Below are 71,057 nucleotides of genomic sequence, written 5' to 3'. Positions count from 1 at the left end.
ATTGCTCATAGCAACAAGCTTAAAATAGTTGAGTCACTTTATAAATCTATATTCCAAAATAGGACAAAAGAAAAAGATGAATGTTGGAATCTTTTCTTTAAGGAGGTTTATTGAGATCATTCATACATCATAAAATTCACCATTTAAAGTGTGCAATTTGGTGATTTTTTAGTATATTCACAAAGATGTGTAACCATCACCACAATCAATTTTATAACATTTCGTCACCTCAAAAAGAAACCCTGTTACCCATTAGCAGTCACTTCCCGTTCTACCCTTTACCCCTCCCACCCCCTCCCCACAGTCCTACGACACCACCAATCTACTTCTTGTCTCTGTAGATTTGCCTATTCTGGGCATTTCTTATAAATGGAATCCTACAATCTGTGATATTTTGTGACTGACTTCTTTCACTTAGCGTAGTGTTTCAAGGTTCATCCACATTGTAGCATGTATCTGTATTTCATTCCTTCTTATGGCCAAATTATATTCCATTGTATGACTATACCATACCCTATTAATCCACTGATCAGTTGATGAGCATTTGGGTTGTTTCATTTGTTGGTTATTATGAATAATGGTGCTATGAACATGTGTGTACAAGTTTTTGTTGTGGACATATGCTTTTATTTCTTTTAGCTATTTACCTAGGAGTGGATTTTCTGGCTCATATGTTAACTCTGTTTACTATTAGAGGAACTGACAAATTCTTGTGCAAAGCAGCTGTACCATTTTACATTCCCATCAGCAATGTACGAAAGTTCCAATTTCTCCATATCTTGACCAATACTTGATATTATCTCTCTTTTATTACCCATTCTAGTGGGTGTGAAGTAGTATCTTCTTGTGGTTTTGATTTGCATTTCCCTAATGATTAATGATGTTGAGCATATTTTTATGTACTTATTGGCCATTGGTATAATCTTCCTGGGAGGAGTATCTGTTCAAATCCTTTGCTCGTTGGGCTTCCCTGGTGGCGCAGTGGTTGGGAGTGCGCCTGCCGATGCAGGGGACACGGATTCGTGCCCCGGTCCGGGAAGATCCCACATGCCGTGGAGCGGCTGCGCCTGTGAACCATGGCCGCTGAGTCTGCGCTCCGCGACGGGAGGGGGCACAGCAGTGAGAGGCCCGCGTACCGCAAAAAAAAAAAAAAAAATCCTTTGCTCTTTAAAAAAAAAAAAGGGTTGTTTTTAATTGTTGAGTTCTAAGAGTTTTATATATATATATATTCTGGATACAATCTCTAACAACCTTTATGATTGAAAATATTATCTTACATTATGTGAACTGTCTTTTCATTTTCTTCATGGCATTCTTAAAGTAAAAAAGTGTTTAATTTGAAGAAATATAATTTATCTATTTTTTTGTTGTTGTTGCTTGTGCTTTGAGTACCGTATTTAAGAAGACCTTGCCTAAACCAAGGTCACAAAAAGTTATCCCGATGTTTTTTTTCCTAAAAGTTTTATAGTTTTTTGCTCTTAAATTTAGATCCATGGCCCATTTTTTAGTTAATTTTATGAATGATGTGAGGAAGGGTCCAACTTCATTCTTTTACATGTGGATATCCAGTTGCCCCAGCATCATTTTCTTGAGAAGACTATTCTTTCCCCCATTGAATTGTCTTGATTACTGTGTCTTTCCCGAAGTTTGGAAATCGAAATCAGGAAGTATGACTCTTTTAACTTTTTTCTTCTTTTTCAAGGTTGTTTGGGCTATTCTGGGTGCCTTGCATTTCATATGAATTTTGGAATTCATTTGCCAAGCTCTGCTCAAAGCCAGCTGGAATTTTTAGGTATTGAGTTGAATCAGAATATCAATGTAAGGAGTATTGCCATCTTAACAATATCAAGTCCTCTTATCCATGAACATGGGAAATCTTTCCATTTATTAGGTCTTAAGTTCTTTCAACAATATATTGTAGTTTTCAGAGAACAAAATTTACACTTCTTTTGCTAAATTCCTGGTCTTATTTTATAATCGTATTTTATTCATTTTGTTACTGTTGTAAATAGAACTGTTTTCCTATTTTTTTCAGATCTTTCATAAAGTGTATTGAAAGATAATTTGAATATCAGTCTTAAATCCTGCAACTTGCTTATTAACTCTAATAGTTTGGGTTTTTTTTAGTAAAGTCCTTAGTATTTCCTTTATGCAAGATCATGTCATCTTCAAATAGAAATAGCTTTACTTCTTTCTTTTCATTATGGATGCATTTTATTTCACTTTTTGCCAAATTTCCCTGGCTAGCACCTGCAGTACTCCTGATCTTAGGGAGAGATCATTCAGCCTTCACCATTAAGTATGAGGCTACTAGTGAGTCTTTCATAGATGCTCTTTATCAAGTTGAGGAAGTTCCCTACTATTCCTACTTGTTGAGTATTTCCATCATGAAAGGGTACTGGATTCTATGAAATCTTTCTGCATCTATTAAAAGGATCATATGGTTTTTGTACTTTGGTCTATTCATGTAGTGTATTGTTTTAATTAATTTTTACATGTTAAATCAATTGTGTATTCCAGGGATAAATGCCACTTGGTCATGGTGTATGATTCTTTTTACATGTTGCTGGATTCTGCTTGCTAGTATTTTGTTGAAGAATTCTGTGTCTATACTCATAAAGGATATTGGTCTGTAGTTTTTTTTATGATGTCTTTGCTTTGAGGATCAGGGTAATACTAACCTCAGAGAATGAATTGGAAAGTACTCCCTCCTCTTTTATTTTATGGAAGAATTGGCAAATAATTTGTATTAATTCTTTTTTAAATGTCTGTTATCTGTTAGAACCATGAGAAAAGCTGAGAGAGCATATTCTTTGCAAATTGAAAGGGGCAAACTAATTGTCAAAAACAGATTTTCTTAAATAGAAAGAAGATTAAATTGAGGGGAGAAAGGCTCACAGTGTTTGGAAGGTCTTTGCATGGTCTCACAAGACATATCACAATAGAAAATTACAGTTGAACTCATTTATGAACATGCATATGAAAATCTTGACCAAAAATACCAATGAATCAAATGTGACAGTACCATTAATCAAAAAATCATGATGAAAGGGCAGTTTTATATCAAGGATGCAAAGAAAAAGCACTATTAAAAAGTCTATTAATATCAATGATAGGTCAAAAAAGAAAACCATAGCAATTCAGTTGATGCTAAAATGGCATTTGATAAAATATCTATTCCTGATAAAGGCTTTAAAAAACTAGTTATTCATATTCTTGGGCGTGGAGAAATACTGTTTGATTCCACTTATACGAGGTACCTAGAATAGTCAAATTCATAGAGTCAGAAAGTATGCTGATAGATGCCAGGGGCCAGGGGTGGGGGGAGTGGGGGGAATGGGGAGTTAGTGTTTAAAGGGGACAGAGTTTCAGTTTAGGAAGGTAAAAAATTTGGGAGATGGATGATGGTGAGTGTTGCACAGCAATGCAAATGTACTTAGTGCCACTGAACTATACAGTTAAATATGGTTAAAATAGTATGTTTTGTATTACGTGACTTTTACCAAAATAAAATAAAAATAAAAGAGTGAACCTAATATAAACTATGGACTCTGGGTGATAATGATGTATCAGTGTTGGTCCGTGCATTGTATCAACAAGCATGACGCTCTGGTGTGTTGTGTTGTTACAGGGCAGGGGCAGGGGGGAGGCTGTACATGGGTGGGTGTAGTGGGCGTATGGTAACTCTGTACTTTCTGCTCAATTCTGCTGTGAATCTAAAACTTCTTTGAAAAAATTAAGTCTGTTAAAAAAATACCCACTCATACAAGAAGGCTTCCTTAAAAATGATAAAGAATATATACTTCAGAGCAAGAGAAACAGTATTTAATAGTGAATCATTGAAAGTCACCTCATCATATATCTACTATCTCTAATATTGTTATCATTTGAAAGGTCCTGGTTAATATGCATTAAGATAGATCACAAAAATAAAAAGAGTGGCTTTTAGAAAGGAGAACACAAATAATTACTGTTTAACAAATTATAATATCCACTAGAAAACTCAAAAAAATAAACTAAAAAAAATAGTTAAAATTAGTAAGAACAGGAAATACAATGGCCAAACCCAAGGTCAACATACTTCAGCATCTTCTTTTGATAACAGTAACGATAACACCCATATTACGTGAGCACAGGTTATGCGGCAGACGCCGTGTGAATGCTTTTCATTCACAATGTAATTTAATCTTTTAAAAACCCTTTAGCCATTAATTAATGAAACTTCACAGCAACACTTATGAGATATGTACTATCATTATCTCCATTCTATAGAAGAGGGAACTGGGGCTTAGGGAAGCAGATTAACTTGCCCAAGGTCACAAAGCTAGTATAAAGCAAAGTTAGAATCAACTAAGCCTCATTCTTCACTATTATCACTATCAATATTACAACTATTCTTATTATCATTATCTATTGAATTATCATAGGCTGAAAGTGTTGGGAGATAACTTTTCATGGTCTCACCCATTTCTGCACATCTTATGAGCTGTAGAACTGGCAGCTTTTGTTCCTATCTTTTCCAGGCTGTTTGTATAGTGAATAGCCTTGGAAGCTAGAGATAGAGTCTCCATCCAGAGCAAAGGACAGGTTTGTTTACTGTCCAGTGTAATAAAGATAATATCTTCCTTCAGGAAAAAGGTCCTTTGTAAAGATGTGGTTTCCCTAAGCTCAAAGTTCTTCTGTAATGCAACTCTGCATATGCAGGTGGTACCTGGCCTTCTTCACATTGCCCAATGGGAACTGGGGCTCAGGAAACTGATAACACATGTTGATACTCTGACGACTGCTAACGCTGTGAGAAATAAAGTCCTTTGTCTCTGACCTGGGTATCTCCTGTCTTCTGCCAACATCCATAAAATGGTTGCAGGTTAACTTGTTAGTTTGCAATTAGGGTACAATTGCAGACCCTTCCTGCATCTGGAGAGACATACCAGGATGGGAAGACTGACTATTGTAAAGATTTTCAACTTCCTCAGTTGGGTGATAGTTTTAGCGTAATCCTTATGGGTTTTTTGAATTTAATAAAATTCTTCTTAGCTTCAACTGAAAGAATAAATTGCTAAGAATCACTAAGAGTTTTTAAAACAAAAGAAGGGAGTAAAGAGGGAGTACTTGCCTCCCCAGATATTACATTATTCATAAAGCTAAAATAATGCAAAAAATGATTGTAGTTCTGGCATAAGAAAAGATAGGCAAATCAATGAAACAGAAGGAATAGCATGGAAACAGATTCTATCACACAGAAGTTAAAATACCATGAGGGAAACATCACAAATCAATGGTGGCAGGTTGAACTACTGAATAAATTGTGGCTCCAAAAAACCAGTTGGACATTTGGGGAGAAAATCAATTTAGAGATTCACATGATGCGTTAGTATACACTTTTGATAGATAAGATTTAAGTATGAGGAAACATATTAAACCATTAGCAAATACAAACAAAGCCTGGAAGAGTCTCATTTCTGGATGGGAAAGAACATTTTGAAATCTTTCAGAATTTTGAAATTGTCATGTCCTTTGACCCAGCAATTTACCTAAGAGAATGCAAACTTCATCTTTAGGGATCTAAGACCATTGACTATTGTTTATTGCTCCCTCCAGAGAATGGTAGGAATTCAATAAACGTTTGTGGAATGAGCAAAAAAATGTTGCACAAGAACATAAAGCTGTATGTACAAGGATGTCATTGCAGTCCTGGTGTCGTAAGTCAGCTGCCAGCAGTCACTCTACGCCTTGAGAGTTAAGTGAAATTGACACGAGACTCTGACGCTGCCGGCCGTTCACTGCCCTCCACGTGATTTCTGTGTTTTGGCTGTTTTATTTTCTCATCATTACTTCTATCTTGCTCAGAGTTCTGGCTCTGTCTGAATCCTTAATCCCACTTGGGTCTCACCTCTCACAGCTAGTCTCGTCTCTTTTATTTGAACAAACCTACATGTGGCATTCAGTCCCGTTTCCCTGATTTTCCATCTTCTTAAAACAAAACAAGACATAGCCAAACAACAAAAACGCCTCCCGAGGCATTTGGATGTGTAGCAACTTTTACAGGTTTGAGATGACAAAAGGGGTTTTTACAGCCACACAAATGGACTCATTCAAAATTTAATGTTAGACATCCTCATACATAAAAGTTCTTTGGACACTCTCATGAGGCATTTCTCACTGGCTGCATTTTCCCATGGACTCCTGTCCTGATGGTCACTTGTTCTCCTCCCTTCACCTCTGGACTTTGCTCACATCTTATCAGGCTGTCTTTCCAGGGCTTACCGCCTCCTTAGGCTGCGTTGGGACAGGGGAAATGCCTCCCTCTGTTATTCAGAGCAGTTTTTCTTTCTACACCTTCCCCAGTCCCCAGCCTATCTAAAGCTTAGGTAATTGGCCAGACTACTCAAAACCCCATTAATTTGGCCTCAAGCTCTCGCAACGTGGAAAATGAGTAGAGATTTTCATATTTCAGACTTCCTCTCTTTCTTATAAGGAAAAGGGAAGCAGTATAGATGTTTGCTCTCCCTTTGATATGAAATATAACTTTCCTCTTCCCTTAAAAGGCAGAAGTGGGGAACTCCCTGGCGGTCCACTGGTTAGGACTATGTGCTTCCACTGCAGGGGGCACGGGTTTGATCCCTGGTTGGGGAACTAAGATAGATCCCACAAGCTGTGCAGTGAGGGAAAAAAAAAAAAAAAGCGGCAACAGACAGTTTTGGTTTTAAATAATATTTTTTCACCCAGCTACATTTGTAATAGTAGGAAAATTAAAGATGATCCAAATGATCATTAATAGAAGACACCAGGTTAAATAAATCATGATACAATAAAGAATGTAATAAATCCAGATGTTCTGAAATGGAAAAGATGGCCAAGATGGGTTAGTAAGTTAAAAAAGAGAAAAAAGGAAGTTGCAGGAAAGCACGTATGGTATGAAACTGCTTGGCACTGGGTACATTTTTGGTTGTCACAGCTGGGTATTGGTGATGGAGTGGGGTTATTACTGAAGCTAAACACCGGACTCTGCCCAGTGCAGTTTTCCAAACAAAGAATTTTCTGGCCCCACTACCAGCAGTGTCGAGGTTAAAAAACCCTGCTCCAGAGGAATATATGCCAAACTGTTATCAGTGGGTATGTCCAAGAGTTGATTTATGGAGGAATTACACCCTTTTTAAGTCATTAATTTCTCTTTGCATTTCTTTTGATGTTTATTATAATCCAAAAAAAAGGTTTCGAAAAGCTATAAATAGTTGGAAGAGATGGCACATTTTAAAAAATCAATATATTTAATCAAATCTGGATGAGCAGATAGGGAGAGGGCAAGACCAGAGAGGAGAGGCGTGGCTTGTTCGCAAAGGACGCCACAGAGCTGGGTAATGAGCTCAGGTAAGAATCAGGCCTCCATCCAAAGAGGAATTTCCTCCCCAGAGCACACCTCAAGTATGGCCTGTTCTTTCCTGGTCTCACTCGGAAATGCTCTGCCTTCAGGAGATTAAGGTTGGCAGGTCAGGGGTGCGCTGTGGGAGCTGGAGTTCCTCTCTGTCCAAACGCCACACTCACAGTCCTGGGGGTTGGAACAAGTAACAGTAAGAGGCGTGACAGAACATGAAAGCACATGTGAAACGGAAGGGGTAGCGCTCTTTGTCTTCCAAAGGGTAAATTTTGCTTTTATTTTCCGCCCCGTCGTTTTGTTAAACTGGAGTCTCTTGAGCGCCATCTGGTGGAAAGATTTCGATTACTAAGTCAGATATGTCAGATATGTCCTCGCCTTCCCCAAGAACATTTTAGTCACAGTAAATCACTGTCTACATTTTAAGGTCTTCTCTGGGCAGGCTTATGGCTTGATGTCACTGCCTCAGCACCTTGTACAATTGACAGATTATAAGCCACCAGAAATTGTTTGTTGAAAGAATAAATATTGATCCATTATAAGCTGGGAATGGATATTGGTGTCCAGCCTGAACAGGTGTTGGGAGAAGGAGGCAGGAATAAGTTGTCCTGGTTGCCAAGGGTGAGTGCAATGCCTGCAACTAAGGAATAAAACCAACTCCAGGCCAAAGAGCTTCTGAAATCCCAAGCAGACTCCCAGGGGACACACAGGGAGCCAATATGATTCCCCGGAACCTAGGCAATGTTTGATGATGGTGGACTCAGGCCCTCTCTGGGATGAGACTCCATGAGGTGTACAAGTGCTCTGGGGTGTAATTTAACTAGTCCCTGCCATTTCAGCTCTGCCCCGGTCAATTCCCCAATAACACCATTCCCAGCCTCCAGAGGGGACCCCAGGGGACCTGGCAAGCACTTCCCTCCTAATGAGGACAGCTGCTAATGTGTGGGCCCAGTGGGTACCTGAGACCAGCGTTGCAATGTTTTCAGACTTTTCCAAAGAAATGGAAATCTTGATTAGCATGTGAAATCACTTAATTTTCCAATATTGCCTCAAATTACTTTGGAAACGCTCAGTGGGCCAAAAGCCACGTATGTTTGTGGCCAACAGTGAGTGACTCATGAACTAGAGGATCTCTAGGCTTCTTTCCACTCTTCTGACCCACTGCGGCTCTGACCTCTGCCCACACCTATACATGGCTAGTTTTGAAATGAGGTCAATTGATAATCCTAGCTCAATATGGCCCACAAGGTCAGGTGCTCTTTCTTTGAAGTTTCAGGACAGTGAGCTTCTCTTTAGGGAAAAGAGCAAAGTGCTTCTCTTTAGGTAAAATATTTTCCAGAGCAGTCCGCACGCCCACCCGGCCCCGCATTCCACTCCACCCAAATACAGCTCTCTTCTCCCATGCTTCTCTCTGCTACACATCTCTGCAGCCTGTTGTGTCTTGTGATCTGAACTGGATTAAGTCTCTGCATTCTTGTCTTTTCCCCAGGGTGTGGTCTTTTTCAAACTTCCTGTTTTCATTTATTAAGAAGCCTATTATGTTATCAAATTAATTAAACTAATTCCCATCAAGCACCACATGTTAAAGCTAGTGAATGACTTTGCTAGTTGGTCTTTAAAAGGAACAGGATTGAATGTAGACCCTGAGATATATATATATATGCAAATATAACTTTATACATATAATTATATGTACATATGTAATTATCAGTTTCTATCAAAATAATAATAGCAAGAACAGAATCAAAACAAAAGTAAAAAGTATGTATAAACCTACTGTTTTACTATGTTTTAATTTATATGTTCCGTTTCATACTTTATTCAAATGTTTGCCGATTTTTTTACAAAGATAATGAAAAACACACAGATGCATAAACATAAGCCCACACAGAGAAATCATGTGTCTACAGTTGAGACCAGCCTGGGGGTGAACAGCAGGTAGCGCTAACGATAATCAGATAATATTCCTCTGGTTCCACCCCTATTCATTCTGCGGAAATTCCAGTACTCAAATCCCTCCTAACTAGCTCTTGAGTCTTCGGGAGGTAATCCTCCCAGCTATCGTGTGCCATATCCAATTTCCGCCTGCTTTTTAGCGTCTCCCTTTAGAAACGTCTGCTGTTGCTGATGCTGCCATTGAAACCTCAGAAACTGCCCCACTTCCTCCCTCCTTCATCCCTCTTGCATCAGCCAGTTCAGCTCCTCGGTTAACTGGCTCCTACTCCGTCAACAAACCCACTGTGATAGAATCAGGCACACAGGCTAGAAAGCAGTACAAACGTGGAGGTTTTAGTGAAACCGCACTTGTGGTTTTTACCAGTTTTTTCTTGCAGTCCATTCTTCCTTGAGCACCTGTGAGTCTGGAGTTTGAAGGAGGGCAAACTAGATGACAGACAGTTTTCTTGTCATCACCTATTCTTTTTTGCTGACTCTGTTCCTGTGCTGAGCTTCCGTGATTTGATTCCCTTCTCCTTATGATGGAATTTTACTTAATAGGTTCCTCAGTCCAACGAGCCAGGTGTGTCTCTTCACAGAGGCCTAAATATGTTTAAAGACTTGGGCCAACACAAGTTAAGGTGTCTGGGCCTCCTAATAAATAGCATAGACACAATTTGGGGTTTTGCCTTTTTCATTTCTCACTTTGAGTGTGTATCCAGGTTACTACATAGTTCTCATAATTATTATGTAAGCGGTTACATAATAAACATTACATAGGATGAATATATCACAATTATCTAATTGTTCCCTTATTTGGGACATTTAGGTTATCATTAATTTTCCTCTAATTTAAATACTATGAATTGAGCGAGAACAATTTAAGTGGTGTTGACTGTATGTTTTACTTTGGGGGTAGATTACTTAAAGAAATTGTAGTTTCTGTAACTCCCCAAATTTCAGGGACCTAACACTAACCATTTATTTCTCACTCACATAACCATCTAGTGTGAGGTTCTTGTTCAGCAATGTTGGTGAGTGTTCTGTCCCACACATTCTCTAGGGAGCCAGGATGATGGGGGCTCTACCATTGTCAGCACAGGGCTTCCAAGACCTCTCTGGGTACCACCATTAGCTGGCAGATGAGTAAGAGAGAGAAATTCAAGTGAGGGTTTCATAAAATAAAATTAACCCATTTTAATGGTACAGTTTGATGAACTTTTGGTAATTGTGTACAGTTGTATATCCACTGTGACAATCACAATATAGACATTTTCAATATCTTAAAACGTTCCTGATGCCTCTTTACATCTGATCCCTTCTCCCAACCCTTAGCCCCCAGGCAACTCTCTGTCAATATAGATCAGTTTTGCCTGTTCTTGAATTCTACATACTAAATGAAATACAGCATGTATTCTTTTGTGTCATGCTTCCTTTGCTCAGTATAATTCATGTTGATGATTGTATTAGTAGTTCATTTCTTTCTATTGCTGAGGAGTATTTCATTGCATGGATATACCACAATTTGTTAATCCATTCACCAGTTGATGGACATCTGGATGGGTTCCAGGTTTTAGTTATTATGAATAGTTCTGCTATGGTTTGCAGATGTATGTCTTGTGTGTTCATTTCTCTTGTGTAAATACCTAGGAGTTTGATTAGTGGGTCATAAGGTAAGTGTATGCTCAATTTTATACTGTTTACTAAAATGACTGTACCATCTTTCATTCTCACCAGTAATGTCTGAGAGTTCCAGTTGACCCAGGTCCTCATCAATACTTGGAACTGTCAGTATTTTTAATTTTAGCCATTCTAGTGGGTATGTAATAGAATCTGGGTTTTCACTTGCATGGTCCTAACAACTAGTGATGTTGAGCATCTTTTCATGTGCTTATTGGCTATTTGCATATTTTATTTTGTGAAGTATCTGTTCAAATCTTTTGCGTATTAAAAAAATCAGGTTGGGGGCTTCCCTGGTGGCGCAGTTGTTGAGTCCACCTGCCAATGCAGGGGACATGGGTTCGTGCCCCGGTCCGGGAAGATCCCACATGCCGCGGAGCAGCTGTGCCCGTGAGCCATGGCTGCTGAGCCTGCGCGTCCGGAGCCTATGCTCTGCTACGGGAGAGGCCACAACGGTGAGAGGCCTGCGTACCACACACACACACACACACAAAAAAAAATCAGGTTGTCTTCTTATTATGAGTTGTAAGAGTTCTTTGTATATTCTAGATACAAGCAAAGAGTATACTACTCATTATCTAGTACTTTCCAATACCATGAGACAGCTGATTTTTGCATTATTTTCAGATCTGATAGTTGTTTCTGTGAGGGAATTGGTCCTGTAGCATCTTGCTCACTCATTATGGGAAGCAGAAACTATGAAGGAGGTTTTAAGGGCCAGGACTAGAATTGGTTTTCATCAATTTTGCTTACATTCTGTTGCTAGAATTCAATCATGTGATAACAGCTAACTCTAAGAAGGCTGGAAATATGGTCTATGTGTGTGTCCGTAAGGTAGTGCGCCCTAGAGAAGAACAGAATCGATGGTTAGCTAGCAGTATCTGCTGTGGTGGACTTAGAAGGCACACATGGTAGCAGAAGTTCTGGCCCAGGAGCATGGTAAGTCTGTTTCTAGATCCCTTCCACAACAATAGTTATGCAGTACTTGCTGTATGCTACAATATGAGACTAATGTTTATTGAGCGCTTACTACGTGCCATGCAAATACAGACCTTCTGTAAATGTTCCTTAACTATTGAATGGACCTAACTTCCTGGGGTGGCCTGAGGAAGACTCCCCGTACCTTTCATTGCTACTGCTGTACCAACCATGGTGTGTTTAATGATGCGTCCCAATCTTGCCAGCCACAGCAGGAGCAAAGTTGTGAGTAATGAGGATGGATGCCAACCACTCCCAGTTCCCCTGAGGGAAGGGATCACTGGAGAAACAGAGCATTATTAATAGCCCCAAACTTCAACAAGCCAGTTTTTCCATTCTCTGGATAATTATTTGTGGAGATCTGTTGACCCTTAAGGGTTTGGGTAAGATCCCAATTTACAAGCTGTCCCTTTGCTCTCTGCTATGTTTCTGCACCAAACTTATCACTATGCACAGCATTTCATGCCAGAGAAGTTCACAGAACTATGTTTATGATCTTTCAGTGAATTTCCTGCCTCGCTACATGGTTTTGCCAGATTTACTTGAAATAGTGCTTTGATTGTCCAAATGGATTGGAAATGCTGCCTATGTTATCATCATCTCTCTAACCAAAGCATCTAGACACAAAATATATATTATAATAATAATAGCTAGCACTTGGTGGTCACTGTTGCTCACAAACTGCTTCCATATACGTTATCCTATTTGGTCCACCCCTACCACATAAGTCATTCGGATGTCAGTGGTAAAGCTACTTCACTCATTCACAGGCTTAATACCATAAAATGTTCACATTTTATCTTTATCTTTTTCTTCATCATACTCTCATGTTACAAGATTATAGACAATGAAAAGGTCCAAAGACATTCAGTAGGAGGTCCAGGAAGAGAGTAAAAACACCAGACAATACAAGTAGGGTCAAAGACTCCACGGTATTTTATAACTGAATGCTGTCAACACCTCCACACCTAGAATCTGTCATACGTACATACCTACACACATATATATATATATATATATATATGCATGTATATACATACATACATGCATGTATGTATGTTCCAGATAAACCCCCCCACCTGAACACTCTCTATCCCTTCAATGCTTCCCTATCTCTTTGTCGATAACATACACACTCTTTGATTGCATGGCTCTTCCTGACCTGGCCAATGTCCATTCTCTTGTGTCATTGCTCATCACTACTCCCTCACATCTTACACTATGATATTAACTGCTCTACTTGCAGTTTCCCTCTGCACAAGGTGTGATTTACTTACTAGGTAGATTGCTCCAGTAATCTTTCAATATTCAGCTCAGTGTCCCTGGCTTTGGGAGCTTCCTCAGCCCAGCCCCACAGCTCAGACAACCCATCTGATTTCTCAGAGCATATGAGAATACCCTCATCAGTGCTTTCCACACTGCTTGGTAATAGTGTCGCTGATTTACCTGACTGTGTGGCCAACACACTGTGAGCTCCTTGAGGATGTAGCGTCTTTTTTATTTGCATAGTTCCTGGCATATTTTAATTGAACCATAAATGTAAATAAACAAATACGCAAATGAATAAATTAATATTCACGTCATATGCATCAACTCTTTTGTTTGTTTGAGTTGTATTTGAGGTACCTTTTATAACCTTGTACAGATGGGCAAAGCAAGAAGAGATATTGGAGTAAAACAGAGATCGATATATAAAATGGCTTCAAGAAAAACAGGTTAAAGGAAATGTTTATAGAATAACAGAAAATAATGGTCATCTTTGAACACATTTGCCTTTTTTTGTCAAACATATCCAAAACAATAGTGCCTCTTATTTCTCATCACTGAACAGTAACAACAAGTAACAGTTGTTTAGGATGTGTATTTTCAAAGCATTTATGCAACCATTTTCTTCAGGACATGTTCACAACAACTCTGTTCTTCACGTGAGGACAGTAAGCTACATCTGTCAAAGATCCTATAGCCACTATATGACCAAACTGAATGTCTATCAGCTCAGGTCTTTAACTCAATATGGGGTCATTGGGACAGCTTCTGAGTATCAGATTGCCAATTTATACTTTATCTGCCTATCTAATTTCCCAAGAGGTTGCCTTCTGGGGAACACAGAAACATATGGCTTATCTGCATATATGCATTGCCTAATTGCTGGTTATACAGATGGTTGAGCAAGTTGCTAATGAAGATATAATCATGGGCTTGATACTAGAATTTACAGTTAGCTTGTCTTTATTTTCCCCCTCTATTAACAGCCTGAGTCCTGTGTCAGTCTCTAAATTTAAAACCTCTGCATGATACAGAAAGTTTTTTTATAACCTACTTTTCCAAACTAATCTCTTTTCTTCTTCAACAATAATGCCTACTACAGCCAGGCCAGGTTCCTTCCCCTTCTCCCCCCACCACTTTCCTATGCACATTGCTCCTTCCATACTTGTGCTTAGAACCCTCTAGAAAGGCTCACCCTTCTTCACTGCCTGTCCTATCCTATCCTATTCCTTCTTAAAGACCCAGCCCAGCAATTCCATGAAGGCTTCCAGAAATGCTAGCCTCCGGTGATGTAGTCCTCCTCTGAGCTAACCACCAAACATATGATCCATTCCATTTTCCTGGTATGAAACGATGAAGATAATACTAACATAGTGCCTTATGATACAATTTTTGTATCCTCAACATTTACTATGGCTCATAACAAAGCCCTTAATAAATGCTTGTCAAATAAAAGAATAGGGGTTATGCTTTCATTTAAATCTTCTAATGCCAGGGACTTCCCTGGTGGTCCAGTGGATAAGATTCCATGTTCCCAATGCAGGAGACCTGGATTCAACCCCTGGTCAGGGAACTAGATCCCACATGCATGCCACACTGAGAGTTTGCATGCCACAACTAAGAGTCCGCATGCCACAGCTAAGAAGTCTGCATGCCACAACTAAAGATCCTGCATGCTGCAATGAAGATCCCGCATGCCGCAACTAAGACCCAGTGCCACCAAAATAAATAAATAAATATTAAAGAAAAGAAATCTAATGTCAGAGTCAGTTTGAACTGTCAGTAAGAACTGTTTTAGGACTGTCACAGTTCCTGAGCCATGAGCCTGTAATGCCTAAAGGATGAAGTGGTCTTGCTCTTAATTAAAAGTGGACCAATGATACAAGTACTCTAATTTACGATTTTGATGGTGGAGCTCCATTCTCAGGTTATTCTCAGAACTTCCCATGCCTTTCCCTAAACTTAGACCCTTCCTTTCCACATCTGATTCCCCAGACAGAATGTAAAGTCCTTTGGGAGGAGAGCATGGGTTTGTTTCTTTTTTCTTTTTTCTTTTTGGCCATGCTGTGCTGCATGTGGGATCTTAATTCCCTGACCAGAGATTGAACCCGTGCCCCCGGCATTGGGAGTGTGGAGTCTTAACCACTGGACAGCCAAGGAAGTCCCATACATGTATTTTATTTATTCTTGGAGTCTTCCATATTGCCTAACTTGCATAGCACTTTGTACAGAATACGTGTGTAAGCAGTGTTTTTTAATTAAATAAATGGCATAGTATTATGCACAGCAGCATGATGTAGTGGGTATAGATTGACCTTGATGTCAAAAGACCTGCACTCAAGTCCCTGGTCTGCCACTCCCTGACTTTGGGCAAGTTGTGCAGCATCATTGTATATACCCATATAATTAGCATTTCCTTTGTGTAGATCCAGATGGTGTCATTTTCCTTCCGCCTGAAGGACTTCCTTTTACATTTCTTAGGGTGGAAGTTTGCTGATGATTAATTTTTCAACTTTTGTATGTCTGAAAATGTTGCCTTCATTTTTGAAAGATGTTTTTGCTGGCCTTAAAATTCTAGGTAGATAGATTTTTTTTTCCCTTTCAGTACTTTAAAGATGCTGTTTTACTTTCTTCTGGCCTGCATTAATGAAAAGTCTGCCATAATTCTTATCTTCGTTCCTCTGTATATAACATCATGTGTTTTTTCCCCCTCTGCCTGCTTTTAAGATTTTCCCTTTGTCATTTTTTTTTAATATATAAATTTATTTACTTTTGGCTGTGTTGAGTCTTCGTTGCTTCACGTAGGCTTTCTCTAGTTGTGGCGAACGGGGGTTACTCTTTGTTGCAGTGGGCAGGCTTTTCATCTCGCTGGCTTCTCTTGTTGTGGAGCATGGGCTCTAGGCACACGGGCTTCAGTAGTTGTGGCACATGGGCTTCAGTAGTTGTGGCTCGCAGCCTCTAGAGCACAAGCTCAGTAGTTGTGGTGCACAGGCTTAGTTGCTCCGCGGCATGTGAGATCTTCCCGGACCAGGGCTCGAACCCGTGTCCCCTGCATTGGCAGGCGGATTCTTAACCACTGCACAACCAGGGAAGTCCCCTTTGTCAGTTTTTTTTCAACTTAATTGTGTGAGAGTTGGTGTAATTTTCTTCATATATCTTGTGCTTGGGGTTCAGTGAGCTTCTGAGTGTGTTGATTTATAGTTTAATCAAACTTGGAAAATTTTTTGGCCATTGTTACTTCAAGTGTTTTTTCTTCCCCCTGACCCCTCACCTCCCCTTTGGGGACTTCAGTAACATTTATATTAGACCACTTGAAGTTTTCTAACTACTCACTATTAATGTTTTCCCAGTCATAGTATCCTGTGTAGTAGTTCATTTTGAGCAGTTTATATTGATGTGTCTTCAAATTTACCAGTCTTTTCTTCTATAATGTCTAGTCTGCTGTTAATTCCATCCTGAGACTTTCTATCTCAAACATTGTAGTTTCCATCTCTGGAAATTTGATTTGACTCTTTTTATATCATCCATGTATATACTTCACATGTTCAATCTTTCCTTTAGTTTTTTGAATATGTTGTATACGGTTATCATACTTGTTTTTATGTCCTTGCCTTTTAATTCTATCATCTGTGTCAAGTTCTGGGTTGTTGCCATTGACTGATTTTTCTCCTCATTATGAGTAACATGTTCCTGTTTCTTTGCTTGGTAATTTTAATTGAATTCTATACATTGCAAACTTCACCATCTTGCATGCTGACTATTATTGTGTTTCTATATATATTCTCAAGTTGTTCTGGGAAGTGGTTAAGTTAATTGGGAACAGTTTGCTCCTTTCAGATATTTCTTTTAATCTTTGTTAGGCAAGACCAAAACAATGCTTAGTCTAGGGCTAATTTTTCCCTACTATTGAAGCAAGAAATGGGGAGTATGCGATCTGGAAGAATAATAAAATCAAATAAAATTAGAAGGGCCTGGAAAAAAGAAAGATTAATGCCTTGCAGTACAGTCAGCATAAACTGCATAAAGGGAGACTTTGAATTTGTAACTCATATTATCCATGTATATTTGATTCTGAAATCTGCTGTGTACTGAGCTGTGGAAGTATGGACTCTTGGGCTTGAACTATATGTTGAGGAAGTCTGACATTGGAGCCCAGGTTTTGGGGGGGAAATGCTAAGGTTTTGGACGGTGCTACGGACTGAATATTTATGTCCCCAACAAATTTGTGTGATTATTTGATTAATGCTTGTCACTTCCACTAGAAGTAAATTCCATGAAAGCTAGGGCCGTACAACTGCCAGATACGTTGTAGTTACTCAGTTATACAGTGTGTGTGGAAAGAATGAATCAGGAGTTGGGGTAATGCACCCCTCCCCTCTCCTACCTCTGTCACCTGAGTGCACGGGAGCTCCATTTCCCTGTGACTCAGGATCACCTCCTTTAAATAGCTCCTTCAGATTTGCCTATAGTGCCACACTCCAATGGTTCAAAAGCCAGCTTTTTGAACTGGTTGGGGGATGATCAGCCCTTCATTTCTTTTCTCTTTTATCTCTGGCCTCAGGTACCCTTAATCAGCTAATCGCCCCAGGAAATAGATGATTAAGGAATGGGAAGGGAAAGGTGAGGAGAGTTCTCTGGTCCTATCCATCCTGTCTCACTTTAGGCTTAACTAGAACTACCTAGGATGTTTTGTTTGTTTTTATGGAAATTCCCTGGTTAGTTAGAGGCAAGGGGGCAGGGAGACAATTAATGTTCCATCTGCCTTTCTTATCTTTTAGAATTTCATTTTGTTTCTTTTAGAAAATTTTGTTTTTTCATTTTGCATGGTTTCCAAGTATATCAGACTTCTGTTGTTGTTGTAACAAATTGTCACACATTTGGCGGCTTAAAACAACACACATTCATTCTCCTAGAGTTCTAGAGTTCAGAATTCTGAAATCAGTTTCACTGGGCCAAAGTCAAGGTGTCAGCAGGGCTGGTTCCTTCTGGAGGCTCTAGGGAGAATCTGTTTCCTTGCCTCTTCTAGTTTCTAGAGGCCACTTACATTCCTGGCTTGTCTCTTCCTCCATTTTCAAAGCACATCACTCCAATCTCTGCTTCTACCATCACATGGTTTCTCTCTCCCTCTGACTCTTCCTGGTTCCCTCTTATGAGGACCCTTGTGATCCATCCACTCAGATAACCCAGGATCATCTCCCTGCCTCAGACTCCTTAACCTAATTACGTCTGCAAAGTCCCTTTTGCCATATGAGGTAACATTCACGGGTTCTGGTCTTTAGGATGTGGACATCTTGGGGGACCATTATTCTGCTACCACACTATGACTCTCATTTCTTGGTAAACACCGGTATCTTGGACAACTTCTCAGGCAACACAGAATCCGTGATTTCTGCCTGTAGTCAATAGTTATAACATTCAAGGCTTTTGTGCTGCTGTTTCTAAATTGAATATGGTATTCTAGAAGTGGAAAGATCTTTCGTTTCATTTTGAAAGATTTAAGGACGGCACAATTAGAAGTTTAACTAGAGATTTAAAGAAATGCTATAATCCCAACTTTACAATTTATTTCCCTGTGACTTTAAGTCATTTTTACTTCTCTAAATTGTAAAGCTGGGAAAAACGCAGCAATGTGTCTCAGATTTATCGTTTATAAAATGAGAATAGAGGTGCCTACTTCATAGAGGTGCTATGAGGATTTACTGAATTATATTTATCTAGCACTTTAAAATGATCCATAAATATTTGTATTATTACTGTGGCTGTTTTGCATTTTATTACCATGTCTCACTCATGTAACCTCTGGGTTTCTTATGTTAAAGAGAAAACCGCAGGCCCAAAATGATATCAGTGTGTTAAAGCCCATGATACCAAACCTAGACTTAATATATGACTTAATAACAGTTTCGACCTTCCCTAGAAATGTGATCTTAACCAGCCAGTTTGGGACCAGGTTCTGGTCAGCACCAACGAGGTAATCTGTCCTGTGGGCCCTCTCCATCTCCCTCTCCCTTCCCCAAGAAGAGGCAATGTATGTGATAAAGATTATTGCTGGTCCCCAAAAGAAGATATCCTGGCCCCAAATAAACTTTTCATTTCTTCTGCTAATGACTTCCTTGCCCCCCTCTCTTTTCTATGAAAGCCTTCCATCTCGCACCCCTCAGGAGAACCCTTCTAGTTGTTAGATGGGATATCGCTCATTCGTACATCGTTGAATAAAGGCAATTAGATCTTCAAGTTTATTTGGTTGAATTTTGGTTTTCTAACATTGGCAAGAGGTTCATGGAATACGGTAAGCCTTATGAGTAGGTTTCAGGGGCTCATTAGTCCCCAAAACCATCTGCACAATTTAGGAGGCGAGAGGGTTTGTAGCTTTCATCAGATTCTTATAGAGTTCAGTGACCTAAAGAGGTTTCGAGACATTGCAGTTGAAGGTAAAGAGGGGAGAGCTTGAGATAGCAGAAGGAAGCCCTCTGACTACTAGACTCCCAAGGTAGTAGCTCAGGTTCATTCTTGGGTCAATAAGTTTAAAAATTTGATTTTATCAGAGCCCCTAGTATTGATCAGAGTTTCAGAGATTCTCGCTAGCCTAACTCACAAGAGACCAGAGTATAAACCCGAAAGCTCCCGTGTTCGTGAAAGGGGATTGCCTGCCACTAGACTGCCATACCTGTTCCCTTGCGCCTGTCACTCATAGCGTTCCCCTGGTGACAGGTGCCCTTCACAAAACAGCCTTTTAGCTTCTGCCTCTTTCTCTTTTTGCTACAGGACTCAAAGATGACGGGATCTGCTGAGAAACAGATCCACCCAGTGGCCCCTTGCTGACATCAGGGTATCTGGAAAGTAAAATAATTACTCAGAAAAATGGTAAGAAAAAGAGTTGCATAGTCAGCAGGGGTATTTTTATACAGACTATGATACTGTCTGATGAATTCTCTCTGTACCACATCAGAGTACACCTTACTAATGACCTCGGCACTCCTGTCTGTCACATGCACTGTTTTCCTCTTTTTCTCCTGGAACAGTGCTGGGTAAAAGCCAAGACTTGCCTCGAATCACCCTTTTGAACAAGCAGAACGGCCTTTCTATTAATATATTCCTTTCAGAAAATTTTTAATACAACTGATTATATTACGAGTTTTTTTCCCCCTTAACGTTCAATTGTATTTGGGTGAGATAGTATTCTTCTTGCCTTCATTTGATCTGGTGGTTCCCCAAACTCCTATTTCAGGCATTTACCTTCTCTCAGGATGGTTTACTTTCTCAGGTGATTAAATTCATCCATTAGTCATTAATATTAGTTTTACTGACAGAGAGTTGCCTTTTCAGGTTCTGCGTGTACCTTACTGATTGGCTTCACGTGCCAAATAAGGGACCCACTTCTCTTCTAACCATTATCATTCTTGTGTTTATTGTTATCACGTCATCATCATCAAAACAGCACTGTAAAAAGGGGCTTTTCTGCGTGTTAAAATAGAGTGATCATTTTAAAACTTAGGTAATACTTGCCCCTTCTTATTAACTAATCCTTCAATGGTTTCCCATCCTAGCTGGAATAAAATCCAAACTCCTTACCATGGTGTCGTGGTCAGCGATTGGTATTGCCAGCCTGTCCTCCAGTCCCCACTCCCCTTCTTTTGGTTCAGCACCCTGAATTTTTTAGGGGGACCCACTTTTCTCACACTATTAGTGTACACTTCCGATGGAACAAATCCTCTCCCTAGCTCTGAAGTGGGTGTTTTCTCTAGGACTGGCCAGTCAGCAAGTGTCTTCCGCTGGCCACAGTGAATGGTTCAGGGACAGATACATGTTCCAAGTTGGCCCAATGAGGATCAGGTCTGGACATTTTGCAGCAACCATCGGAAGACTAGTGCAGTCTTCCAGGATGCTAAACTGCTAGAATATACAGCCGAATGTTCTGTTCTCCACTCTCTGGTGACATTTATGCCACATCTTGCCTTCCTGGAAATGAAGCAAACCCAGAGGCAAACAGAGACAGGAGAGAGACACAGATGACCAGTGACACCATTTGAACTCATTTCTGTCTGCACTTGATCTTTTCAGAGACCTGAGTGATCCCTTTTTTCCCTCAGGCCAGTTTAAATGGTATTCTTTGGAGCTTCCCTGGTGGTGCAGTGGTTAAGAATCCACCTGCCGATGCAGGGGACACGGGTTCATGCCCCGGTCACAACAGTGAGAGGCCCGCGTACCGCAAAAAAAAAAAAAAAAAAGGTATTCTTTGCATCCACAAAAGTCCAGACTATTCCCATGGCCTGAATGGTCTGGCCCCCTGCCGACCTCCCCACCTCATCTCGGGCCCCATTCCCCCTTATTCTCCCTACATGACAGGTGTTCGGACCTTCTGTCAGTTCCTAGAAAAAGCCATGCTCTTTCCCACCTGAGTGACTTTGTTCTTACTGTTCTCTTTCCTCTAGATGTTCTCCAGGGCTCTTCCTCCACTTTCAGATCTCAGCTTCAGTGCTGCCTCCTCAGAGGCTTTCCTGACTGTCCACTATAGACCAAACATGCAGCACACGCTCTCACACACTGGACTGCGAGTTCCCTGAGGGCAGGGGCCTCGCGTGACTTGCCCAGTATCGTTATCCCAGAGCCTGGCATTGTGCCTGACACACAGTAAGAGCTACCGAAATATTGGTGGGCAAGTGCCTCGAGTGCTCCTTGACTTGTTCTGCTTTTCCCTCTGTCTATAATTCTCTTTCCTTATTTCTTTGGATAATTGACTTCTTATTTCAGTCTCAACCCAAATATCATCTTCTTGGAAAGACCGTCCCTGATCATAACGACTAAAATAGATGTCCCCTCACCCCAATCCTCTATCATATCATTGAGTTTCATATTTTTCATTGTACTTACACCTGAGATTATCTTTTAAATTTTTTCATCTATTTATTTACTTATTTTCTCTCTTCAACATAAGCTCCGCGAGGGCAGAGGTTGTGTTTGTCTCATTCAAAGCTTCGTTCCCAGCACCTTCAGCAGTGCCCGGCTTACAGTTTCCCAGTAAATACGTATTGACTGACTGAATGAATGAAAGCCAAGCAGTCATTTGCGCGCTCTGCCTTATTTAATCCTCACGACAATCTTGTGAAATAAGCACTAGCCCAGTGCTAGTCTCATATTACAGAGAAGAAAACTAAGTCTTACAGAGGCAATGTCATTTGCCCATAGTCACATAATCAGTAATTTGAGAAGCTGGAATTCAAATCCAGATGTGCATATTCTACAGATGACAATTCATCGTCTACCTCTCAAAATATCTGTTTTATTATTCCCAAGGTGGGTTTGGAGATCGCAGCTGGGCTCCAAGTAGAAAAATGGGATTCCTACTCCTGGCTGCCCCTCGCCCTCGGACCTTATCATCCACAGGCAGAGCAGCTGGGCGGCTGGAGCTCCCGCACCCTCAAGTGCGTGGAGTGGGGCCTGCGTTGGGGGGTTCAACACACACAGGGGAGCAGGAGAGTGCATGTTATTTTGTGGGCTTCCAGCTCCAGGAGAGAGGGCCAAGAAAGGGCTGACCTGGGTTCACACTCAACCTTTCCCCCAGACTCAGAATCAGATCTGGCTCTCTTCCCAAGGGGCTGGGGTCAGGGGAAGGGAGGGAGTGAGGGGTCTAGAGAGAAAGGCGGAACTCTTTTCCTAATGCTTCCAAGAGGGCCAAAGTTCCTGTTTTACGGATGGAGGCAATAACACAGACAGAGAGAACATTTGCCCCACTCAGCCCACCATTATAAAAGAAAACCCTGCAACTTACAATTGAAGTTGGAGATGGGGTGAGGGGTCGGGGTGGGTGGGATGGGGAGGGATATTGTCTACATTAACAGTATCGAGGCTCAGCTCGGCCACAGCTCATTTAATCATATCGCTTCTAAAAATTGGCTCAGCACCTCTGTACTACCTTTCCAGTCAAGTTTAAACCTCTTCTCAGGACAAGGCCTTTCACTCCTGGCCCCTCTGCAGTTTTATCTGTTCCCCAGCACCTCCCACTGCTAGTGCCCCTGGAGAAGCCATTACGAACATCTCATAATTCTTCACGTCTCCAGGCTTTTGTAAATGTTATTTCTCCTCTACCTGGCTGTTTCTTATACGGTACATCCTATATGCTTTAAAGAGTAGGCGGCTGACCATGAGCGGCTTGAAGGCGGAATAGGTTGTACTCATCTCTGTATCCCTGGGCCTCTCAGAGTGGCTGCCCTCAATGAACACCGAAGTGTCAGCTCAAAGGCAACCTTTCTAGAATCCTTCCTGCTGCCTCTAGTTTGTGCTGAGGGGTCTCCTTCTTGCTCCCAAAGCACTTTAGCACCTCTGTATTTATCCTTCAAATGCTACACTTTAAATGTTGTTTTTCTGGGGAAAGGGATGTGACTTGTGCATCACCGCACCCCAAGTGTTAAGCCACAGTACCTGGCACATAGTAGGTGCTCGATAAATTAATTTTGAATGAAACATCTTCTGAATCTCCAATATGGAAAGCACGGTACGAGGCACTATTACAGGGATATAAAGTTGTATCTCTGATCCTGGGGGGAAATGTTCACATATATGTTGTACAAGGCACTGTGAAATAACTTGAGGACAATGCTATAGAAATGTAAGAGGAATATTTCTGACTTGCTTAGGGTAGAAATTTTTACACACCCTCCCTTCTACCTGGAAATGGACTCTTATCTGTTAACTATTTTCTTAATGGTCTTAGAAGTATCTTTTGTGTGTCATTTGAAAGTAGGTGGGGCATAAATAATAAAGAAAGAAAATAATACCCAGGTGACAGGTGTGAAGGGCCTCTGGTTGTGAGTTCAACACCATCTGAGAAGTTTGACTTGGGGTAAAGGGGTGAGTCTTTAGAGACAGTGGGTTGCCCTTTAGAGACAGCGGGCTTTAGATTCTACACTGAATGAAAGCAGAGGGTGAGTCCTGGAAGCGGGTGAGTGAAAGTGGTAACCAAAATGGGTGCTTCCCAAGTCACTTTGTTAGCCTCTGGGGCCAGGTCCACCATCTGCTCCCAGGACCCCCAGGGCTACTGGGCACCTCCTGAGAGGAAGAGAAATGGAATACTCACGAGTGCTGGAATGTAGGACCAAGAAATCATCCAAACCAGTAAACAGAATAGCCAAATTATCCCCTTTCCCACTGGGAGCATTTGGTCTAACTTCTGATTTGTGCCTAGGAATTATCTGTCCAAAGTTTCGTTACGTCAGAATATTGACAGTGCATAGTTCTATAGGATAAGGATCTAGCACTTGAGTTTTGTGAATGGTGCAGGACTGCAGAACACAGAGCTTAACTGGGCCAGATATGTCTAAAACACTGAATTCTAATTCATCTATGAGCATCCCTGATCCTAGGTGGCCTTAAATAATCCAAAATGGAATTTTCCAGTATTCGACAAGGTGGGGCATGGAAAAGCATGTTTGCCGTGGGGTTTCAACATAAAGGAGTTAAGAGCTAGGAAGTGCCTCCTTGGTCAATATATAAATTAGGCCAGACTGACATCTCATTTTCCTTTTCTTCTTCTTTTTTTTTTTTATAATCAGAGAGGAAGAGGAGAATATTGAACTTGAACAAACGTTTTGGCTGGTCCGAATGCACCAGGCCCTTGCTCTCTTTTAAGCTCATAATTCTCATTGCATCATTCATTTGGAGGTAATCACTGTTTTGTGAGGTCTCAGAAGTGGTTTCCCTCTGCTTTTTAAAATTTAACTTTCCGTGTCTGTGTCTTTGGTACCCTCGGATGTTAGGCCACCAGAGGAAAGGGGCTATGTCTTTTTGACGTTCGAACCTCTTCAGCATCCAGCCCCGTGCCTTGCACATAGTAGGTGCATTCAATAAATGCTTGTTAAGGAATTAGTGAATGGGTCCTTAGGAGGGAAGATGAAACATTTCTCTCACGATGAGAACGAATATTTCTCAGTTTATGTCTGATATGAATCAGCTACTCAGCGTCAATTGTGCTTCTGTATACTCACCAGGTGTAGAGAAATGCTTTGGCTGAGATTGAGAAATTCATCTCCGGAGAATAATATGGTGGGCGGGGATCTGAAAGCTCCGAACCGCGAGGAGGGGGCGGAGTCACAGAGAGTTGGAGCGTTTCTGTCCAATCAAAAGAAGACGGTAGGAGCAGGAGTGGGAGATAAGGGGGAGCGGGAGATCGCGAATCCTGCCCAGTTACACGAGCCCGCCAGAGCCGGAACAGCAGCTTCTCCGTTTAGGTGTTTCTGCCCAGGGAAAGCTGCCGATTCCGAGGCCGACTCCAGCAATGGCCTTTGCAAATCTACGGAAAGTGCTTCTCAGTGATAGCCTGGACCCTTGCTGCCGGAAGATCCTGCAAGATGGAGGGCTGCAGGTGGTGGAGAAGCAGAACCTGAGCCAGGAGGAGCTGATAGCCGAGCTGCAGGTTAGGCGAGCGGGAGACAGACTAGGGCTGCGAGGCATCCTCCGCGGACACTGGCTGACCAATTCCGGCCCAGCGTGCCCCACTCTCACCCCCATCGCTGGTGTCAGTCTTGGGGTCTCCCAAGATTGGGGGCTGGGAAGGGGGGGAGGGAGAAGAAGGAGGGAGGAACAAAGGGCGGCAAGCTGCAGGATGCAAACTTTCCGTTCCGTTTGCAACCGCGTGTTTCACGTTGGCATGCCTCCCGCCAGCATTGCAAAGTGCTGGCTGCTTCAGCTGGTCCTGCAGGCTGCCCGCGGGATGCCAGCGCGGCTTCCCAGGGCCGTTGCGCTCAGTGGCCCTGGCAGCCCGGCGCCGCCTCTCCCCACCTCGCGCGGGTGCTCCGGGGGAGGGGCGCCAAAGTGGCTTCCCTGCTTGGAGCTCAGGGACTGGCGATCCTTCCCCAGCCAAGCCCTGGCTCGCCCAGCCAAGTCCTGCTTTCCCTGGGGGGCCCAGGCGGAGTCCCAGCCTGTTCCGTGGCTGCTGGAGAAGCTGCAGGGAAGGCAGCCCGGCTGGAGCGGCAAACGCCATACCCGCCTCTCATCTGATGCAAGACTGCTGAGAGTTTTCACCGGCCCTCTGCCGCCTGGGAGCGCTCGGAGGAAAGAGGGGCGGGCGGGGGGCGCCCGAGATCTCCGCGCCGGCCACGCGGCAGTCGCCTTGGCCGCCGCTGTCCAGGCTTAGTCTCCGCCAGTGGGCTCGGCGGGGTCAGGAATGGCCCGATCGGACGAGATTCCGATCCCAAAGCCCCCAGGAAACGTATATTTCCTAGCAGATCTTTCTCAGGAACGTTATCACCGTTTGTGCAGTTTACTTCAGATCTTTCTCTAACTTGTTTGTAAAAATCCTGCGAGGTTTGGTGGCCTCTTCCTGCCTTATAACATTTATTTCGTGAACTCTTCACTCCAGTTTCTGCACTTCTTACTTCTGTACTGTGCCCAGCGCCCAGGTGTCTCTACCCGACCCATCCGGATGTATTCTCCCCTGCCCCCAAACTCCCACACCCCGCAGTGTAGCCTCCTACCAACTTCAACCAGTCTCAGCGCGGATCCACCCTCTCCAGAGTCCCTTAAATCAAACCACAGAGGTGGCTACTGTTGCTTTAGCTGTGAGGCAATCGCATGGTCTTCATAACTGCCATTGTATCTCCTGCTGTGTTTCTCCATGGAACCCCTGCCGCTCTTCTCCCACCCCGTGGTACTGTATTCTGCCCCTGGCTTGTACACAGAGAAGTTTCTGACTGGTCCCTGTCTTTTTTTTTTTTTTTGGGCTGCGTTGGGTCTTCCTTGCTTCTTGTGGGCTTCCTCTAGTTGCGGCCAGAGGGAGCTGCTCTTCATTGCGGTGCTCCGGCTTCTTACTGCGTGGCTTCTGTTGTTGTGGATCGCAGACTTCAGTAGCTGTGGCACGCGGACTCAGCAGTTGTGGTGCACGGGTTTAGTTGTCCGTGACATGTGGGATCTTCCTGGACCAGGGCTCGAACCCGTGTCCCCTGCATTGGCAGGTGGATTCTTAACCACTGCGCCACCAGGGAAGTCCCTGGTCCCTGTCTTAAAGAAGCTTGTCAGCTAGTTAGGAGCCTGGCCAACACACGGTGAGACAAGTGACCAGATGACACAGTACTTGAGTGCTAAATGAGACCATCCGGCAGCCTAGCCTTTGCCTGCTCCACGGCGTTGCAAATGGAGAGAAGCGGGTGATCAGCCTGGACTCGGTGGGGGCCAAGGGCTCAGGACGTGATCCTCGGACTACCCTAGGACTGGATGGGGAAACGGCACCTCACACTTGTCACCTCCTCTTTTGTGCAGATGGTATAATGGCCTTGGCTCTGGGCCGTGGCCAGAAGGAAGTGGAGTGGTCTCTAGATTCTCACCTCCACCAGACCACCGGGTTGGAAAGAGTGGCCTGGACTTGGGCCTTCCCAGCTTTGTTACGGAAATTAAAATTCCGTACCCCGGGGGTAGGGTGGGTTGAGAGGGAGTGGTGAGTGTGGAATTGACTAGAATGGGAGGCCCTGGTCACTAGTGGAGGGTTTCCATGGTGTTGAGAGGTTGGCCGGGTGGGTGCAGGGAATCTGGGGCTGGAACTTGGAGGACGTTTTAAAGGCACTGAAAACTTCTGGCAGGAGAGGAGGGGTGTTTGTTGGCTACATTGTTGGACGGTTTGGGAGTGCCCAGTCTTCATGTCTGTCTTTGTAAAAAGCACTAGGTTCAGACTGCTGGTTAGTCTCCTTGGGCCACTGGAGGGTCCTCATACCCGCCCTTGCCTCTTGTTATTCTGCATGGAGAGGTGCCTGGGTTAGTGGCCCCTGCCCTCCCCTGTTTAAACCTTTTTAATACTGAAAGAAACTGGGGCCCAGTGCCTGAACCAGGCCTGGCCTCCGTTCCCACTCCTTGGTATTCTGGGCAGGCACAATTTATTCTCTCTCAGTCTGTGGTCAGGAAGTACAATCATCCCCCAGAACCATGCTTTTCAGACTTGAAGCGAGTCACAGCTCATTAGCGGGTGATGAAGTCCATTTAATGGGTCATGATTAGTATTTAAAAAAACAAAATAAGAAATATCAGAGAGCAATGCAGATAGCAAGGCTAAGTATTGTGTCACGAAATTTGTTTCAATTATTGTGTGTTTGTGGTGTGTGTGGTATATGAGTATAAAATCATAACTTAAACATGTGTTTCTTACTGGGGGTCTTAGTCAAAAGTTTGGAAAACACTGGCTTGGAATAATAAAGCATCTTGTTTGGAACTCAACTAAACTCTTACTTAGACTGTGTACCCTTCTTCTATCAGCAGATGTCACATCTTAAATAAGCCTAATATGCAGGAACATTTAAATCTTAGCATGTATCAGTGGCTTTTAAACTTTGACCATGGCCCACAATAGGAAATTCATTTTACATTATAACTCACTATACACACACATATGTGTACACACATACACTAAAGTTTCATGAAAGAATACCCTTACTAGATGTGTTGCGTTCTGATATTTTCTTCTGTTTCATTAACTAGCAATGCTGGTCAGAATCCTCTAAACGCATGCTGGTAATGCATTTAATCTACTGAAGCACCTTTATATCTTTATTTCAGAATTTGAAGAAAGGATAAGAAGGGAATAAAGTTCAATGCAAGAGTCCATGTTTTGAAAGGCTCTTTTAAAATGCAAATTTCTAGCCTTTACACTAGGATTTGGTTTGCAAAAGTTAAATAACCATCTACTTAATCAGGATCACACATATTGTGCCAAACAGCGCCTACCTGCATTCTCTATAGCTGGGGAACATGATCTGGAGAGTTTCTCTGACTTCTCCTATGATGTAAGTCAGAAGCAGGAGTAATGCTAGAATCATCCCCAAGGCCAAGCCTGTTCTTGGGAAAGGAAGCATGTGTGAACTTGAGGAATGTGAATGGGTTTCCACTGCTGAGTTTGCATAGTTTGTCCGGAACAGCTGTAAATCCAGCAGAACAGTGGCCTGTTGTTCTCCAGCTCTGAAGCAGCTGTGGGACTGGGAGTGGGGAGGAAACCCAAGTGTAAGCAAATGCCTGTTCCAGCCTGCATTCTTTTTTTTTTTTTCTGTGGTACGTGGGCCTCTCACTGTTGTGGCCTCTCCCGTTGCGGAGCACAGGTTCCGGACGCGCAGGCTCAGCGGCCATGGCTCACGGGCCCAGCCGCTCCGTGGCATGTGGGATCTTCCCGGACCGGGGCACGAACCCGTGTCCCCTGCATCGGCAGGCGGACTCTCAACCACTGCGCCACCGGGGAAGCCCCCAGCCTGCTATATCTATACAGATAGAGCACGCACAAAGCTGAGAACAGTAGACAGCAGAGTGGGTGCGGTGTTGAGATTCCCACTGCGGGAGTGCCAGAGAGGACCTTGGGGTGCTGCCGGAGAAACTTATCATCACTGCAAACTGCAGGGAAGATGCAGGTGGATTTGCAAAGGACTGCGGTTTGCATAAGTAGAGGAGAGGAGTGGACTGCAGGGAGCCAAGTCTCCGAGGGATGACGTGGGGCCTGAGAAGGGGACCGGGCCTGGAGTGCAGGGCTTTTGAGGGATCAGCGGCAGCTAGGTTGCTTGGCACACAGGCTCTCAGTAAATGCATGCTGATTGAATGAATTCTGTTTTTGTTTTTTTTTTTTGTCACACCATGTGGCTCAAGGTATCTTAGTTCCCCAACCAGGGATTGAACCCACGCCCTCAGCAGTGGAAGTGCAGTGTCCCAACCACTGGACCACCAGGGAATTCCCTTGAATGAATGAATTGATGATGTGTTTGAATGAACAGGAACAGGGGTAGTTGAGGGTGTAAAGGGTCTTGAAAGCCCGTGAACTCTGGCCACGGGAATGCCCAGATCGTGTGGGACCAGCGTCTGCTGAATGGGAGTCTGCAAAGGCAGATTCCCACTTGGGATGGGTGAGCTCTGCATGTACATCTGTGCTGGTCTGACTGAAGGCTCTTCAGACTTCTTGGTTTCAGAGAAAGCTGGGACACACCCTTGAGGGAAAAGTAGAGAGAGACTGCAGGATAAATCTCTGTAAGGGAGATCCTTCCACAGAGAGAGGTTGTGCTTGTTAAAGAAAAACGCCATGCTGTTTCTGGGCTTGTCCTCAGGGTCTGCAGGAATGGGGTGGACTCCTGGGGAGTCTGCATCCTCTTCTACAGCGGGTCTGTCCTGTGGGAAGCAGATTCCCAAGGTTTGCGGAAGGGCTGGCAGCTTTGGAGCGAGCATTCAAGGAGCATTCTATTCAGAACCACAGACACAAAAGGCTTGGAGTGCCCGTGAAGGGTCCTCCATCCAGCTGTCTGCCGTCTGGCACAGCCCCCAGCCAGTGAGGATGCATGAAGCATTCATACCTCCAGAGAAGTAATTCTGCAGCCTCTCTTGAACAATCATCCCAGTGTTGAGAAGCCCTCCAGATCTAAATAGGCTGCAACGTAAGCTTCATTCCTCTTCTTCCATCCGTGGAGAGAAAAGAATTCTGTGCTCTCTCTGCATGTAACTTGTCCAAACTGGTTCCAAGGCTCTGGGCTTGCACACAGTAAACACAGTGTGGGTCCTCACCCTAGGAGCCAGATGCCCATGGCCTTTCTCTGTCTCCAGAATCCGTGTGGTGGGGAGGGAAGAGAGAAGGTTCTCGTGGGATCCAGCTGGGTGCTCCACTGGGGAAACGCAGTGTGGCTTACAGGTGTCAGATCAGATGTGGGAGGGACCCCAGGGGCCATCTGTTCCAATGCTCTTATGTTACAGAAGGAGACCAGGGTTCGGGGTGACATGACTTGGTACAGTGACCCAACTTGTCATTGCCAGCCCTAGGCCTAGAACCCCAGCCTCCTGGTTCCCAGGTTGCTGCTTGTGCAGTAACCCTTGCTGCTTGCCCACCAACCTGGGACAGCCAGCTTGGGACAGAGTGTGTATTTGCTCACCTGCTCCATTTCCTGGGGATTCTCATCGGGTGTTTGGCAACAGTATCCTTATTCTGCAGAAGATACCACTGGATTCTGGATAAGCCTAAGGAAGATTGTCCTGGGGCCTGGCTTAGCCCAAGTTTAATGGCTGTGATGAATCCAGAAAGTCTGATTTTTCACATAGGTATAGTCTTAGCCTTATATTGCCCGGTTTTCCAAGTAACTATGGACAAGTTTAATTATTTTCTGCCCTTCCCCTTACTTTGGTTTCTGTTTTAGGAAATGTTTTTCTTTTAACAATTTGTCTTTTATTCACTTCATGTATTCATCTCTTGAGTACCTTCTGTGTACCAGGCATAGGGGCTTACAAAGTAGAATCCAATCCCACCTCTTCCCATCAGTAGCTCCGTGTCCAGTGGAGGAAGTGATGTCCATTGAGCGGGGCCAGATATCATGCCAGGCGTTGTACCTTCCTGTCTCATTTCTTCCTCACACGCTTAAGGAGGCCGAAGCTCAGAGTCATAGCTTGTCAGGGCTGGAGCTTGGATGTGAACCCAAGCATGAGTGATAGCGGGGGCTTTCAGCTGTGTGTGCATAAACATGCCTTCCTTTCCCTGAATGTATCCAAAGTCAGCCAGTCTGCAGGAACTCCCACTTTGGACAGAAGGGCTTTACGAGGTCTCAAAGACCAACTCTGTGGATCCAGGTGTTTCTTCTTCTGCCTCAGGACTGCGAAGGCCTTATTGTCCGCTCGGCCACCAAGGTGACCTCTGATGTCATCAACGCGACCAAGAAGCTGCAGGTGGTGGGCCGGGCTGGCACGGGCGTGGACAATGTGGATCTGGAGGCTGCAACAAGGAAGGGCATCCTGGTCATGAAGTAAGTCGTGGAAGTGGTGGGGTGGTGGGGTGTGTGGCGACTGACCGTGAGGGGGAGGAAACACCTGTAGAGAGAGCTGGGTCTGAGTTAGAAGGGCTTCCAGGAGGCCGCCCGCTCCAGGCCAAGTCCAGACAGAGGCTCAGTGCTCACAGCTTAGCGGTTCCCGGGTTTTTGACACAGAGGCTCTCTTTGTAATCTTAAAATTCTTCACAAACCTGCCCCCAGATGCTTGCACACCTGCAGCCTGGTTGGGGAATCAGAAGAATGCTGCTGGATTTGTCTCAGTCCCTGCTTCAGCCCTGCCCTTCCCCCTCGGCTGTTTCATCTGGAGCCAGGTTCTGTTGGCTCTGCTTGACTATGGTCTCCCTTGTGCAGCTGCATAACCTTTGCTAGTAGACGGACTCTCCCATTCTCTCTTCCTCACTTCCCTGCACCCTTCGGGGGCCGGGAACCCAGTTTCTCTTTACTCCAGGGCCAAGAGGGAAGGGGTCCCCTTTAGACCTGTTTTTGCAGAAACCCAGGGCAAAGGTCATGGCAGCATGCCAGCGCTAGGCAACACTCATTTCTGGCTCCGGTCTGGCATGTAAGTGGTGTGGCAAGGTTAACCCCTTCCACTTCTCTGTCCTCGAGCCTTTCCTCTTCCCTCGGGAGCCTCAGTGTTCTCAAGACTTTCCCCTCCCTTCCCTCCACTTCCCTCCATAGGGTAGGGGTTAACCAACCCAATCGTCTGCCTGAGGTCAATATCCAACAGACGAAATGTTAACCAATAACCCATCCTCCAATCTTGCCCTGGACCCAGAGGCACCAGCCCCCTGGTCCCCGCACCTCTTCCTGTATCCCATGTAGCCTGATCATTCGCTGGGCGAGTCAGGAAGCCAGGTGTTCTTATGGAAAGACAGACTCTGAGAATCCTTTTTTTATTTTTAATTTTTATTTATTTCCTTTTGAAAAGTTCTGGATTTTCAAGGGAAAGAAACTTTTTTTGGTCTACTTTATTTTTTTATAATTATTATTTTTTATATAGCAGGTTCTTATTAGTCATCAATTTTATACACATCAGTGTATACATGTCTGAGAATCCTTTTATCTTGATTTTTAACTTTTTAAAAATAGGATCTCTTGACCTTTTTTCACCTTATAACCTTCATTTCCAGAGAGAAAAAGACCCAGTAGAGGGAAAGGAGGGTGAACACGTGTGTTAATAAATTATTCCAAGAGCAACTAGAAAAAGCCTTTGAGAAAAGAAAAATAGTTTCATGGGTATTATCTCTATTTTCCTTTCTGTAAGATGGGTAGAGTCAACATTACCCTATGATTCAACTTGTGAGGATGATTTCTCAGTGTAAAACTTGTTGAGAAATAGGAGGAAAAGTCAAACAGGAGGAGATAAAAATATTAGCTTTGTTACTAAAAAAAGCCAGGTTGGGCAAATTGATAAAGGTCTGTGGGCAAGGGGCTGACCTCTGTATCTGTCACGGGTACAGCCTCAATAAGACTGATGGCATGAAACTAACACAACAGTGTAAAATCAACTATACTCCAATAAAAATTTTTAAAAACAAGATTGATGGCATGGAACAGCAGGCATTTGTGCTTTCTGTAGGCAGGTAGATCCTAAAGAAAGAGGAGAGAGAGAAGGGCTGAGCCACACGTATCTCTCCCAATCTATTGAGATACTTCTCTGCCCCGGGAGAAATGAGTTTGGGTAGAGAGATGAGTGTGTTTCTCGAATGGAGGTCCCTCTGCAGGAAAACATAAAGCCAGGGCAAAGGGGTTTTCTTCCAGACCTGGGGTTAGGGCAGGAGTACATCACAGAACCCAGGGCAGTGGCGTGGTGTTAGGGGTTTTCACTAAGAACAGGTAAGTTCAAAATGTTGGCGAGAATGTGGAGAAAAGGGAACCCTCGTACACTGTTGGTGGGAATGTAAATTGGTGCAGCCATTGTGGAGAACAGTTGGAGGTTCCTCAAAAAACTAAAGAAAGAACTACCACATGACCCAGCAATTTCACTCCTGGGTATATATCCAAAAACACCAAAAATGCTAATTCTAAAAGATAGGTGCACGCCAACGTTCATAGCAGCATTATGTACAATTGCCAAGATATGGAAGCAATCTGAGTATCCATCGACAGATGAATGGATAAAGAAGATGTTTTATATATATAATAGAATACTACTCAGGCATGAAAAGAATGAAATTTTGCCATTTGTAGCCACATGGATGGTTTTGGAAAGCATTATGCTAAGTGAGATAAGTCAGACATAGAAAGACAAATACTGTATGTTATCACTTACATATGGAATCTAAAAAATACAGCAAACTAGTGAATATAACAAAAAAGAAACAGATTCACAGATATAGAGAACAATCTAGTGGCTACTAGTGGGGAGAGGGAATGGGGGGAGGGGCAACGTACGGGTAAGGTGTTAAGAGGTACAAACTATTAGGTATAAAATAAGCTGTAAGGATATACTGTACAATGCAGGGAATATGGCCAATAGTTTATGATAACTATAAATGGAGTGTAACCTTTAAAAATTGTGAATCACTATATTGTACACCTGTAACTTATATAATATTATACATCAACTATACTTCAATTTTTAAAAAAGTAAAAAAAAAAACCATAAAACTAAACAAAACAAACAAAAAGAACGGAAAAGCTTATGGAGCAGGAGAGAGAGCACAGCATGCACTAGTCTTTCCACTGGGACAGGAGTAGGAATCCTGGGTCTGGCTGACCGATGTCCCCCATCTTTTTCCATCTTTAGCACCCCCAGTGGGAACAGCCTCAGCGCTGCGGAGCTCACCTGTGGGATGATCATGTGCCTGGCCAGGTAAGTCCCTGACTTCTGAGCAGAGTCACTGTCTGTGGTCTGTCAATTATTATGATTCCCTAAGCAAACTGACCCCGAGAAACTTAGAAACACTTCAGCTTGGTGACATGCAGGCTGCTAAGAACCTTCAAGGCCGTCAGTCCTCAACTGAACATTCGTTACACTGGTTCTGGCACACCAAGTTCAGGTGGCTTCTCAGGTTGTTTGCAAACACACAGGATGTGCATGAATCTTACTGTGTTGGGTGGTAAAATGACTGTATGAACACTGCTGTTGAAAAGGCAGTGGGTCAGTGGGAAGGGCAAGGAGCCAGTGGGAGGGCGCGAAGATGCTCTGGGTCCCTTTGCAGATCTGCGGATCCTTAAACCAAGGAACCCAGGCAGCCAGGACCCCTCACGTCACTACTCAGGCCTGAAACCTTCTGGGGCTGAGAAATGATTCCTTTCCCTTCTCAAGACCTGTTCTCCTCCCTGCTGGGAGAGGATCTGGGGGAGTTCACCTTTGTTCTAACTCTTCCCCAAGATTTCTACCTGAGATCTTAGGTATTCACTGATATTCACTGGTCAGTGAAGAGGAGAGGAGGTTGGAGAAAGGGAAGAACAGGGAGAATTGCACAGCAGAAGGGACCCAGCCCGGAAGGGGTCCCTAAGCTGGCTGTCTGGATCTCCTGGAACATCTGCAGAAGTGTTGAGGCCTGATGCCCTGGTGTCACCTGTGCTATTAAATTCAGTGTTTTGTTTTTTTTTTTTGGGTTTCTTGGGTGGGGTGAGGGAGCGATCCCAGTGCAGCTTTCTAATTCTCTCACTTTTTTTCTGGAGGTGGTGTTTCCCTTGCGAGTCAGGAATAATCTTCCTCCTATTCCAAGACCAGCTTTACTTAAAGGAGTAGGCAAAGTGGTATGACTTAGGGGAAGCGCTCTGTCGCCAGCCACTCATCATGACCTCACTCATCATCAAAACCAAGAAAGAAGCACCCTATGAGAAGGAATCACCAGTCTCTCATAACCCCTGTGTGCTGGTTTAACCAGACCACTTTCCCAGCAGGGCAGCGGTAGAGGGTGTGGGAAGTGTGCACGGTAAAGTTGAGAGCATTGGGCAATGTGGGTGGAGAGCAGGGCTGAATGGGCCTCACGGTGGGGGACTTTGAACAGATTTTGCCTGTTCCTGAGGTGCTGGAGAAGAACAAGGGCACGGAAAGAAAGAGAGGAGAATACAACAAATGTAGATTTCACCGTTGTGCCTGCTTTATTTTCTCTTGTAAGTCAGGCCGGCCTCCGTATAATTCTTGGGAGGTCCCTTGCCCATGTCATGGCCCTCCCCACACTGGCCTGGTGAGGATCCTGAAATGTTGAAACCTGGGGAGGCACCACGGCCAGCTGGGTGGAGCGCCCAGAGGGAGGGTGTGAGGGTTTCCTGTGCTCTGTGGTGCTGCACGCACATCTCTGAGATGGCATCTTGCAGTCAGGTGGGCAGAGGTCGGGAGGCCAGAGCTGGGGGCTCTGTCTCACTCGGTCAGAGGCATCTCATCTGGCTGGCTTTGCTGAAGGGGGAGCACTTCCTCAAGGCAAGCCATTGTCCTAAATGACATTCCTGAAATGAGGCCCCATGGGCCAGAGCAATGAGATGGAGCTTCTTCCATGAACTTGTTATGTAAGCTTTGCTGAGTTTACCCATGAGTTTGTGGGACTCTGATCGTAGAACAGATTCCCATCAACCTCACCCTCAGATGTAAGTCTGTGTCCTGGTAACATGTAGACAGGAAAGAATGCTTTTTATAAGAAGTCAGTGAAGTGGAAATACAGGAAGAGTTATCTTGGAATCTCTTCTCTTTCACACACGCAGACATGCACACACCTCTGAATTTTGTGGCTGGCAGGAACGCCTGCATTTAAATACTTAGGAGGCTAACTGGTGGGGATGTCTTCCTTGGCTTTGAATCGATTCCCCTACTTCTAGTTGAGTGATGCTGGGTGAGGTATTTAACACCCAGTGGCCACACCCCACCCCCATGCAGTTGTGAGCATTAAATGAGCTGATGTTTAAACATTGTCTCTTGTCTCTTCCTTTCTAGCTTCTGGAGAAGCCTGGAGGGCCATGTCCCACATGACACATCTTGCCCTCTGACCTCTCACATTGCCCTAACTTCCTTTGTCCTCTCCAGAAAACACATAGAGACTCAGACCTCCATGTTGACCAATAGCAGGAGATAAGCTGTGGAGAGTGTGTGTGTGTGTGTGTGTGTGTGGTGGGACAGGAGGTTGTGTGGTTGTTGGAAGTGTCTGGACTACACCACCTGCCCACCCCAGTCTAGCCTAACTCTCAAGGGAGAATAAGTATTCAGCTGTCCCTTGATACAGTGGAAGATGTTGTAGGTTATGGCTCTGGATGGAATAGGAAAATGGAAATTCTTAAATTTCTGGAACATTTGATGTTATCAAAATCCACCAATATTCCATTTCATTATCCCTACAAACCCTAGAGGATTAGCTATTGCTTTTTACATGCCCAGAGTCACTCAGGCTGATACTCCAGCTGCTGAGATGGACTCAGAACCTCCTCCCAGACACCTAGCTGGAGACAAATCCCAGGACTCCAAGTCAGGTCTCGCCAAGGGTTTCCCCCTGCTACCCTCCCTTGACCATCCTCGGTGTTTCTGAACCTAAGCCCCCCAGACCCAGCTGGAGCTTGGTTCCCTGGGGGGATGCCCGGCAGAAATAGTGGCTGTGCAGCCCTCACATTGCGCCTCCTTCCTGGGCTGGCAGGGTCTGGGTGGGCCTGCTGACTTTGTCTGTCCTTGCAGACAGATTCCCCAGGCGACGGCCTCCATGAAGGATGGCAAATGGGAACGGAAGAAGGTAAGCAGCCGGCTTTGCCTCACCCCATCTGGCTGGGTGCCCGAGGTCCACTCTGGGTGCTGACTTCCACTTCTTCACCTGTTTGCAGTTCATGGGAACAGAGCTGAATGGAAAGATCCTAGGAATTCTTGGCCTGGGCAGAATTGGGAGAGAGGTGGCCACCCGGATGCAATCCTTTGGGATGAAGGTAAGAGGTCACCAGACCACTTTGATGTGGGGCTTCCCATAGCAATTTTGGAGGAGGCAGCTTTGCTTGAGAGAAGCTAAAGGCTTTGCCCTAGGAGGACCTGACCCCCACTTTAGAGCTCCTGAATGAATGGGTGGCAAAGCCAGGGAGGAGGGAACATTGGCCTGCTGATCTAGACCCTTGAATTCAACATCTGGGAATGCTTGGTGGAGGTCCTTCAGCTCTGGGGTGAGTAATTGCCTTGAGTCCCCATGGAGCTGAGAGGGGTCTTGTATCCTGCCCTTCCTTTCCTCCCCTTCTGCGAGGGCCTCCTGTTTTGCTGCTTCTGTCTTCTGTGATAATTCAGAAAACAGGAGCAAATTTATAACCTTAAAACAGAGCAATTGTCCATCCGTCTTCTAGCTCCCCTCCATAGTCCAGAAGAGATTGAAAGGTGCTTGCCTATATGCTGTGAAATGATCGTGGAGCCCACGGTGGCCAGGAGACCTCACACATCTCTCAGAAATCATCCCTGACCCCCGCCGCCCACCAGGGCTCTCTCTCTTATCCTATGCTGGGAGCTCAGTAGTTCTTCTGGTTGAGGGAGGGTTGTCATCAGTAGCAGTGCCACCCCCAGCCCCCGGAGCCAATCCAGGAGACCTTGCCGAGGCGAGAGGCCATTCAGCCAAGAGAGGAAGCCCACAGGACTGCCCAGGTGGGCCAGAGAGGTGTAGCAGCTGGGTCGGCTGGTGGCCATCTCCATGTTTCCTGTGACTGTTGAGGGAGGGATTGTGGGTTCAAACTGCAGCCAGGAAAGCTTTAGTTAAACATTAAGGAAAATGGTTTTGAAAATCAGATCATTTCAGTTCTAGAAAAATTTACATAGAGCTGCTATGGAATTGTCCCTTTTTCCCTTGCTCTTTCCTTTCTGTATGTCCCTCCCACCTTCATTGTGTTAGAAGAGACTTTATAGATTAACCCTTAATTTTATGTCGACCTTTGGAGTTTGTAAGTTTTTGCTAAGGGCTCGCAGTAAATGGACGATGGACAAGAACCAGGTGGGCAACCCATTGTACCACAATCCACATCTTCTCTCCCCTGCCTCTACTTCCCACCCTATTAATTGAAGTCAGCCAGACATCGTTTCTAAGCCTCTGCTCTGGGAAGGGCAGGGACATTTTTCTGGCTCCCTGTGAGAGGTGGGTGTGGCCCAGCAGGATCCATTGATCATGGAAACAAACCAAAGCCACGTCCTTTGTGCAGGGGTGGTGAGGTGCCGGTAGCCACAGGGAGCACTTTCTCCTTTTTCCTCATTGGTGAGGGATCAAGGTAAAGGTTCAGCTCATGAAAAATTCTGATCATCTAAAAGCAGGGGTCAGGGTGAAGTAAAACTTGGGGCACAGGTAACCAAACAGGTGAGCGTTTCATCGATGATACAGTGACTTTGGGATGGTTGCCAGGCCCAGCAGCCGTTCTGTCACGTGCACTCCCCTTCCGCACGGTGCCACAGCACACCTGGCTCTTCTAGCTCAGGAACACTCATTGTCAAGGACTTGAGACTTTGGCAGTGACTTAAGTCAGACAAGAAGTCCCGCCTCATGTCTTGAATAATTGAAGTGATGGATAAGATAAGCTTGTCTGTTCCTTTGGCACCACTCAGCTACTTAACCGCTGCCAGGGCTGCTTCCTAGAGGCACAGAGGGATGTAGGACCTTGAGCATCAACAGCGGAAGTGACTGACAGGGCTCAGCTCAGAGATGCCTAGAGCCTGCCTATGAGTGTTAATCTGTGTCTCTGGCATAACACTCACCACATGCCCACACGTTTTATTCCCAGCATGGTTTTGAGGATGTGGGTGCCTTTTTTTGTGTGTTGCAGCATGTAGCTGCTTTGTTGGGGGTTTCTTCTGTCCAGATGTCTCTGGAGGGTTACTCTAGACCGTCGTGCTTCTGGGACATGCTCTTTGAAAACCCGGAACACACCTTGGGATATCCCCCCAACCCCAGCCCCTCAAGAGCAGCCTGGCTCTGGTCCTTTCCCACTGGCCCAAGTGGTGTCTCTTCATGCTCAGCTGCTCACTTTGACCCAGCTCCTTAACATGTTTCCAGGTCCCAATACATTCTTAATCTCATCTTAGGGCAGCAGATCACTGACCTGCATCAAGTGAACCTTGGTTCATGTTCAAGCAGTTGTGGAGAGCAAGATTTTCTAAAGGGCAAGGAAGGGAGATTCTTGAGCAAATTGTAAAAGAGATGACTTAGCATCCAAACAGGACGCTGTCTGATTAGTGTTTACGAAACACAAGTTGTTTCAAACTAGTCTTGGTCTCTCTTTGGAAATCAGTGTTAAACTGGTAATATCATGGGACTCCCTAGATGTCATATATCTTGACTATTTAAAATGATATTGTATTCATATAATAAGTCAGTGCATTCTCATAAAAACTGAAATATAGATAAAGGTCTCCTAAATGACCATACCAGTCAGAGTTTCCTCACAGGTAACGTCAGTTTGATCTGTGTCATCTCAGATTTTTTCCATGCATTTATACGGAATGCATACAGTTCTATGCCTATAGAGGAATTCTATTTCTAGAGAGAATGGAATATTGTGCATGTCATTAAGATAAAAACGTATGTCTTGGAATAAATAGATTTACCATATTTTAAAACTGTTGCATGGAATTCCTTTGTAGGGATAAATTGATTTTGTTTGGCTATTCCTTCAGTGATGGACATTTAGATTGTTTGCAGATGTGGACTTTAGCAAGCGTTGGTGAGGTCTTTCATGATGCCCTCGGGGTGAAGATGGAGACCGTGAGCGTGGTGCTAAGGGTTTAGTAACTGGTTGAAAGAGGGATCCGACTCAGTCTGTAGGGAGACTGTACAGGATGGTGCAGGGCTCTGCCTTGTCCACCATTCTCATAAACAGCCTGGATGATGTGTCATTTGTGGATGACAGGAAGCAAGGAGAAAAGTAGTTAATACTTAAAAGTGCAGAATCAGGTCCTAAAAGACATTCGAAGTCTAGAATAGTTGGGCACTCTAATAGGAACTTTGTTTGGGATACATCAGTGCCCTACATATGAGCCTCCAGAGCAACTAGACTTGGGTGTAGAGGTGAATATAAAAGGCTTTTTCTAGGGGAGGAGGCCTTTGTTTGACAACAGTGCAGTGTGGTTAACAGTGAGTGATATGATTGATAGAAAAGTTTATGTGACTTTCGGCAGCATTAAAAGAAGTATGACATTCAGAGCAAGGGAGGTGACATTCTTCATGCTGTGTACTGATTAGCCCCTGTGTGAGTATTTGAGCCGTCAAAGACCCCAAGTTCTGGGAGACTGTGAAAGCTTTGGAGACAGAGGGTGATGGTGAGGGAGCTCATGTCTGTGTTTCCTAAGAAAGGGCTGAAGGCACTTGGGTCACTGAACCCATCAAGACTTGGGAGTCACAGTGGAGGCCTTCAAATAGCTAAACAGAAGTCCTAGAGAAGAGTCACGCTCTCTAAGAAGTAGATCCAGGGAGAACCACTAGGTGTAGGCTGGAGGGGCAGAGCTACAGAGCTGGCCCCCAGTAGAATGAATGGTCTCAGGAGAGAGTGAGTCCCGCATCTCTGCAGATATACCTGCAAGACTGGATAACCACTTGGCCAGCGTGTGAAGAGGGGGTGTGAACATAGACACAGATGCCCTGTGAGCCCTGATGTCTGTGAACATCCATCATCCCAATGGGCTACCACTTTCTTTAAACTGTGAAATGGTCCTGGCAGTGAGTTTACTGTGTGGTCCTAGGCAACGGTGTCAAATTATTAAGGACTGGGTTTGTTACAGTAACTTGGGAGAACAACCTAATTAAAGACATAGAGTGGACCAGTAGTCATAGGGGACACTTTGAGTAGTTCTGGCTGGGCTGGCTCGGGCGAAACAGCAAAGCTTGTAAAGTTTATCTTTATCATACTCTTCTCTCCTGGCACCTGGGGTCTTATCGTGTTCCTGATCTGTCACCAGGCTGTTTATCTCTAATTAGCCTGCTAATGGACAACTATTATCTGACCCTCTCTAAGGTATCAGGATTTAAACTATCCGAAACTACTCTTTGGATAGTTTCATTTTGTTACAAGGAAAATGTTTTGGTGAAAAGTGTGTGCAAAAAAAAAAGTGTAACAGATGAAATCATGGTTTTCCCTGTTTTTCCAACATGCCCAGGGAAAATGTCCTCCCTAAGAAAACCGGACTGTGAAAGCGAGGAACCATTCATGGCTTTCTCTTGTGTGACTGAACAGGCATCAAAACAGGTGGACAGTTTTCATTTTCACCAATACTGAAAATTGTAGCTGATGCAGGACCTCTGTCTACCATTCTTGCTCCAAGTGACAACAGTACCTGCTCTTCTAGGGTCATGGAACTCCTCCAGACTGGGGAAGTCTCAGCTCCTACATTATAAGCCCCAGTATTACTGAGCCTACTTGGCCTCATTTTGAGTTTATACTTCAACATAATACTTTCAGATATATGGTGGTTGGGTGAAAACTATTTCCCTGGTAAAACTGTTACTTTTATAAATGTGTAGAATAAAACCTATTAAATAGTTTAAAAAAAAAAAAAGGCTCCCCTTCATATCACAGGAGCTGTAAGGAGAGACCTTCTTGGGCTCAGATACTGGGGACGGACCACCCCTTTCCCCTCCTTTCTTTGTGACTGTCTGGTCACTTAAGGAAGGGGGAGCTTAGCCGGGTGGGGATCGGTGGGCGAAGAGCCCACTTATGCCAGCACAGGCCTAGAAGGAGCCTTGGTTTCCACCTTAGAGCAGCTGCTGTCTTTGCTTTGAGCCACAGGTGCAGATGTGGGTTTCAGGATAATTCTGGCAGCCTGCAGCCTGCTGGTGTTCTGAATCATTTGGGTCTTACACTCTGTAATGTTCTTTCTGCTTGAAACTTTTTCTCAATAGTGTTGCTGCATAACAGGTTATAACTCTGGAAGCTCAACGCATTCAAGCTGGCCTGTCCCCTAGAATGGGTCAACAGGCCCAGCCAGCCAGGGGCTGAGCCTTGCACTTTCTTTTCAGGATTTTCTGTGAGGAGCAGACCAGCATCTCTTAACAGTTTCTTTGTGGCCAGGGTTGTGATGAGTCTGACGTTAGCCCAGAGGGATGGACGTTGAACCCGAGGCACCAGTTGTCACCGATTCTTTCAGGTCCTGCTAATATTGACTGAAATCTGCTGTGTTAGATACTGTGCTTACAATGACCCTCTGGGGTCAATGTTATTAACCCAGTTTTACTGATAAGGAAACTGAGGCCCAGGGAGCTTATGTGATACGCTCAAGATAATAGGATGAGTAAGGGGTGGAGTCCAGCTCAGACTCTGGGCCTCCTGAGTTCCAGTCTGGTGCTTTTTGCCCCACTCCACCACCGCCGTCTTTATTCCTGATCCCTGCTCATTAATCAGTCCCTGCCCCGTGTCCCTGTGCTCAGCCATTCGCAGGACAGGCAGCTGCCATCTCAGTCTGGTACCTGGAATTCCTACTGCCCTAGAGCAGTGATGTTCAAATATTTTCAGATATAGAATAAGGACCTGGGGTATGGGCCCAGAAAGAGAGCAGGTGGTGGGGCTCTGGGCCTTCACCTCTGCACCTTTGAATCGATCTGGTTTTATACGGAGTTTCTGTATAAGGTTTCATCGTGTTGGGGGAGAGCACCAACGCTAAGCCCGAAGATTGGCTCTGGGGTATAGAGGGGGCATGACCGTTAGGCTCCCCTGTTGGAGCCCCTTTACCTTGAAGGCCTTCTTGCTCTCCTCCGTCCACGGTCAGCCAGGGGACCGGAAGCAGCATGCTCAGCCTCCCAAGGCTGCCTTCTAGGACGGCAGCTAGGACGTCACCCTGGAGCTCCGCTTGAAAACCTAGGGTTCCTCTGCCGCCCCAACATCAGGAGTCCTGGGATGGAATGAGGTGGGGCATCCCTTTATGCAGCTCCCCAAGGCTCCTCTCTAAGAATAATAGATGTGTGTAACCGCGAGTGTCCTGATTTCTGCACACGTGAGGACATCTGACCTATCCAGGATACATTAGGACCCGACTCAGGATTGGTCTCCCGGGCCTGCTACCACCCTTTTTATCTCTGGCAACGTGGTCCCCTGATATAAGAACCCCAGCCCTTAGTTGAGCTCAGCTCCTGTCCGCCCTGGGTATTTTGAGTGAAAAATGAGAACAGGGTAGAATTCTTCCCCTGCAGTTGTCTGCAGATGAACGAGGTACTGTTTCTCTGTGAAAGAAAGCTGAGTCGGGGCCTGCTGACCGCTGTGGCAAATGCTTATCCCTCCTCTTCCCCCCACCCCACGCCGTCCACTTCCCTTTAGACCCAGGCAGCTGCAGCGGGGGCACTGGGCCAGGCTTGGCCTGCAAGACCCTTCCTCCCGGCAGCCCCGTGCTGCTTCTTGGCTCCTAGGAGCCCAGAGCCAATAGAGTTGTGTGAACCCCCTCCATCGGGCTTGGCTGTGTGACCTCCGTTGGTGTCCCTACCCTCTTCCCACTCCACATGAGGAAAAGTACATCTGGCTTAGAAATGAACGGGGCCGTTGTTCCAACCAGCCTCAGAGCCCACGGACAAAGAAGACTTGTGAGGACAAGGGCAGGATCCTCTCCCCTCCCCTGGGCGTTTCATTCTCCCCAAGAGAAACGAGGAGGTTACATCTGGGGGAATGGCCACGTGGGGCTGAGGCGGTCCCGAGCTCACGATCCGGTAGGGCATCTGGGAGGCAGCCTCTTTCTCCTAAACCTCTGCTGGAGGTCGGAGTGGGACCCACCCGGTGTTTGTTGTCCCACAAGGTTGATGATGAAAAACGTGATCCAAAAGTGACACCTTGTTCATAACCGTTTTCAGTTTCTTCTCTAGGAGTGCTGACTTGATATAGCAATCTTCTGTGCCATTATTTTCTAAAATAACTTGTATATTTCCCTAATTTCAAAAGAAATTCATGATCAGTGGGGGAAAGTTAAACGAGCGTAGGAAAGCATAAAAGAGAAAAATTAATCCTACCACCTAGAGATGACCACTGTTGAAGTTCTTTCTGTTTGTTTTTGTTTAATCCTGGGCCAACTCTGAACATTTTCTCAGGGCTAAGGGAGCTTTCTTTTCATGGAATGTTGAATTGTTGGAAGTCAGAGCAGGGGTGACTTTGAAATCAGCCACCTGCTTCTTTACGCAGAGTTGAGGACCCAGGTCTGGAGGCACTGACTTGCACCTTGACACACAGTCGACAGTGACTGAGGCAGGACTCAGGTCCAGCTCTTGGTTCACTGGTTCAGAGGCCATATCCTGGGTCGTGCCAGCCTGCCCAGCTCAGTTGGCTGTCCGGCCTTCTTGAGGACATCCATGCCTTTGAGACATGGACCAAACCCATGGAGAGAGCCCTGGGAAGGCTTCCTGGGCAGACCAGGAAGAAAGTGCGTAGGTCTTTGCTGTTGCAAGAGGTGGATGCTTCTCACCTGGTGGCACATGCATCCCTGCTGCTTGTGCTGCCTTGGCAACTTTTAAAGCGTTGTCCCTGCTGAGAGGTGTGTGGCTGACACCCAAGATTCCTTCTGATGTGGGAGAGATGTTTCCATCTCATTCTACTCCTGTTTTTCTCAGGTGGGGCTGTGGGCTGCTCACTCCACCCCTGATTACAGGGTAGGCATTAGGAGTGCAGGCCCTGGAGTCAGAACACTTGTGTCTCAGCTCTACCACTTGCTACTCTTAGGACCTTGGCTAAATCATTTAACCTCCACCTTAGTTTCCTCATATGTAAAACAGGGAAATGATAGTACCTAAGGAGGTTTGAGACACATAGTGAATGCTAAAGATGTTTGCCATTATCCACTATGAGTCTGTGTCCTTTCTTCCTTCTCCTGAGTTTTGTCTTCTCCACCTTTCCCTCCTCCCATCAATATGTGATGACCTTTAGCTGATTTCATAGGGTTGATGAAGTTTACACCCCCGAGTTTCTTGTCTGTCCCCATCTCCCAGGCGTCAAACTTCCCTCCTTCTCCACAGCCTCAGGGCGGTCCCTCTGCTTTGGGGGCCCACCCCCTCCCCAGCCAGCCCAGACCAGGCTTCTTTCTGGGTCCTCCCCACCCACGGTGCCTTTATGTCTCACTTTCCCTCTCTTGATGTCCTTCCCCATCCCAGTCAAACCTGCCTTGTTGAAAGGATATGTCGTTAGTCATTTATACCTCTCTGCGCGATTAGTCACCAAGTTATGCCTTCCAAAACGAGATGCACTTTAAGTCTTGTTAAAAGAAATTTCAGGAGAGGGGACCGTACTCTCCCCGCTGGTGTCAGCACTGGTGTTTCACCGTCTTCCCCAGTGGCGAGTCCCGTCTCCTTGGTAACCCGCTGAGCACCACCACTGTCCTCCTCCCTCATCTCTTCCTCGCTCTGTTGAAGTGGGCGGTGCACCTGCCTCTGTCTTCTGGCCTGCGGGGCCTCTGGCTGCAGCCAGCTTCTCCCCCACTTCCCTCGTGCCTTCCGACCGCGTCACGGCTCCCCGCAGGATCGTCCTGCCTCACGTGGGCTCCCCACTTTCCAAGGGTGTCTGAGCTCCACTGGTCCAACTGCACACCAGCTGTTCCTGCACCCGTTCGTGGTTCAGAGCTTGGAGGTGGGCGAACCTGCCTTTGAACTCTGGCGCCGCCCCCTCCAGTGTGTAAGCTCCACTTCCTTCAGCTCTAATGAAGGAAGAAGAATAGTGCCAACCCTGTTGTATTGTCGTGAGAGGTAGACAGGTGTTGGGGAAGGCTTAACTGTGGTGCGGGGCATAGGGTCAGTGCTCCATAAGTGGCTGCCGTGACTAATAATACCAGTGCTAATAATGAACAGTGACACTTACTCTCCCTCTCTGACTTCCCCAGACCATAGGGTATGACCCTATCATTTCGCCAGAGGTCTCGGCCTCCTTCGGTGTGCAGCAGGTGCCCTTGGAGGAGATCTGGCCTCTCTGTGACTTTATCACTGTGCACACACCTCTTCTGCCTTCCACCACAGGTAGGTGTGCCCCTACCTTGTGGGTTGGCCACAGAAGCCACAGACCAGATAAGGGTGGGCCCTCAATCTGGCCTTTCCACCTATGCTGGGGACCAGCTGTGGCGGTGGCCCATTCAGATCCTGTGAGCATGGAGCATGGTGATGTTTTGTTACATGGCCTTGCCTCAGACCGAGGAGGGGTGAGTTAGGTAGGAATGCACAGGGTCTGGGTGGGCTGGGTCAACATGTAGGACCAGTGACCCCATGAGTACTTCCTGGGACCACTGCCGGCAGCACTAATATCTCGGGGATATTTGGGATGTTTCTAAACTGAGTCTGGTCCAAATCCATGACAAGGACTCCTGCCCTAGAGCATCTGAGAAGGGAGCAGTGAGACCAGAAAGACCGTGGTCCCCCAGAAAGGAGGTGTGTGGGGAAGAGCTGGTGGGAGGGAGAGAGGGCCTTTGGAGCTGGTGCGGTGGCCATGGAGCCGGTGCGGTGGCCAGTGCAGTGGGGAGAGCACAGGGATCCCCACACCAGTGCCGCAGGAAAGCTCCTCCCTCTGTTCCAGGCCTGCTGAACGACAGCACCTTTGCCCAGTGCAAGAAGGGGGTGCGTGTGGTGAACTGTGCTCGCGGAGGGATTGTGGACGAAGGCGCCCTGCTCCGGGCCTTGCAGTCGGGTCAGTGTGCTGGAGCCGCGCTGGACGTTTTCACAGAGGTGAGTCCCTGCTCAGTGTTGGTGGGGACGGGAGACCAGAGCAGAGGGACTTGGGCTGCAAGCCCAGCTGTGCAAAGACCTTGAGCTTCCTGTCTCTAGCGGGAGAAATTGTGTCGCCAAAAGTAACACGTCTGTGGTTTGAGGAGCCCAGTGCAGAGCCTGGTACAGAGGCAGCCGAGCTGTCTTCTGCAAAACTCAGTTTATATAGGATGCATTCCTGGGCTTGGGCTCCTGGACGGCTACGCTGTTGATAAGTTCAGAGGAAGACAGAGCAGCAGATCAGTTCTGAGGCGGAGGATATGGGTCAGGCAGAGAGGGGTTTAAGGTATTGATACAGATCTCTGGTGAAATGAATCCCACTGCCAAGAAGACATTCCACCCAGTGTATGTTGGCTTTCCTTTCCCTTCCTGTCTTCCCGCAGAGGGAAGGAAGCTGAGGATACTGGTTAGACGTGTTCCCCTGGTCTCAGAGGCTGCTGTCCCTAGGTCTCTGTGCAGGAGCAGAGATATAGCATCTGCTCACCCACTGCCCCCATCCTGCCCTCACACCCGATAGCATTTCCACTCGAATCCTGTCCACCTCTCTTAAAAATCCCACCTCAGCATCGGAGATCGGGGAAAAAGCACGGGCTTTGGATTAGGCAGCGGGGGTTTGCTGGTTACCAGCTTTGTGGCCTTGGCAAGACCCTGGCCCTCTGACCCCCTGTAGCACTCAGTGTCTGTTCCCTGCCCAGGGCACAGCATGCGTTGGGTTTGTGGTCCTGGGCATCTCTCTCAGCTACATCGTCAGCTCCTTGAAGGCAAGGGTGTGCCTGACCCTTGTTTATATTGCCGTCTCCCTAACACAGCACCTTCCTCCTGCTCTCTTTGGCCTCCCCATGGCACTTACTACTCTGTGGCCGGCACTCACAGACCTATGTGGCCAAATCCCGTGGGAGCCGATAGAGTCCTGGGGAGAATGCAGAAGAGAGGAGGCCTAAGTAACATGTCCAAGGCCCCTATATTGTGCCCGGTGAGCAGAAGGGGTGGCAGGGGCACTGGAGGGTGGGGTAAGGATGGCCAGGTGGGCCGCCTGTCCTGGTGAGAGCCAGGATGCAACACCCGTGTGGAATGCCCTCAAAGAGCCTGCCTCTGTGCTAAGAGCTGACAGTAAGTGCTGAGGGGTGGACTGGACTTGGGGCAGGGGCTAGAGGGGAAAAACCAATATCAGCTATACCAGCTACCACTGGTTGAGAACCTCCTTTATTACTGCATAATCTCCATAATAGTGTCAGGAGATAGGTAGTAGTGACCCATTTTATAGATTGGGAAACTGAGGCTCAGAGAGATGGAGATTTTGCCCAAAAGCACATAGGTAGTAAGTGGTGGAGCTGAGATTGGAATCCGGTCTACAGCTCTGTCTCCTCTGCTGCGATGGAACATTCATGAGGAAGACGGTTCTTATTGAGTCCAGTGACCACCCAGACAAAACGGAAGCAGGAGGCAGCATCACCCCTGCCCTCTTCCCCTCCAGCTCCCTGGGGCCGTCTGAAGCAGCCCACCCAGAGGTGTCTCTTTCTGGGCAGGAGCCACCCCGGGACCGGGCCTTGGTGGACCACGAGAACGTCATTAGCTGCCCCCACCTGGGCGCCAGCACCCAGGAGGCCCAGAGCCGCTGCGGGAAGGAAATTGCCATCCAGTTCGTGGACATGGTGAAGGGGAAATCTCTGGCGGGAGTAGTAAGTATGCCATGTGGGGCTGGGCCCGGAGGTCAGAGGGAGGAGTTGCAGAAGGGCGTGTTGTCGCTGGGACCAGATTCAGCCCTGGGAGCCGAAGATAAGGGACTGTACTTGAGCCAGTGCTCTGGGTGGGGTGGCAGGAGCTGCCCCTGCTTAGCCTTGAGAGCTGAGGCCCGGCAGCAAGGAGCCAGCTTAGCTTGTTTATATTGTAGGCTCACTGCTGAGATTGTGTTTTTTCCCAGTGCCCTGCCTCTGGAGAAAGGCTCCTTTGTTCTCCACAGGCCTTGGGAGTGAAGGAGTGTGGCTGGCATGATGGCGGAATGCCCGAGGTAGGGGCAGGTGGGGGACGGCCTGTGGAGAAAGCCCTGAGAGGGCGTTCTCACCTCGTGACCCCGAGCGCTCGCCTTTCATCCCATCTCTCTTAGGACCCTGAGCAGGGATGCCCTGCCCAGAAGCCTGCATCCATCTTCCCCATAGGAACCCTCCAAGCCAACTGGCCCCCTTTCTTTCCCCAAATCATGGTTTCTTGACTGTGTTCACAGTGGGCCCTTCCTGGTACGTGTTCCTCTTCCAAGCTGAACTTGACTTATACTTCAAGTCCTGTCTCATTCACTCAGTCTTCAGATGGTCCCTAAACTCCAGTGGGTACCAGATACTGTCAGAGCCCTTTGGGGATATGGAGGTGAATAAGGAAGGCATAGCTGTCCATCAAGGGGTTTGCGCACCACCTGCCCCTTCACGAAGACTTGCTTGGCCTTTCTAACTCCATCCCAACCCTTTTGCAGTGAGCCACATTCTCTCCTATTATTGACATTTCATGAGTTTATATCTTAGTTCTTAATTAAATTCTAAGTTCTCAGAGGACAAACAACAAAAAAGAAAACACCACCAAAACCAAAAGGATGTAAGCTTCTCTGCAGTTCATGTGGCTCTGCCTGGAGCATTTAACCAATAATGAATGAGAGTTGGGGCGCGGCTGGGGGGTAGTCCCTGACCCTCCTGGCTGACCCTCAACACAGGCATTTTCGCTTCTGAGGACCGAACTGCGGCAGGAGAGACACAGGATGCTTTGTTCAACCCTGCCAGCCCTGGTTTAAGAGCCCAGGCCACTGTGGCCTCTACACCCTGAGAAAGTAAAGGAGCCTACTGCTGTCCCATAGGAGGGCTCCTCGGGGGCAGCCATCGCAGGTGCGACGGGCAGGCTGGGACAGCCTGGCAGTGGCCACAGCTCGGTGGTCAACAAAGACACATACCCATCCATGTCTGCACCCTCTCTCTGTGCTGTGTCTGTGGGCTTCTCAAGACAGGGCACTCTTTCTCACTCCCTTTGCATGCCATGGGCTTCTAAGCAGTTCATTCCTCCCCCCGTGAGGCTGGAGGGGACCCAGGCGAGGTTTGGGCCACCGTGACCATTGCCACCCAGTCTGGGCTGGGCTTTTCTTTTTTCTGTCCACTCACAAGGCAGGGTACAGCCCTCAGCGGTGCAGCCCTTATGAGTTATTCAGGGAGTGGTGGCATTCCAGGCCTTTTCATGACGGGGACTCAACACCAGCTCCATCAAATGGGCCCACAAAATATCCCCTTCTTACATAAGAGGTCACATCTCCTAGTCAAATTGTTAAACTTAGGCAAATTGAACTCTCCAGCCACAACGGCTGGTGGGGTAGAGTAGGCATTTGTAAGAAAGACATATTTGTCACATGGGAAACTCCTCTGTCCCTCATTCTTTACCGGGTCCTCTCCAGTTCTGCTCTAACGTGAGGCACAGACTAGCATTAGGGTCAGGTTGGTGCCCCAGTGCATTGGCTCTTCCTGGAGCCTCCCACTCGTCTAGAGAAGACAGACGCTCCTTTTACTCAGCAGACCTGGGGGAAGCACCGTCCTGGCCTGTGCATGCACCTGACCAAGCGTGGCGCCTGCCTTTGGGGCTTCTCAGTTGAGCATTTTCCTGCTGCCTGCTGCAGGCTTTAACACCCCAGCTGTGGCCTGGCCCTTCAGTTCTCCCGCTGCAGCTCTGGGACTCACTGCCCTTTCTGTGCCCTTCGGAGAGGATCAAAGGGGACCCGGCCGCAGGGTGCGATCACACCAGGATGCCCCTTACACAGAAGGGTCTGCTGGGGGTCCTGCCTCCTTGGTTGTTTCTGTCACCACAAGTCTCTCTTCTTTAATTCTCTGCCAGTTGTGTCTTTATGAAAACAGGAATAGAAGCGTCCATGTTTTCTTTTCATTACATCTTAGAGCTGCCTGATTGATTTGCATCCAACCCGGGTTTCTTTTTTTGTTTTGCGGTACGCGGGCCTCTCACTGCTGTGGCCTCTCCCGTTGCGGAGCACAGGCTCCGGACGCGCAGGCTCAGCGGCCATGGCTCACGGGCCCAGCCGCTCCGCGGCATGTGGGATCTTCCCGGACCGGGACACAAACCCGTGTCCCCTGCGTTGGTAGGTGGATCCTTAACCACTGAGCCACCAGGGAAGCCCTCCCCATACGTTTTATGTCAAAGACTCATCTTCCTTCCCCAGCACAGGAGAAACAAGTCTCTGGTGGAGTGGGTTGGGGGCACTGGCACATGTTCAGAGAAGAGGGAGATATCCTTTTCCCCATCTTCCCACTCCCTTCTGGCAGTTTGAAGTGGTCTTAGCCTTTTGTGCCCTTTTCCGGCTCTATAGCTCTCCTCAGCTATGGGAACAAGTTGTTGTCACCTTGTTGGTGGCTAGTGGAGGTTATCACCCCCCAGGCACCCAAAGCAAGGGTGGCCCCATGCCACCTGCTCTCCACATGGAGCTGAGTCTCAGCAGTAAGACCTTGTTTGGGGGCCGAGTTGGGCAGGTGTGCCCTGTCCCATCCCTTCCTGACCTCTGCCCTGCTCCCCTCTCCCTGCAGGTAAACGCCCAGGCCCTTACCAGTGCCTTCTCTCCACACACCAAGCCTTGGATTGGTCTGGCAGAAGCTCTTGGGGCACTGATGCAAGCCTGGGCTGGGTCCCCCAAAGGGACCATTCAGGTGGTAACACAGGGTAAGCCGGGAACTCTGCAGAGGGAGAGGGAAGAGGGGCGTGGACTCGGCACCCCACCGGGTGTGTCTGCTGCAGGCCACAGACCAGTGAGGGACGCAGAGGTGACCCCGCTCTTGTGACTCCGCGTTTCACGTTTGGTCTGAGTATGGCTTGCTTGCTACTGAGGAGGATGAGTACAAAAAGTTATTGGGAGATATACTTAATTTTCGTAAATCATGTTTATGCAGTCTTTTTAAGACATGCATGTTTGGGGTGCAAGAGGGACCTCCGTAAGATTTGGAATTTCACGTGCGAGGCAGTAGGATTGGTGGAGGGAGTCCGGGTGAAGCAACAGAACATTTTATTCTGGTTTTGACCCTGTTGCTTACCTGCTGTGGGACTTTTCCTTCTCTGAGCTGTGAGCTCTTCACCTGTGAAGTGAAAGCCAGGGCGGGGGTGTCAGACGAGGCAGGCGGCGAGGACATTTTGTGCTCTGACATCCTCAGGTGGGCCCTCGGGCAGGCTGATGCCCGCAGGGGCATTTGCTCCGCCGGGGAGTGGGGACGGGAGCAGTCCCCGCTGTCTGCCCCTCTGCAGGCTCTGGCCGCCTGTGCAGTGGGTCCAGCCCTGTGCAGGCGTGGTTGAGAGACCAGGGAGGGCCCCGGTCCCCTGACCCCTGCAGGGGCTTGTCCTCCCCGTTGACCATTGGGCATCCCCTCCCTTGGGGAGAGACTGGAGCGGAGGCAGGTAGAACCTGAGCATTGCCGGTACCAGGCAGGGGCAGAGCCAGGGGCCTCGCTGGCCGGGGTGCCGAGGCCTCAAGGAGACAAGACAGGGAAGTGGGCCCAGCTGCTTTAGTCGCCCCTTTCTGCTTCCATTTCCTGAGGCTGGCAAGGGCATGAGTGCCGGGTAGGGATGAGGGTAGGATATTCTTCAAGTGTCCATTTGGGGAAGGACAGGCAGGCCAGGGCGGACAGGCCAGGGGCAGGTGTGCGGGGCAGCAGAGTTAGGCCGGGTTCTGGAGAAAAGCTTCTTAAACTGGTGTAGAGCATCCCCGGTGTCCTGGCATGGACCCCCCGTGTGTCCCCCACCCTGGCCACCTCTCTGCCTGCAGAGGAAAGCAGAACCACCTGGCAGGCTGGAGTTGGGCCCCCAGATCAGTGAGGAGCCGTGACCCAGAGCTCGGGGCCAGTGATGTGCTGCCCACCCCCTTGTTGTTCTACACACAGTGGTCTTACGGTGGCTTCTCTGGGTCCCCAGGATTGTCCCTGAAGAACTCTGGGAACTGCCTGACCCCCGCCGTCATCGTTGGCCTCCTGAAGGATGCTTCCCGTCAGGTGGAGGTGAACCTGGTGAATGCCAAGCTGCTGGTGAAAGAGTCCGGCCTCGATGTGCGCACCCCTCCCCTCCCCTCCCCCCCCCTCCATCCCTCCATCCCGGGTCAGCACTGCTTTTCTCGCCTGCGTTCAGAGCACCTTGCAGCTCTGCTCCCCGAGCGAGCGGGAGCCCTGGGCGCCAGTCCTGCAGGTGACAGTGTCTGCCTGTGAGAAGTAGCTGTGATCTCTTCACTTGCAGAGTGCAGATACCACCGGCCCCGAGCATCGCTACGAGTGAACTAATACTCGTGAAAGTGCTTTGTGTATAAGTGCTCTGTGAGTGGGAAGGGCAGCAGTAGCCCCACTTCACAGCTGAGGAAATCGAGGAGCCCGGCTGGGAGCTGGGAGATAGTCCGGCGTGCTCGGCCCCTGATTCTCCAACCAGTGCCCCTTTACCACGGCACCCGGGTTCCTGGTTTGTCTGCAGACTCCGGGAGCTCGCCGCACATCCTCTTAGCCTCTGCCGCCCCTCATGGCTTCCCCATCTGCCCTCTCCCCCCCGCCCTGAATTGCTGAGCGTGGCGTGGCCGCAGGGCTGAAGCCCTATAAATTGGCGATTAGGCCTAGGGAGGGGGTGGGCGTCACTGTGCCTTTTTGCCTTCTCTCTGCAGGTAACCACTTCCCACAGCCCTGCTGCACCAGGGGAGCAGGGCTGCGGGAAATGCCTCCTGACCGTGGCCCTGGCAGGTGCCCCCTACCAGGCCGTGGGCTGGGTCCAGGGCACCACGCCTGTGCTGCAGGCACTCAACGGAGCTGTCTTCAGACCAGAGGTGCCTCTCCACCGGGGCCTGCCGCTGCTCATGTTCAGGACTCACCCCTCCAACCCTGCGATGCTGCCGACCATGATTGGTGAGGAGGGACCTGTAGGGCCGGCCGGTGCCCTTGAGGCAGCGGTGTGTGTGTGTTGAGGGCTCTGTCCTGGGACTGGGCTCCGTGGGCTTTTGCCTCCTTCAGCCCCTCTCCATGCCTGCCGGCATCACTGGATCTGCAGCAGGTTCCAGGACATTTGAGGAGCCGGTATGGAGTTCTGAGGTTAAGTGCCTTATCTAAGGTCGTCGAGCGGTGCGTCAGGGGTAGGGCCCCAGAGCCCCTATTGATAGGCAGGTGCTCATCACAGCAAGGACACAGTTGAGAACTGCCTGTAGAGCTGTATCCCAGGAGCTCAGAATTAAGTTGCAGGTTTCCTTCTGACCGCAGGCCCGGTGGTGGCCAGTCTGATCCAACAAAGCATGTCAGGGCATCCCCTCCAGATGTCGTGGGCATCTTGGATCTGCTTCTGTCCCCTGGCGCTCGGGCTACTGGGAGTTCTGGAGCACTTCCAAGTATGGGAGAGTGAGTGTGTCCACAGGCCTCCAAGGGCCTAATTTCACTATCGTTGCCAGCTGCCCAGGGGAACTTTCCCCTGCTTTTCCCCTTTGCTGATGGTCTGGATAAAACTGGCAGCCAGCAAGTCCAGCTCTGGCTCTTTGTGGTTGATCTTCCCTCCCCTGCCTTGCCTGATGGCCAGGGTGTTCCTAAAGCCTGCAGAATAGCGAGGGACCTGGGCAGAGCCCTTTGTTCCCTGTCTCAGCGCTTTGATTCTGAGACCATCGCCCCCGTTAAAACATTGATCTTGGGAACTCAAGGCTTGTGAGCCTGCTCCTAGCCTCTTGCTTCTCCTTCCCCCAAGCCCTGTGCCAACCAGGGGTTTCTTCTACTTCCAGGCCTCCTGGCAGAGTCGGAGGTGCAGCTGCTGTCCTACCAGACCTCAATGGTGTCAGATGGGGAGACCTGGCACGTCATGGGCATCTCCTCCCTGCTGCCCAGCCTGGAGCCCTGGAAGCAGCACGCGACCGAGGCTTTCCAGTTCCACTTCTAACCTTGGGCTCACTTGTCCCAGCCTCGTGGGATTTTCTGAAGAAACACACCCACTGGGAGAGGAGAGCCACATTCCTTGGGCTGACACTGCTTGTGTCTCATCTGACCCCTGTCGTACAGCAATAACCACCCAATAAAGAGCCTACCCCGTACTCTTCCGGGCACCTTTGTGTTGTCATTACCCTGAAGAGCCACCAGAGGGCATCCGCAGGCAGCCGTGGGGTTAGATGCTCTGCCTAGGAGGAGTAGGATTAAAGCTCAGACTGCTCCCATAGAAGTCTCCGTCTGCTGGGGGGACAGAGCACACAGAGGTCACTGGAAGCAGTGAGGCAAGTGCCACAACAGGTGTATATGAATTCTGTTGAGAGCAGAGGAGGAAGTAATTGGAGCTGTGGATGGTGGTTCCCAGGAGATATTTGGAAAGATTTCATAAGGGGAAGAAAGTGTGAGTAAAGGCACAGGGCCTGAGGATGTTTGATGAGTTCACAAGGCCAGCTCAGTATGGGTTGGACAGTATATTACTTGATTTTTTTTTTTAAAGATAATTTTCACGAAACATGGCAGAATGGTACTCCTGCATCCTAAGGGTTTCACCTTTTGAGGGTTTTTTACTGCATCTGTAGGGGATGATCCATTCCTACCTTATGCCCAGCAGCATCTGTTTTGGAGACAAGGCAGGCTAAGAAGGCCCGGCACCGGGCAGCTAATTGACAGTGGCAGGAGCAAACCCATCACTGTGGCCTCAGAGCTGTGACTGAACCAAAGGTCGGTAGAAGCTCCACCAGTAACCGCTCGCTGTGCTGACCTCTGCTGTGAGCTCATAACATGTATTATGGCCTTGCAGTAGCACACCTGGAAGGGGATGGGCCTGAACTCGAACAGCAAGGTGGCTTTGAGCTGCTTTGACCTTGAGCACAGTGCTTAATTCCCCTAAACCTTTGTTCCCTCATCAGTAAGGGGGATAATGACGCCTCTCAGGATTGAATGGCTTAAAAAAGTGGTGTATGGGAAGTGCCCGAGGCACTTGGCTTCTTCATCCCTATGTCTTTCTTTAAGAGCAGACGACCAGGTCTCAGTCGCTTACATAGAATCCCATGCTCCAAATGGCCCCCATGCTCCAAATGGCCCTCCCTTTGCCCTTGTGGTGATGTTCTGCCAGATCTGGACGTGGGGTGTCCTGACATCAGACAGCCCATTCTCTCTGCCTGGAAAGAGATCAAGAAGCATCTGGTGGGGGTCGGGGGTCGGGGGAGCCCATCGATAGCTAGAAAAATAGGCTGAGATTGATAACTTAAAAATTGAGCTCAATCTTCAGCCGCCCAGCCTCTTCTCAGAAGCCCCTAGACAAACCATATTCTGTGCTCTAAGGTGGTCAAAACAATTCCAGAAACCCAAATTACTTGAGCATCCCCAAATATCTTCCTAGACATGGGTAGGTTTTGAAGGCATGGGACACATTCACTGTATCACCCTGTCCTGTGGCTGCCCACGTAAACTCTCCTAAATTTAAAAAGGCAAGATTAAGTTTAAGATCCAGCTGGTGCTGTTTACTCCTTCGCATTTCTCTGTGGTTTGTGGCATCTCTGCACCGCCTAACTTTAGAGTGGAATTTCCTTCTTGTGTGTCTTGGCTGGCAAGCAGAAGTTTTGCTGAAAGCTCAGTGAGGGAGGCAGACGAATAGTGGGACAGGAGGGAACTGGCCTCCGAATGCTGGCTCCTGGGACTCTGAGATTCAGAAACATATGTACGTACGTACGTGTGTGTGTGTGTGTGTGCATGTGTGTGTGTGTGTGTGTGTGTGTGTGTGTTTAGTATGTCCCCTGGAGACCAGAAGTTGCCTCATGGTCAGTGGGCTGGACCACTCTCCACATCTGTTTCAATATACTGTGTCATGTTGGTATTCTTGCTTGAGATGCGTTAACAGGCCTCAATGCCTTTATCAAGTCATCACTCCATCCTCTCCTGCTGTAGGTTGTCCTGGGTGATTTTTTGCCCACATGGGTAAGTTCTTTATCTGCATGATAGTAGCCTACCTTAGGGTGAAAATGGTGACCGGGCAACTGGAAAATCATTCCCTCATATGCTGACCTTAAACAGGGGGAGAGGGCTTTGTTCAGAGCCAGCAGGAGTCAGTTTTAATGAAGTAGATGCTGGAGGTACCAGAGGAAGTCCTAGGGCTTAGTACCAAGGTCAGTGAAGAGGGGGAGAGGAAGGGGCTGGAAACCTCTGTGCAGTGGTGACAATGACCAGTGCCCTCCTGGGTGCCCTGCAGCTGAACCAGGGCTCATATTCTGCCGGCGTGCACGGTATGGGCAGCACCTTGATAGTCTCATTAAATATTTTTAATATCACCCCCACATAGTGTCCAAATGACTCGCAAGCGGCAGCAGGGCTGGCTGCGGCATTCGGTGACACAGAAGGTCCTGGTTGCTCAGGCCACAAAGACCCCCCAGCAAACTACGTGGATAGAAGGCAAGGTCCGGAGTCTCCTGCCTCAAGAACTCAAGTGATTATTGTACTAAGTGAAGTAAGTCAGACAGAGAAAGACAAATATCATACGACATTTCTTTTATGCAGAATCTGCAAAAAAAAAAAAATGACACAAATGAACTTATTTACAAAACAGAAACAGACTCGGAGACTAAGAGAATGAACTTACAGTTACTGGGGAGAAGGATGGGAGGGAGGGATAGATTGGGAGTTTGGGATTGACACGTATACACTGCTGTATTTAAAATAGGTAAACAACAGGGACCTACTGTATAGCCCAGGGAACTCTGCTCAATATTCTGTAATAACCTAAATGGGAAGAGAATTTGAAAAAGAATAGATACATGGATATGTATAACTGAATCACTTTGCTCTACACCTGAAAATAACACAACACTGTTAATCGACTCTGCTCCAATATAAAATAAAAATTAAAAAAAAAAGAACTCAGGTGAATAAGGGCTTTGCTCCCACGACTACAGACACTACTCCAGAGATCCTAGGAGAGGCATATATTGTCCTGCCAGGGCTGCCAACTAGACTGAGGGCCCCCAAACAGCTTGCTGAGGAGGAGTAGGCAATGGGGGTCAGCCAAGGGGGGCTGCTGGGTGGCAGCTACAGCTGGTGTAATAGAACAAGAGTTCAGCGAGCACCTGGAGAGGGCCTGGGAAGGGAGTCAGCTGATGCAGGATTAGTGCTCTCGCAGGGCTTTATCTCGGATTTTCTGGTGCCTGTTGTGAGTCGAACAGCCCGGAGCAAGCAGTGAAGTGGGCGGGCCCAGCACCTCATCTCCCTGTGCCCAGTGTCCTGTTATCGCTAGGGTGGCCTGCCCACGCCTGCCCTCCTCCACTGACAGAAGCCATCCTCCCTCCTCCAAAGTGCCCCTTTCCTGCTAGGGTGCCAGAGGAAACTTTCTACAAGTACATAAGTTAATAACTTAAATAACTTCAAGCCCCTGAACTATTGCTGTTTTACAAGAAGATCCTAGATGAAGCAGTGCCCTAGTTCAAGAGGGAAAAACCATCCTCTAAGGGAAAAGTTTCCTGCTAGGGATTGAAACAATGTTTTTGGCTACAGGAGCCCAAAACGTAACCTATTCCACCTCTGTCCTGTGCTCACTTGTGCCGGTAACACCAACAAGGCACGGGACCAAGGAGCTTTGATCCTCATATCCTGAAGTCATTTCTGGCCCCTGTCTGCTGGCTCTGTAAGGTGTCTGTAAGGTGTCTTATGATCAGGGAAGGAAGCTGGGGATGGAGACTGTGTTTCACCCTTTGTTTCCCCTGTACCTCTCAGAGAATGGAATTGGAAGGGAGAGAGGGAGGGTGTGAGGTGAGTGCTCGGCAAGTTCACTGCTGTGGGTGTGCATGCGGGTGGGGAGAGTGGGACCTCAGAGCCAGGAGGGCCAGCAGGTTTCTCTGCACGACAGCTGCTGCACTGGTTGTGTTCTGGTTTCCAAGAAATATGGGAGTTGTTCCCTCCTTCCCTACTTTTTAATTGTGTTCTATTAGTTTAGTACCAAACCTAAAATTTAGAAATTCACAGAAAACCCTACGAAACAAAGAAAGAACTAACAGCACAGAAATTTAATAATAACAATAACAACAAAGCTATAACAAATGAGAGGCAAGCTATCTGGATCTTGCGGGAGACAACGGATCTGCCGCATTTCCGGTCTGTGATTCAAGACTGAGCCTTCCCTCCATCCCTCCATCTCCCTTTTCACAAAGGGCTCCTCCAGCACCACAAGCCCATGACAGTGACTACAGCAGGGAAAGGCATGAAGGACCCCCTAAGGATGGCCCCTCACTCTACAGGGCCAGTGCTTTTGGGGGCTGCTGTGTCCAATCCAATCTATTTACCAGCTAAGAGTGGGGGATATTTATACGATCGAGAGAGGGCAGAAATTCTATAGCGTACTTTTGCAAGGAACCTCTCCACATATCTGTAAAGTTTAAAGAAACAAAAGAAGGACGTTCAATCATGAGTCTCACCCTGGGCATCCCCTCTTTCCCCATACCTGCTCCTCACCCGAGGCAGTCTCTCCTAAAGATATCCCGAGGTCTGGGGCATTTCACTGCCCTTCCAGCAACAAACCTGGATGCCTGAGGGCCCGGAGCCCAACGCCATGGGAGCCAAGGCTGGGAGGTGGGCAGGGTCCCCATGACACGTCCTGTATGTGATGGGAGAGCAGGCTGGGCAGTGCAGAGGCAGAGCTCCGCAGAGCACTGCACTGACGTACCATCTTTATTTCAGCTAACATCTCAGTGGTGTAGGTTCATTGCTCCTGTGAGACAAGGATGAGGCCCAGCTTTTCTTTTCTTGGTACAATGCTGCTTAAGCATGTGGACCAGGAGAGGGAGGGAACCTGATCTGGAAACTCTCCCTTGAAAAATCCCAATTCTCTCTCTCTTTCTCTGTCTCTTCTTTCTCCTCTCTCTCTCTCTCTCTCTCTCTGCTTCTGATGACTGAACTAGCTTAACACATTTAATGGCCCCCTCTTTGCCACTGACTTGCCCTTAACAACCATATTACAAACAGACAACAGATAAGCAAACAAACAGATGACTCCCTGGTAGCGCCAAAGTGTGATGAGTCTGCTTTAGAGCCTGCCGTTCTCAACCATACCCTGCAGCCTGGCTGGTCGGCCCCCTTTCCAACCTCGCTTACCTCCTAACATCCCAGAGGCACACTTCAGTTGCCCCACAGGGCTGGAATGCTGGCAGTGGTGAGGAGTGAACAGAGGACACCCCTTATCCTGCAGTTTTCCTGTTTTATCCGGGTATCTGGTTTACCCAGGCCTTCTTCCTCATCTTTCCCTGTTGCACCCTACTTTCCCTATGATGCACCCTACTTTAACCAATTGCAGCATTTCTGTCCTCATTAGCATCTTTCCCTGTTCCCTGCCCTTGGCAAACCTTTTTAGTCTTCCCCCTTCATATACCAAAGTAGGGGGGAAAATTTAAAAACAGGAAAATGTAGATGAAGTATTCGGGAGCAGGGACTGATCTGTTGAGATTTATGGGTTGTAAAAGAAATTGCTTCTCACACTTCCATTCTGCTTATCTTCCCAATTTGGAAGATTAACTGAAGGCAGATATCTGGGTCCATGCACTACGAGATTCTAATGCTGAATCTTTGATTTTCCTTTAAAAAGTACCATAAAGAATTCTCCTATTTCTCTTCCCGATTCCATCCACTTCTATCAAACTCTTCTCTCCTTATGCCCCTACCCACTTATCTCCCAAATCTCACTTCTTCTACCCAGAATGAATCGCAACACGGGACGATTGCTCACAGCCCCTTAGCCTAAGGTTCCCTCCAGCCAAGGCTTCTGCCTCTCACAGAATCCCCAGCACCCTGTTTCCTTATGAGTCTCTCCAACACACTGGCGTGTCCTTCTCTGATGCTCTTCATCTTTGTTACCAACTCGCCCCATTGGAGTAATGAGTTCCATAGTTTCAGGTTTACAGCCTGCCTGCTTCTGTTATGGATGCTAATTTTGTTTCTATCAAGCTTCTAGGGGAGCTTCCTATCATGAGTAGATCAGGTAAACAAGTTGACTCTTTTTTTCAGATTCAAGATTTAAGAACGTGCCCCTCCCCCCAGCTTTTGCCTTTCATGGGCAAAGAGCCCCAAGAGTTTTACTTGGTCCTCGTGGTACAAACCCCCCACCTCTGATCATTTTGGAAGCTACGAACCCTCTCTGGCCACACTCTCAGAGCTGCATCTGTCACCCAGAGGAAAATCTTTAAGCCACCTACACTCTAAAATTTCACTCATCACCTTTAGACCGGACGCCGGGCATACTTTTGGTGGTACAGCTCATCCACTCGCTCCAGGTATCAAGTGCCTGGGAAAAGGCTGTTTTTGTCACCAAGTGGTGAGAAATTCACTGTGGAATGAGAAGAGGCAATACTCACAAAGGGCTGCATGGGGTTGAGGAAGGGAAAATGGTAATAGGGACGCCTAGACCTTCACGTGGAGCTCTCCCAGCTGTGCTGCAAGGGGTGGCGAGGTCATCTAGTCTACACCCAGTAGGGCACTGGGCCATCAGAGGAACCAGAAGCAGCTCTCTTGGAGCTAGTACCTAAGACTTGCCTACTAGAAATTTTGTTATAGGAGTATGCCGTTTTTCTGCAGTAAACATGCATCCATTGAAATCTTCATCATGTCCTTCTGCCAATGGTACCTAGCTTGAGGTGTACCTCAGAGCATCCTGTTTTCTAATAGACACTTCCTTCCTAGCCCTAAGTTTTCCAACTCTGATTCATTGTAGTATTTCAAAGTTTTGTCCATTAACGTTCATCTCAGAGGTCCTATTTTTATTTTATTTTGGCTTGTTTTTTGCTCTAACATGTCCCCTGTTCCAGATAAGATCAATGACTACTAGGTCTAGGTTTTCTGGAACATTCTCAATTCCATAAGTTCAGTCTCCTTTTCAGGGCAAGTCATGTGTCCCAAGTTTTGCTTGAAAAAATATGGTTACCCTGATTTTAAAATCACCATCTGGCTTCTCCAGTCCTAACTTGTGCTTTGGTGTACTTTTCCTTTGTTGCTTTTTGGGGGCACTATTTTGTTTTATGTTTGGTAAGGAAAGGGGGTAGCTGAAAGAAGACAGTAATATTTGCCGATAACTTATTTATCATTAATTCATTCATTAATCTCTTTGGCAATCCTGCAAAGTTCATATGATTTTAGAAATGAGGCAACTGAGAAAACTTCAATAATTTTCTCAAAGATAAAGAGCTGATAAGTACCACAGCTCAGCTTAGACTTTGATATCCGGCTCCAAAATCTGGGCTTTTTCAACTGTGGCGTAGATAGTGTTTTCAAAGACCATACACCTGGTTTCCAGGGGACTTCATTGTCCAGTATCCTGTTTTGGGTGGTTATCTATGCTCAGTGCTGGGAAGCCACATGCTGCCTCCTACCTCTTCCCAACTCTGTCTTCTGCTTCCCCACCCAGTTCTTCCCCTTTTGAACCTAACAAACCTTCTCCCAATCATATCTGATAGAAGTCGTCACTCTCACCCACTATATTCTAGACTTCTGATGAATCCCTGGCTCTCAGCTCCTGGCATAGAATCTGAGAAAAATTGCCTTCTCCTCCTTCCTCTCTTTCTGCCTTTTTTCTTACCCTTGTGGTAGAACTGTTCTCTTTGGTCCATTATTTCTGTAAACATCTCAGGAGACATATGCTTCCGGGAGGTGAGACGTTTTGGCAGGTCTGATGTACTGGATACCAGCTTCTCCGGGGGTGGGGGGCGGCGAGACTGGGAAGCAAAAGTAAGACTCTTAAACTTACTTCATTGTCATCACTGCTACCAATCACAAGTCCAATGGAGAGCCAGGCTCTGTGGGAGCTCCCGCCCCAGGGGAAAGTACTCTATGTATGGCTTAGAATGTCAAGAAATGATAAAGCTCAGCAAACATAATGTTAGCAAAACATACAGGCAGACCCTCATTTAGTCAAGGTGTATCCCGTTTAGCGCTTAGATGTATGCCCTTGATCACGTCCATCATAAAATAATCCACAAATGTTTCCTGGATATCTCAAATCCATCAATTTCTCTTTAACCAGTTGCAACCAAACCACCACCATCACCTCTTGCCTAGACTATTTGCTGGAACAATCTGACTGGTTTCCCCATATTCACCTTTGTTTCTCATCAGTCTAGTCTCTAAGTAGTAACCAGGGAAGTGCTTCGGATACATGAATTAGACAAACTTACTCTATTGCTTAAATCCCTTCAGGGCTTTCCTTTGTTCTTAATCACAACATAATTCTATCAAGGTGGGAGACTTGGTAGTGGTGAGGCAGAAAGTGGTTTCTTTTACCCGATGAAACTGGCCAGGAGTGCCTGATCAAAAGACTGGACTCACCTGGAGAAGCATCCTGGGGCACCCGAAATGAAAAGAAACTTTCCGCTAAGCCAGAGCCATAAGAGAAGGCACCAATCCTGGAGCCAGCCAAGTCCTGGGCAGAGTGACTGAGGGGAAAGGAATCAAAACCTAAAACCACACATCAACATTATGTTCCGCACTGCAAAGAAGCCACCAGTCTAGTCAACCTCTTGCAACTAGAAATGGGTTCTGGGCACTCTACACAAACAGGGGCTTCTGGAAGACCCTGGGGGTGGGCCCAGAAGGAGGAAAACTTACCAAGAGGAGAACAGCTAAAGTCTAAGATACAGAAGCCACAGTGAGCATAACTGAATCTCTGGGATGTAAAAGGAACTTCTCCCCACGCAGGAAGCCAAGCTGAATTCAGTGAACTCTGAAGGCACCTCCAAGTGAAGGTCAGACCACTGGACCCATCTCAAGGCTCCCATGTTGACTGGCACTGCTTCAGCAGTTGTAACTTTTTTTATTGTATCCTCATTAGGAATAATTTGAGCAAGTCCAATGATATACATATATATTTTTCTCATGTTGTATGCATGTACTAGTGCAAGTGTTTTCTTGTAAAATCCACAAAATAGAATATCTATAAAAATAAAAACTAACATTTGGGCCCCTGCTGAGCATTACTGTTTTAATTGCTTTAGACATTTAACATTCATCAAAACCTTAGAAGGTAGGTATTGTTATTGTACAAATTTTATAGTTGGGAAAAAGAAGGCGCATAAAGGTTAAGTATTTTTCCAAGGTCAAAGCTAATAAATGGTAAAGAGATTTGAACACAGGTTGTGGGCTCTAAAGCTAGAATCTTTTGACCAACATGCTTTACTGAGTACAGAGATTTTAAAGGATGAGATCAAAATATGCATAAAAGTTCTACTATTTTCCTGCTGCACCAAATAGGTCTTGCTCATCCCCTGGCATCGTACGTGCACTTCACTTTGGAGACCACTGTTTAATACTGATGGTACATCTGCCTACCCATACACCCTTGAAACCTGTTTCTTTCATTTTCCTTCCTTCCTTCTTTCGTTCCTTTTTGAAAAGCTTCTGAACCAGAAGAGGAACAAAACTTGGTTGAACCCTCAGACCAGAGGCCATGGGTAAGAGGAGGTGATGTCACATGCAGTACTCACTGGAACAGAAGTGAGGCCAGGCATCCATCCATCCAGGGATGAAGTGTACATATTCCCGTTGTGTGTGGAGAGGTAGAGGGACGCCTTGCTCTTCTTGTTGAACATGTCTAGAGAGGCCTTTTGAAATGCTTTTTCTATGTCCTTATCGGTGTAGGTGTCTTTCAGCTTTAGCCCCCTGTGAGGCAGCCAGGGGAATAGGCCAGGTGAGAAGCCACATGAGGGAAGGAATGCAGCACGGGGAATAGTGTAACAGCTACTGGAGAGAAGACTTTGGGACACATGTTTTTTATAATAGAATATTTGGAAATACAGAAAACACAGAGGAAAACTGTCACTAATAGTCTTACCATTCAGAGAGAGCACTTAGGTCATAGTTTTCTTATGGAATCCATTCCTAATTTTATACAGTTTGTTGGAAAGTAAAATCATGCGATACATTCTGTTTAGCATGCTTCCTTAACTAATTTTCTCTATGACATTGTCAGCTACTCTAACATTATTATTATTTTTTTTTTTTTGCGGTACACGGGCCTCTCACTGTTGTGTCCTCTCCCGTTGCGGAGCACAGGCTCCAGACGCGCAGGCTCAGCAGCCATGGCTCACGGGCCCAGCTGCTCCGCGGCATGTGGAATGTGGGATCTTCCTGGACCGGGGCACGAACCCGTGTCCCCTGCAGCGGCAGGCGGACTCTCAACCACTGTGCCACCAGGGAAGCCCTCTAACATTATTTTTAAAGGCTGCCAAATGGACCATGATATGATGCACCCTACTTTAACCAATTGCAGCATTTCTGTCCTCATTAGCTAAAATACTACAGAGAATAGCTACATGTTATTTTTTTTTTTTTCAGGAAACTTTTTTTTCATTTAAAAATTTTTATGCAATTTTTAAAAGGTTACTTTCCATTTACAGTTATCACAAAATGTTGGCTATATTCCCCGTGATGTACAATACATCCTTGAGCCTATATTAGACCCAATAGTCTGTACCTCCTACACCCCTATGTTGCCCCTCCCCCTCTCCCCACTGGTACCCACTAGTTTGTTCTATCTATGAGTCTGCTTCTTTTTTGTTATATTCACTGGTATGTTGTATTTTAGATTCCACTTACAAGTGATATCATACAGCATTTGTCTTTCTCTGTCTGACTCATTTCACTTAGCATAATGTCCTCCAAGTCCATCCATGTTGTTGCAAATGGCAAAATTTTGTTCTTTTTTATGATTGAGTAGTATTCCATTGTATATGTGTACCACATCTTCTTTATCCATTCATCTGTTGATGGACTCTTAGCTTGCTTCCACACCTTGGCAAATGTAAATAATGCTGCTCTGAACGTTGGGGTGCATGTATCTTTTCAAATTAGTGTTTTGGGGTTTTTTTGATGTATACCCAGGACTAGAATTTCTGGGTCATATGGTAGTTCTATTTTTAGTTTTCTGAGGAATAGCTACATGTTCTTTTAAACATGTGGAATTACTGAGCCAAAGATGCACATCTATTAAGGCTTTTGCTTCATGTTTTCCTATTACTCCCCCAAATCTTTGTATCAGTTTACTATTGCTCATTTTCTCATAGACTCAATTCTGGGTATACAAAAATTTTAAACGCTATCTAAAGAAAACATTAACTTGTTTATATTTGTTACTAATGGGTATGCACATTTAAAAATATGATTATGTGCATTTCTTCCTTGAGGAAATCTCTTGTCCATATACTTTGTTCAGTTTTCTACTTAGTGTGTTTTTCTTATTATTGATGAGACTTTCATATATTAGAGATATTAAGCTATTATCTTTGGTATATGTTAGAATGTTTTTCCATGGGGTAGGTCTTAGAAGCAGTGTTTGTGCTAATTCGGATGTTGGTGGCAGGGTTAGCAGTAGTAGTTAGAAACAGGGGCAGATGTTGGTAAAATACTCCAAAACTTGAACAGATACCAGGAAGAAAGGGAAAGATTCCCTTCCCAGTGAGAACTCTTTGTATTCTTCTTTTCTGAATGTCTTGGAGTATCACATCAATAAACAGCATTCTCCCTGCTTTATTGACAACGAAGGGGAGTGAGCTGGACTATCTCTATTTCATAGGTGCGGGGATTTGAGGCAACAAGCAAGAAATTCATTAAGCCAATGGCTAGTGGGAATGAGACCAGACACTCCCCAAGTTGCCATCCTGCATTGTGATTATTTGCTTCTAGGTGTTTCTTTCTGTACAGACTGTGAGATCCTCTAGGCAGGTATCATGGAGTCACATCCACTTTTATGTCCCCAGAGTTTAGTATGTTGTCTGACACATAGTTGATGTTCATAACATGTTTATTGCCTGAATAATTTAGCCACACTCCCTTTCCCCTTTTTATTACTCTCTGAAGCTTCTTATAGTCACTTGATCTAGAGGTTCTGGCAGTGCCCCTGTGCTCCCTAAGATACAGGATGAGGTCTCTGAGAAGACAATAACGCACTAACCCACATGAGGACTTGGTGTCATTTCTACTGTGTTGGAGGATTGTTGTCTTTTCCCACAGGAGTGGCTGGTGGTCCAGACTCAAGGCATGAGGAAGCCTCCTCCTTCTTATGAATAGGACTCACCTGAAGGCTTCCAGCCTCTTATAGAGGCCGGTCTGTGTGTTGCCACTGGCTAACAGAAAGTCATTGAACATCAGGTGAGCCAGGGATTTCTGGACCCTCTTGCAGAAGGGTGTGTGAAAGATCACAAACTGTAAATCATCAGGAGTGAAATGTCGATAGATGCCAGATGGAAGAAGAAGTGTGAAAGCAAGGATGTGGCATGATCCACTTAGACATACTCTCCAAGATCTAACTGTGCTGAGGTCTCCCAGAAAACTGGCTCCTACCTCCGGCAAACACACAGAGGTTTGTTCATTCATTTTACTAAGCACTCGACTCATAAAGAAGGTAAAGAAACAAATATTTTCTTCCTGTCTGCCATTGCCAACCTCTATGACAAATAATTCCTCAAATCAACCTCGTACTGTATTATTTTCTCTATTTTCCAGGGGAGAAAACAGTCTCCAAAATATGAAGCTGAGTCATGTGTCCAAGGTCACCCAGCTTGAAAAGAGCTGGCTTTGGCTTTGGGTTCTGGTGTCTCTGGATCTACACTCCAGACTCTCTCATATTCCAAAGAGAAGAGCAATGCACCCCCTGCCCTTAGGAAAGTTTACAATTCGGTGCTGAGATCCAAAGCGGCATTGATCAAATTCCATATGAGATTAAGGACTAAAATTAGAATGTCATAAGAATTCAGAGGATGCCAGAGCAATTAGCCAATAACAATTTTACAGTGGATGGGCAGAGGCAGAGATGTCCAAGTCGACTCCTTTCCCATGGAGGCAGCCAACATCCCACCCAGTGCAGCAGAGAGGGGCAAGATGCTTCAGGACACCCCTAAAGCATCCATGCTCTGATGCCTCACCACATGCCTTTTCCCACACTGAAACCTGCCTTTTTTAGGCGCCCAGCTGGGCATGGCTAAACAGGTAGGAACCCCCCCCCCCTTTATTTTTTAAGTGTATGGGTTTCTCTTTATTTTTAAAAGAAGATTCGTTTCTTTTCTGATTATGGAATTGGTACATATTTTTTAGCAGAGAACTTCAGAAAGTAAGGTGAAAATAAAATCAACTTCCAACACTACCAGGCAAAGAAAAAGAATCACTGATAACACTTAAGTATACTGAAAATACAGGTAAGAATTTTCAACATCAACCAGACTTTAAAAAGTGGCAAACTATAAACCGAGAGTCAAATTACTCCTGACTTCAACAGAAACGAATCCTGGCCTCCATAGGACGTGGTCACTCTGATTCACACAGTACCTCCCCAGGTGGCTGGCACCCACTGGCTTCAGCTTTGACCTTGGATTGTCTACTTTCTTTCATTTAACTCAAGTTAGAGGCAATTTCATGCTTGACTTTGGGTGACTTCCAAAGGGACTTTAGCCCAGGCCCAGGAAAGAGTGTCAGAAGAAGGGGACATGAAACAATTCTCTTGTGATCATTTGAAGAGGAGAAAAGAGTCCTTGTCTTAAGAGGTTAGGACATACTCTTGGCCTCGTGTGAATAGGGTCCCCACCTTCTGCCCTCTGAGCCCCATACCTTGCTCCCACTTGTTCTGGATCTTTTGACGGTATAACATGTAGCATCGGTCCAGGGCCCGTAAGTAGCGCTGGATGGACAGCTTCCCATCCAATTGTGGGCACTCTGAAGTCATATCTGCTTTGTAGAAGTCATATACATTCTCCATGTGGGTTGCTCTAAGCCCTGGCAAGGCACACAGAGGGATTCGGGGACTGTACAAGGCAGCCCACGTTGAGCAGAGAGGATAGGAGAGCCACATACAAGAAGCCCCCTGGTCTTTATCTTTCTCGTACCCAAGCCTGAGCCCACCGAGCATCCCTCATGTGTTCAAAAGGAGTTGATTGAATTGCCACTTTTATATAAATGAGATTTATATTTCCATTTCCATACCTAGATGGGCTTAAAAAAATCTGGAATAGACACCAAAAGTCTCAAAGGAAAGCTTTCACTTTATACTCAATTATCTTCTTTCATTTTCAGTTGTCTGTTTAGCTCTCAAAGGGTCCTTGTCAGCAGCATCAGTGCCAGCCATTCCACACATCATTATCCCAAAGTGTGATGGTGCAGAAGAGGCAACCTTGCTGATCCCTCTCTTCCCCTCCTCCCTGCCCTCTGCTCCCCAGTCCAGTCTTTTGGAGGCAGTCAATAGCATCATCAGATCCACATTTCAGCCCTGCATAGTGGGTGGTCCAACTTGGAATTAGGAGCTAGGTATTTGGCTACGCCATGCACAGTCTCCCAGCGCCACATAGCCACTGTTTACCACAAACCTCTCTCGAGGGCTAGAGGGCCCTTGGGCCCAACCAGCATTGCCACAGCTCCAGCCCTGCCTGTGCGGTGAATATTACCACTGGAGTACACTGCGATGTCTCCACAGGCCACCAGGGCATAGTGACTTGTAATGAGAGACAAGAAATAATTATTATCACTACCAAATCTCAAGTAGACTGAAAGCCTCCTGTATGCCAGGCACAATTTTAGGTACTGGTGATAGATCACTGAACCAAAATAAAAATTCTTGCCCCATGGAACTTGTTCTAGTGAAATTCATCATGACACATTTGAAATGCAATGTCAAAACTCAGTGTTCTGTGGCCCTAGCTGTAAAATCCTCATTTATTCAGAATTCAGTTTCTGAATTCAATGAAACATTCATAAATTAGCACTTCTGGAGATAATTTAGGTTTGTACTGATCACCTTACAGCACTTCATAGCACTACAGTGGAAATTTCTTTCAAATCATAGAAGGCCAAGGGATGGGGAGGGAAACTAATATTTGAAATCCTAGATAGACACGAGCTATCCTCAAACAATCCTTAAAATAATCCAGTGAGGCAGGAAATATCCACATTTACAAAGGGAGACACTGCCTTCTAGAGAATCCAAGTAATTTGTCTAAGGTCACCCACCTCATGAATACGGAATTATATATTCAGACCCGGTTCTGACTGGATCCTGAACCACGTGCTTCGAACAATCTGGTATTACCTTCCTTCTGAGAAGAGTTAGTGTCAAGTAACCACATTTAATGTAGGTGATCCATAGTAACTACTTCTGTAGTAGCCAGGTGATTATTCAATAAATGATTGTTGTCTTGAATATATTTGTTCCTCTCTCATCTGATAGTACTGCCCGCCCTCAAACTTGCGTTTGTGAGAGAAACATGGCAGCAATTTTAGTATTCTACCTAAACTGTGAGGAAGCCCCCAGGGTTTACGCCAGCACTGTGTTGAGAGCCATTATTTCTGTATAATTCAGTCCTCACAATAAGCCTATCTGTCAGATACAGTTATCTCCTCTTTATAGACAAAGGAATTGAGACCCAAAGAACCTGAGTCACCTACCTAAAGCCATGCAGCTAATAGATGGTAGGATAAAGATTCAGAGTCAGGATTCCAACCCAAATTCATTGAAACCCAAGAACCTTCTCTTAAGATTATATAA

The 71,057-nt window shown here is 46.4% G+C and overlaps 2 protein-coding genes across 2 annotated transcripts in view; one reads left to right on the top strand and one right to left on the bottom strand.

Moving 5' to 3' along the window:
* The first annotated feature begins 25,277 nt into the window (after positions 1 to 25,277).
* On the top strand, positions 25,278 to 55,635 carry PHGDH (phosphoglycerate dehydrogenase). Its single transcript, XM_029228951.1, has 12 exons — positions 25,278 to 25,643; positions 31,814 to 31,965; positions 34,739 to 34,804; positions 37,604 to 37,658; positions 37,747 to 37,845; positions 46,712 to 46,844; positions 47,395 to 47,543; positions 49,109 to 49,261; positions 52,142 to 52,274; positions 53,514 to 53,644; positions 54,241 to 54,478; positions 55,333 to 55,635. The coding sequence occupies exons 1-12, from the start codon at positions 25,506 to 25,508 to the stop codon at positions 55,485 to 55,487; spliced, it is 1,602 nt and encodes a 533-aa protein (XP_029084784.1). The 5' UTR covers positions 25,278 to 25,505; the 3' UTR covers positions 55,488 to 55,635.
* A 6,129-nt stretch (positions 55,636 to 61,764) lies between these two features.
* HMGCS2 (3-hydroxy-3-methylglutaryl-CoA synthase 2) overlaps positions 61,765 to 71,057 on the bottom strand; it is a 30,999-nt gene continuing 21,706 nt past the window's right edge. The window contains 8 exon segments of the mRNA XM_029226957.1: positions 61,765 to 61,871; positions 63,117 to 63,239; positions 63,860 to 63,969; positions 65,017 to 65,048; positions 65,050 to 65,191; positions 67,605 to 67,770; positions 69,131 to 69,295; positions 69,883 to 70,007. Coding sequence (XP_029082790.1) covers positions 61,765 to 61,871; positions 63,117 to 63,239; positions 63,860 to 63,969; positions 65,017 to 65,048; positions 65,050 to 65,191; positions 67,605 to 67,770; positions 69,131 to 69,295; positions 69,883 to 70,007 — 970 coding nt within the window.

Source organism: Monodon monoceros, unplaced genomic scaffold (genome assembly GCF_005190385.1).
Source record: "Monodon monoceros isolate NGI ecotype Baffin Bay Population unplaced genomic scaffold, NGI_Narwhal_1 Super_Scaffold_18, whole genome shotgun sequence".
Taxonomy (NCBI): Eukaryota; Metazoa; Chordata; class Mammalia; order Artiodactyla; family Monodontidae; genus Monodon; species Monodon monoceros.
Note: the sequence above shows the minus strand (reverse complement) of the source record. Positions and strands in the feature narration are given on the sequence as shown.

What these genes read in the sequence shown, in the direction of transcription:
- PHGDH (XM_029228951.1), top strand. Translation starts at nt 25,506, where the DNA reads ATGGCCTTTGCAAATCTACGGAAAGTGCTTCTCAGTGATAGCCTGGAC. An exon ending in TGCAATCCTTTGGGATGAAG is followed by an intron (nt 37,846 to 46,711) that starts GTAAGAGGTCAC and finishes TGACTTCCCCAG; the next exon opens with ACCATAGGGTATGACCCTAT. An exon ending in CGCTGGACGTTTTCACAGAG is followed by an intron (nt 47,544 to 49,108) that starts GTGAGTCCCTGC and finishes CTTTCTGGGCAG; the next exon opens with GAGCCACCCCGGGACCGGGC.